Source organism: Corvus moneduloides, chromosome 2, assembly GCF_009650955.1.
Source record: "Corvus moneduloides isolate bCorMon1 chromosome 2, bCorMon1.pri, whole genome shotgun sequence".
Taxonomy (NCBI): Eukaryota; Metazoa; Chordata; class Aves; order Passeriformes; family Corvidae; genus Corvus; species Corvus moneduloides.
The window spans coordinates 43,803,296-43,860,778 of record NC_045477.1 but is presented as its reverse complement, the minus strand read 5'-3'; the positions used below and the strand labels follow the sequence as shown (position 1 = coordinate 43,860,778).

The window sequence follows — 57,483 nt, the reverse complement described above, 5'->3', positions numbered from 1 at the left end:
GACAGCAGAAATATAGCCTGTACTTAGAAATGGCAGTGAAACCATATAAGAAAAAAATGGATGTAGGACCCCACTAGTTGAGCAATGTCACACTTTTCCAGCAATAGCTCATACAGCCCGCTGTGCTTAATAAAAACCAGCAAGGTCACCTGCCTGATTAATTTAGCATTGGAAAGAAGGTGACAGAAGCAGCAGAAAAAACAGATAGCAACATACCTCGCTCAGATATTGGTGAAAAATCAAAAGCTCAAGTCCTTATTATTTTGGATAGAAGCTCTTGCTGTTACAGAAATTACTGATAAAGACGAAATTGATAACAAGGACATGTGCTGTGTCCTTGTGAAGAAACTAACTATTTTGACACCACCCAGCACTTTTCTCAGACAATGTGCTACCCAAGCATTATTAAATGCACCATAAGGAGTTATATTTTAGTTAATATTTTTATAGTATTATTTTGTTTCCTTTTTAACAAGTACCATTTTTCATTTCATGACAATACAGAGGTGGCAGAAATACTTCAGCTACACTTGTATTCTTTGACTTAAAATAGACAAGAGAAAGAATGTATTTTACCTAACAATCCTAGTACTGCTGGAATAATCTTAAAAGCTGTAGTAAGAAAAGATAAGGAAGGAATAGGAAAACCCTCCCTATTTCCATAAGGAACTTTCTTACCTCAGTTTTCAAAATCTGTAATTCAGATTATCAATCCCTCTAGTTTTCACTCAGCAGAAGTTAGGCTACCCTCTCCATAAATGACAAGCTTCTCAGGCTGTTCTCACATTTCCTCAGCTGCCCCTTTTGAAGGGATTCTTGTCAGGTGGCAATTCTTTGTGCCTGGCTTAGGACAAGCATCAAATACAGATTATCCTGCAATGGTGAATTATATGGCTTTCATATACACCGATATTATAGCAACTAGGGCAGTGGGCACACAGGCTTCATGATAATTTTTTAAACCAATCTCCTGGTTACTTCGTTCATTTCCAGTCCCACACTTTGCCTCACTTGTATTCCTTTGACAGAAGATGCCATAAAGTTTAACACGGGAGACACTAACAGAAGCATGTAGATGATGGTAACGTGAGAGATGAAGTGTGTCAGGCTTACTCACAGAGCCTTTAGAGAGATGACAGCTAAGGGAAGCAGCCAGTATGCTCATTTAGTTTACCCATTTCTTGAAGCAAAGAATTTTGCCAGAAAAGACTTCATCTGCATATGAGTTAAGAGCATTTAATAATATTTTAATTTAAATCATTCTGATTGACATTTCTACATAGAAGGAGTAAAATAAAGTGATGTAGGCATGAATTTCAAATATTATATGCTAGCAACACCTGCTTTTTTCTCTTAATAAAAGTGAACAAACTCGAATGTGCTGAAATAATCACCAAAACGTGTACCAATCATATTATGGCTATGTGAAAAAAAAAATTTGCACTTATAGGAGAAAAATTTTAAATCAATTTCAAACAAGGAAAAAAAAAAAAAGGTGATGTGATTTTTTTTTTATCTATTCTTTTCATTCATCGTCTACCATTAATTACAGCCATACTCTGAATGCATGTGCTACACTTCATTCACAGATTAAAATGTGTTTCACCAACAATGCTTCATGAAGATTCACAACCCATGGTGATTTGGGTAAATATTTATGTAAATGTCATACAGATCAGCAAACTGACTCACAGACAAGTGGTGTTTGTAAAAAAAAATCACTAAGTTTGGATGCATCTTTTTTTTTTTTTGCCTATTCAGTTTAAAAGCTTACAGCTCCTGTTTTCCAGATATGACAAGTGTGCACACAGATCCAGAGAAATAATGAAAACTAGATTACAAGAGCAGCAAATGGGATGACCCAAGCATCTGACCATGTTTTTGTTCAGAAAATTTTAACTTATGGTCGCACAGGTATTCTTCTTACAAAGACAGTAAATCTATTGCATAAGCAACAGCTAATGAGTTGTCCTAAGTTGATGCCTGAAAGGAGATGAAAGAATGAGCCCCAGTCTAAGGAATACATTGCAATATTCTCTCCAGTCAGGGGGAGCACCAAGGATCTCACTTATGATGGAAATGTAATATTTAGTTCTCTTCTGTAAACAGTACTATGTCTTTAAAAATTAACTTCATAGATTGTGTCCAAACTGCAAGCACTGCATCCCTAAAAATGTATTGATTGCTCAAGTAGACAGAATCAGAGCCTAATATTCCATGATTGTTCTTATGATACGTTTATGCCCTGAAGTTATAACTGTGAGAAACAATGGTTTCCAAAGATATGCAGGAAAGCAGACTGCCTGCCCAGTGTAGATATCAGGGAGGATCCCTGTGCAAGGTCGCATTGCTTCCTGAATGCCTATCAAATCCTAATTGCTTGTGACAGAACTGAGTTTTGCCAGGTTACTGTAAGATTTTGACTGTAGGGCCAGAAGAGTATAATACAGTTCAAACAGTATTTTAAAAAAATTCTATTTCCTATTTTTTTAATGTAAAACAGGCATAAAGATCAGGAAGAGAATGTAAAGTACATTCAGACTTTGAAGGGATGACAATTTTCAGTCTTTGTGTCAGAGAAAACAGAAACATTTTTTGAGAATCTTTCTAACAACATTGCTTTCAAGGCTAAACTACACCATGTGTTGATAGGTTTAGTGATTTAGAGGGAAATAAATATTTTGTATAGTTCTTCCAGTACTTCATCTTACTTTTCTGACACCCCAGAAAGTGTACTAGACTGGCAAAAGATCTTACCTAAACTTTGCCTGAACTGCAAAGAAAGAGTCACATGGGCAGTGAGAGCAACAATTCCTGTTCAGCAGAGAATTATCATCTTTTCTTCAAAGCCTGCATGGCTTTGGAAAGATTTAAAGCCCTAAGTTGCCAAGATTGTTAATGCCCAAAGAAAATTAAAACTGAGGACAAAACAATTTCATGCAATGTATGGTTTTCTTAGTATTGCTGCATGTGGGACTTTGAAGGCTGAGGACCATTCACTGAGAGGTTTTATTTGGGCAGAAAAAGCTGGCAGGAGCTTCACTGGAAATTTCTGAATTAAGTTCATGGATATTATGCTTTCCAGTAGTTTTGCCCAGGGATTTTACATCTCTTGGATTCTTCCTCAATCAAATCAAGAAATTACCTGTGTCCACATGTTGCAGGGACCTCTCAAGAGCTGATTCTTTGCACTGGTATAATGCAGTAATTTCAGACTCGTAGTATGCACACCATAATTACAGTAATTTCTGTCTTATGCCTGAAAGTTCACACAAATTTTCTGAAGATTCACCAGAAAAGGATCAAAGTTTTTCTGTTTATTGGGGCTCACAGGTTGTGCTCCCAGTTCTAGTGCAATATTAATGGTCACCCAGCAGTGTAGGCAGGCCTTTGCAGTGTGTCTGACAACACAAGTTAAAGCTGTTCCTCCCTGTCTGTAATAAAGAATCTTGAACTTCATTAGTGCAATCTCATGGCATAGCACAAGCGCTCAGTGTAGCTAACCCCTGTTCAATCCTAAACATTCACCGTCCTGTTTGGTTCTCTAGATGACAAGATCTGTAGCTGTCCCAGTACAGAACTGGAATGTCCCTGCTCTGAAAAAGCTGTGTCATCATGCTAAAGAAACTTGCTCCACAAGAGGGTCACACCTGGTAACAGTGGAAGTGAACCTGCCACGAATCATGCATTCGTGCCAGAAACACAGTGTTGCCAAATCTTACAATTTTACCATGAGATTTATGCTGTTTAGTGTATTTCTTAAAGTTCCAGTACACTGAGTCTTGAGATTTCAGGAAAACTGCAGCTTTTATTAAAGGAAAGGGGGAAAAAAAGTACTCCAAAATCTTATGTTTGTGAAAAAAAGCTTGAAAAAGTTTGGAGGTATGAACAGAATGTAGCCTAAAGCTTAGAAATCAGAAAGCATACTGATATTACTTGACATTTTAAGTCTCTTGAGACTAGAAGCATTTTGATCACTAGCATTGGAAAATCCCCCTGATTTTAACAGGACCCAGACTTCTCATGTCTCTTTCAGTCTTATGCAATTGCTAAAAAATTTCTAAAAGATGTTTTTTTCTGACTGTTTTTCTTTTTTAGAAAGAAATATGAAATCTAGCATTGAACAGCACAAACACAGAATAAAAATGACATGCAGCACAGAGCCAGCCTTGCCTTCTTCCTGAAAAATATAAGCCCTTGGCATTGCAGAGGTTTGTTATGGAGAGTTTTATTATCACAAGCAGCAGCAGCAGCACATTTTGAATTTAGGTCAACACATATTTGTCCAAGCGCTGAACTATTACATGAATGCTATCCTAAAACAATTCATCTTGTGTCTCATCCCTTATTACAGTACTTCTCTACAGGACTAGTCATGGGTGATTTTGAGCTGGATTTTGTGCTAAGAGGTTTCTTCTTATTTCTGTAACAAACTGCTATCCTGAAATACATCCTATTTGTCATGATTCTTAAACTGCAGTTTCTTACACCAAGAGATTTGATATAGAAAATCCTATCTTCTTGCAATTCCCTTTTAATTGGGCTTGAAAATAATGGAAATCCAGTGTGATCACATTAGGCTAAAGCATGGCTTAGCTTGCTTTGCTATAAAAGGGAGTAAGATTGTCTTTCCACCTACAGACCAGTAACCTCTTGTTTGTTGAAGGAAATAGAAGTGTTTACTTGTTATTGTGTGAAGTTAATTCCCAGGGACTGATTAATGCCTTGATTCTCCCTGGGAATGTGGCAAAGATAAAATAGCTAACAGCATAGCAAATAGTGTAATTTGCTCCTGAGAAAAGTCAGTAGGATTTTATTTTTCACCTATGACTAAATAGGAGCATGATATTCTGCTTTAGAACATGTTTCCTCATTATCAGTTTAAAAAAAAATAGAGCCAGAGCCAAGATTTTCTGATATAAACCTTTTTTTCTTAAGAAAACTATTATGACTTATTATCAAACTAGAATACTTGCTGAAGTTTAAAACCAAAATATTATAATTACAAAAAAGGGATTTTTAAAAAGAAATATTGAGTTTTCTGCTAAAGCACTTTAAATGAGAGATTATAATAACATCAAAGGTAAATGTATTTGAATCCCCACTTCTGTGGACTCTGTTGTGGGTTAGTCAGTCATAATGTTATTAATGGAGATGTATTTTTACTTGTGGTCAATAAGCACTGTGGTATCTGTAGGAGGAGTCTGTACCCATCTTATCTACCATGGGAGGAGAATGCACAGGGCTTCTGGGCTTGAATCATGAAGGGCATGACAGTTCTGGTTTGAAATAATCTTGTATTAAACCCCTAACCAGCCTTTAACTGGTTATTCCTTTTAAATGGTGGAAATTTCCTATGCGAGAATGTTGTTTATAGAATCAAAACCTTGATGCATTATCAGAGGAAATGTTATTGCAATATGCATGGCAAATTCTTGACCAATGCTAATCATACAGAGATACTTAACTCCCTCCTCCCCCTAGTGAGTTTGTTCTCCCCCAGAGAACACACATGGACACGCACATAGAAGGGAAAGTCCATAGAATCTGGAATGTGGGCACTTATGAGAAACAACCTTTGGGCAGGTATTTTCCACTTGTCAGAGCAAATTGGTAATGAATTACAAACTGGTACCATCAGGATCATCCTTTCAGTACCTTTCAGGGTTGGATGGTTTCCAGGGCTGAGAGCCTTGGAGAATATTTTAATAGAGATGGCAGCTGTTGATGTGGCCTGGTTGTTCTTTCCCCATTCATTCTGGCTCACAAGATGACCAGATGAAGATAAGGCTTAGATAAGGTTAACAAGCTCTGTACTTTACTCTTACTAGGTAGGTAGTTAATAGTCACACTTTACATATAAGAAAACTTAGGCAGAAGATCGGTGCTATCACAACATTTTGCTACCCACTGTGTGGGTCGAGGAAAGAGAGTGATGTAATGCCACAGACTGTGGTGGCGCAAAAGAAGTGGAACCACCCTTCTGAGCAAATACTTCCTACCTCCCAAATATTACAGGCTGGTGGATATGCCCTGTCAGCCTCACATGCTTAATGCACTTGTACCTACTGCACATGGAACAGCTGTGTCCCTAGCACTGGACATGGAATACACTCCAAGGGAAAGAGAAAAGATTTTTTTGTTGTTGTTTTTCATTTGGTTGGAATTTTTATTGTTTGTTTGCTTGTTTGTTTTTGTTTTCTTCTGGGTAAGCACAGCCATGGGTAGATTCCTCCGGAGTGTGCATCTGGGAAAAACTTGAGGAGCTGGCTTCTGTCTACAGGCTCATCAGTCACCTGACACACCACCCGCCTGGGAATCCCACGCATCATTGATGCTGAGAAAGGTTACATACCCACAGGAGGCTGAGGGAGGAAAAATAAAAACCAGCTTGGTACTTAAATAGAGAGAGAGAGAGGAAAAAAGGGTTAGTATTTTGGTAATAAGATGCAGTGAGAAGTAGAATATTTGTCAGTTAAACAAAAAGTAGGTAATCCCAAATTCCAGCATTTTGGATAAAGAAAGGGGAAAGGTTATGTCTAGGAGCATAGTATAAAGCTTGGTTTGCCTGTGAAGAAGAAAAACGAAGTGAAGGCTTACACACTGTATCTCTAATTTAAGGGACCGCTTTCTCCGCAGGGAGTCAGTGAGGTGTGGAGATGCTTCCCTTCAGCGAGGCAGGTCTCTCACTAGTGTGGGCTCACTTCACAGCCTTAGTGAGGTTGCTGGCCAGGTCAAGAGTGGTGCAGTGGAATATTTATGTACAACCAGAGGCTCGGTCTTCACATGACCTTGCCTGGACTGGCATGGTTTTATCTTCATCTCTAGCGACGTGCCAAAGGTAATGTGATCAGTGCTGGCTGTAATGGTGGCTTGTCCAGGGGATGGTCTCTTCTGGTGAGCACCAAGGCCTGGGAGAAGCCATGATGCTGTCTTTAATCCATCCTGGCCTGGTGGAAGCTGTCTTTAACGTGCAGTGTGGATGTGGCTTCCCCCACCTGGTTTTGGATCCTCTGCGCTGGAGGAGGTTCCAATGAAGGAGTGGAGGGAGGTGTGGGACTGAGGGATGGTGCCCCACTGCATGTGGGGGTTAAAGCATTGCACTTGTTCTGTGTGAAGTCAGAGGGACACTCCATGGATGGAGAAAAGGATGACAAGGAGCTGGCTCCACTTGGAGAAAAGGTGGCACAGGGAGGGCCTGCTGGCAAGTGGAGTTGGGAAGCATGGAGTAAGCAGGAACAGGAGGTGGCACCGTGACAGTAAGCGTGTGCCCATGGAAAGTAGTTGTAGGGGGTTGCTCACTCCCTTCCCCTTGCCACACTGACTGCCCTGCATCCACCCAGCATGGATGTCCCTCTCCCCAGGACACGGCTGCATACCACGGGAGAACCCTGGCCTGGTCACTGGGAAATCTTGACACACAGCACTGGCTGCTGCCAGCAAATCAGAGAGTCAGTTAGGTTGGAAAAGACCTTTGGAGATTATCAAGTCCAGCCTTTGACCCAACATCACCATGTCAAATAGGCCATGGCATTAAGCGCCACGTCCAGTCTTTTCCTAAATATCTCCAGGGACAGTGACTCTACCACCTCCCTGGGCAGTCTATTCCAAGATCTAATCACCCTTTCCAGGAAGAAATTACTCCTAATGTCCAACCTGAACCTCCTGCAGCTTAAGCCTATGCCACTTGTTACCTGGAAGAAGAGGTCAGCCCCCACCTGGCTACACCCTCCTTTCAGGCAGCTGTAGAGACTGATAAAGTCCCCTGAGCCTCCTTTTCTCCAGGCTAAACACCCCCAGCTCCCTCAGCTGCTCCTCACAGGACTTGTGCTCCAGACCCTTCCCCAGCTCCGGTGCCCTTCTCTGGACACGCTCCAGCCCCTCAATGTCTTTCTGGCAGTGAGGGGCCCAGAACTGAACACAGGATTGGAGGTGTGGCCTCAGCAGTGCCGAGTACAGGGGGACGGTCACTGCCCTGGTCCTGCTGGCCACACCATGGCTGATCCAGGCCAGGATGCCATTGGCCTTCTTGGCCACCTGGGCACAGCTGGATCATGTTCAGCTGCTGTTGACCAGCACCCCCAGGTCCTTCCCAGCCACTCTTCCCCCAGCCTGTGGCGCTGCCTGGGGTTGCTGAGACGCAAGTGCAGAACCCGGGGCTTGGTCTTGCTGAACCTCAAAGCTTGGCTTCCTTGATCTGTGACAAAGCGACACACGTCAATTTCCTCGTCAATTTCCCCCGCAGGCCAGCGCTCCGCGGGCAGCGGGGCAGGGCGGTGCCATGCCGGCGCGGCGGGGGCGGCGCTGGTGCCGGGTGCCCGCCCCGACATGGCCGCCTCCTGCAGGTAACGCGCCCGCCGGGCCGGGGCTGCAGTGCCTGGGCCTCGCCCGGCTCCTGCTCGGGACGGGGAGCCGCGGGGGCGGCGGGAGCGGAGGTGGCCTCTGCCGCTGGCTCCCCTGCCCGCCGTGCCGCCCTGTGCGGGGAGCAGAGCCTGCGGCGGCCTGGCCGCGGCTCCGGCTCTGTCCCTGTCAGGACGAGGTGGTGTAAGGGGGAGAAGGCCAAGTCAGTCCCTACGTCTGCCTCACAGCTTTTACAGCCTCCCCCGTGTTTACTCAGGGCAAAGCGGAACGGACCCTGCCGTAAGGGTGGTGAGGCCCTGGCACAAGTTACACAGGGAGGTTGTGGATGCCGCGATCCTGGCAGCGTTCAAGGCCTTGAGAAACCTGGTCTAGTAGGACGCGCCGCTGCCCATGGCACGGGGTTTGGGAGTGGTTGATCTTTAAGGTCTATTCAAACTCTTAAAATTCTGTGATTCTAAGGCACATTCCTATTATCGTTGCTGTTTGTAGCGACTGCCCAGAGCCCGCGGGTTTGCGGGAGTGTCGGTGGGAGGTTCGGTGCTGGCTGTCCCTGGCAGAGGTGGGACAGGATAGCCGCGGGGACGTGCTGGTGCCTGGATGTGCCGGCGCCTTCAGGCGCATTTGGCCAGTGCTGGAGCTCTTAAATCTCACCTTCGGGCCTCCTGAATGTATTTTTTTTTCACAGATGTCTATGTGTATACAGCGTCCTTGTACGTTTGTGGTGGCGTGTCTGCCACACAAAACCAAGCCAAAACTGAGTAACAAAGAGCCAAACTTATCCCTGATCGTGGCGCTCCCTCTGCCGACAGCCGCCGCTCAGCTCTGCCTGGCCACCAGGTGCTTTCGTTTTCAGAAGCGGCTTTTACGGCAGGTAAGTTTCCTGCGTTGCTTTAAAGCTTTACATTAACCTTTGTAGTAATTTCAGGCCATTTTGTGACCTGCTATAACCTGAACTCGCGTTGCAAGAGGAAGCCGTTTTCAGTGTGTATTTTCAGGAGCTACTTTTTAAAAATACATGTTGTAAAAGTAGGTGGTAACAGTAGTGAATGCAGCAGTGGATTATCCCTTTTTCTTCTGTAGTCGTGTTGGCCTTTCTAAAGGAGGTGTGAGATCCTAGCAAATGAACTTTCCTACTTCTATACAGTTGAGTGTGACTCCTTTATTCAGCAATCAGGGCAGACTGTTGGTTTCTGTGTCTGCCGAATTGAGCCTCCTGCAGTGATGCAACAGACGAGAGAGTTTAGACCCCGTTCAGACAGACACCAAGGGAATATTCTGCTGTCTCAGCTATGCAGGCAGTACTGTTTGAGATGCCTTCAGGAGCTGGAGGCACCAGGGTGGTGCTGGCAAGCATGACACAGCACATCAGGAAGGTCTTCAGCTTCTTGAGCAGCAGGTGAAAGGCTGAGTGTTGTGGGGTAGGTCATCTCTGCCAGTGTTACATGCTCTTTAGACAGCTGAATCACACCTCATCTGTCCCTTGTTCAGTTTAGTTCAGTGGTTATGAAAGAATAGAAAGTAGCCTTTCAGCTTCAGTTTCTGTGCTGGTTTGACGAATATTGTGGCATGCCTTACTTGCTTTTGCCTGGAGAATGTGGGAGTTTGTGAGGACCTGACTAAAGGCCTGACTAAACTCAGAACTGCTTTCCCTGGAGAGCAGATGAAGTCTTCCAGTATGTAGAGGTGTAGATGTTATGGGAGAGGCCTGCCCTTTTCAGTTTGAAGTCCTCTGTTCTGCAGGCTGCATGACAGTGGTCTCAGTGGTATGGATGATGTGCATTGCCTCCACGCTTTTCCATCAGAAGCCCACTTTCCCTGTTTCCAAAGTATTAACCTGTGCTATATTTTTGCTTGCTTTCTGTAAACTCATCACTTTTCTGTGAAGTAGTTTGGGACGGCCTGACACCCCCCCTAGAGGAGCCTGCACATGTGTAGGCTGTAAAGATGTGGACCTCTGTTCACCTGTGTGTGGCAAATAAAGTTGAGCAGGCCAAGCCTTTTGGACGAAATTGTGTAGATGGTGATGCTTAGGGACCTAGAGTTTAGTGGTGGGCTTGGCAGTCCTGGATTAACAGCTAAACTCAATCTTACAGGTCTTTTTTAACCTAAATGATTTTTTGATTCTATGAAATCTTTTAATTGCACAGCTTGGTCACAGTAGGCTTGCTGAAGGAGCCTGCAAATCAGCTGAATCTTGGTAAGGGTAACCTGTTAGATGCACTTAGAAGAATTTACTTGATGAAAACTTTTTGTTCTTCTTCTCATGAGACTTTTATTTTTCCCCTCCCAGGTACCTAGCCTTCTAATTATCTTATGCTTTTGGGTGTTGGTTTTTTGGTTTTGTTTGTGTGTGTGTGTGTCTCTCACTGTGCTTTTTTTGGTTTAATCAAGTTTGAAATTTCTTGTTCATTATTTAACTAATGAAGGTTAAGATTACCATTGCTCTCTGTGTGTAAAACACTGTTGATTAAGTGAAGAATATTTTGAACTATTTTGAGCTATTTTTCTTTAGAAGGAAGCATGTTATTTTCAAAGAATGAGCTGTGGCCTGTTTGCAGGTCTGCCATCAGGAAAGTAAAATGATTATTTAAGAAAGTACCAAGAGATTCAGGAAGGGAAGGGAAAAAATCAGAGTATAAAATAGGCAAAAACATTTTGAGCTTTATGAGCTTAAACTTTATGAGCACCGTTGCTTTGAAGGGAAATGCCAGACAGTTCCTAACAAATCTGTAATAAAAATAATTTTGCAGAGATCAAGATTGATTCTATAACCCATTGATCTTCTCAGCCTCTACCCTTCATTTCTGAAGTCATGTGAAATAATTATTTTAGTAGTCCTCTCCTTTTTCTGAAACTCTGCCCTGTTTCAGTTTTGCTGTTTGTGAGATTTTATTCTCATGCATTTTGCCTCCATTGCATGTGAGCATGGCTGTGCTTGAATTCTCTCTAGGAGATCCTGGGAAATGTCAAGAATCTAATGGTGATAGGATGGATTTCAGTGCTGAGTAATTTATTCCGTGTCTTTTGTTTTTTGGGGTTTTTTTGGTCAGGCTCGGATATAAATATGACCTTTATGTGGTCAGATATGTGTAAAAACTTGCATAATGCCAGGAAGTCAGGGTTCAAACTGTTACAGCCATGCATGTGACACCTCAAACTTGATAGCAGGCATCTGAAACTGTATCAGGAGAGAATTATTGGTGCCTACCATGCCAGTATCTTGCTATGTTTGCTTGAAATTGTTGTTGACAAGTGTTTCAATTCATTTAAGACCACTATAAAATCGTGTTTGAGAATGGAAGAGGAATGGTAGGAGGATGAACCAGTAAGTGGAAAGGAAGGGCAAAAGACTGAGTCTTCTTTGGCAGCATTTACTCTGCTCCTTTTTGGAGAATTAGAATCTTTTATTTCCACAGAGCGCTTTTGTCATTCTGATTCTCTTTAAAGATTTTTCTCTTGCAGCGCGGTTAAAAGTTGTGCAGGTTGATGATAGTAATGCTGCAGCAATCACAGGGAATACATACTTACAGCTCCTGTGTAACACTTCAATATTTTATAACAATTTTAGTAGCGTATTAGTGCTTGTTTAAAACAAAATTTTTGCTAAGTCATTCAATACAAAGTTGCAATGAATACTAATATGAGGGATTTTTTACCTTTACCATTTTTTGTGGTACGTTGTCATATTATCGTGATTGTGTCTGCAGTTAAGGTATTGGGAAGCAGCTCTGCAGTCATGCAAGCCTGAAGGCATGCAAGTGGATGAGTGACTTCTGGGGCAGTTGACACAGTTAAATAATTACATATGGGGTGATTGACCTACTTTTGTTTCAGTTTTTTCCTTAAAAATAACTGAAACAAAACCATTTTTTGACATGAAGAGAAGATGGAAGGATTGTGTCACGTTGATGATGATAAAATAATGGAATAGGACAGACAACTGCAGTTGGACTGTCCAGCTATACTTTTAGGAGGATTTATAGGAAAGAAGAGAAGATACCTCTAAGATACAGGTAAGGGGTTATGTTGTAGGGAAAGATGAAGTCAAAGTCAAGCTGCATCAGTGTCTGGGAGCTTTGTCATAATCTTACATGAGGTCTGGACTCTTCCCTTGGATTTGAATGAAGTAGAATAAAGAAAGGAAAAGAATGTAAGCTCAGAGAGATGAGGGAAGGTGCTGTATGATCTCAATATAGTGTTAGACCAAAAGCAGCAAAAGATGCAGCAAAACCTGGAGAATGCCAGTGACCCTTAAGTACTCACTGGTTGGTAAATGCTGTGTTGCCATGAAATTCAGTAGTTAATATAGATATATATTTATATGTACACAGGTTTCTGTTCCTTCTCATGACAGGAATGTGATTTGCATTAAGTTTGGCCTTGGGAGATGTGGTGAATGAAGTGTGGAGCATCCGACATCTAAGTATTGGACACATTTTTCTACTCTCAAGAAAGGCAAGTTTGGCCAAATGCCATACTTCGTTGCAATTAGGAAAAAGGAGCCAAACATTTCATCTCCAACTCAAGCATTGGGTGAGGCATGAGAATAACTGAGAAGCTGAGACAATACAAGTCTCATGGCAGTTCCACACATAATTTTTTTCTCATGTTCTGCTCTGGAGAGACAGTAGAGAAAAGGAAATTAGCTGAAACTACTGTGTGAAAACAGGAGGGGCAGACAGGTTAAAACCCACAAATGGATGTAGTAATACTGTGAATGTGAATAAAGGAGTGAAGAGGAAGCGAAAAATGGGAAAATGAAATCAAGCATCATAGCAATCTTTTAAAGCTTTATTTTTGGGAGAGATCCTTTTCAAGCTGCACACTCACTGTGTGTTGTTATTTCTGCTTTCCAGAACACCAGCATGGAAGCTAAAACCACTGAAGATCATTTGAAAGTCCATAAAATGAAGAAGAAGGTACTGAGGAAGCAGGTCAGAGCTCAACATACACTGATGAGACATGAGGGCATAGAGTGTGTCTCCCATGCCACACAGGTGACTGGTAGTTGTGATTTTGATGGTAGTGTTAGAATGCTGCTTATCTGTGTTCTGTTCTCACATGTGTCTTGTGTAAAATGCAGTTCTTCCAAATGCACTTCCCGAGACTGATGGTTTTCTGTGCTTCTTTGATTTCAAAGCAGAACTCTACATCAGCAGTTCAGTGCCTATGGAGAGACTTTGATGGCCTTTGGATAAGGTTTTTTTAACCTGAAACAGTAGTTGCTTGGGTTGAGGAGGAGGAAGCATTGGAAATGCTATTGAAGTAGATAAACTTTTCTTCTCTGTCTCTGTGGTTTCTTTTTTATTTTCTCAGGCTTTTAACTTTTGTACCTTTCTGTCCTCTGTACTTCTCTCTCCAGTGTAATTTGTCTCATCTAAACTCCCTGTTAAAAACATGTCGATATTGGAACTCTTTTCCATTTTGTTTTCTTCCCCTAAATAAATTAAGGCTGTGGTTCTGTGGGAGTTGAACTGGTTGGCTGAATTGCAGCTGTTGAAATGGGGACAGCTTTCTCTCTTTCCTTGCAGAAAAGCGACCTAACAGAAAGCTATTCAGATTTTTGATTTGTAGTGTTCTGCCACAGCAGAGTTATAGCAGATCAGAGAATGACCTCACAGATACTGATGTAGCAAAAAGTGACAGGAATTTGCAGACACAGAAGTCAGAGTTTCTAATTTCTCTCTCTCATTTATGAAGAAATACAAATGGCTTGAAACACTGTAGCGCAGTGTCATTTACTCTATGGTTGTTCATCCTGATCCTGCAAATTCTTCCCATTCAAGTGTAGAAAAATCAGTTAGATCTTTACACATTTTTGTAATCAAATTTAGTTTAATTTTCACTCAGATTTCACACCACATGGACAGATGCTAATGACTCAGCAATCTTGTTTATGTTGTAAACTCTTTAGAACAAAGACTGAGTTTTTCTTGTGTTGCTTGGAAGTGGATCTGTAATTTGGGACTTGTTCCCCTTGAAACTGTTCCAGGTACCAAATTATCCATCTAATCTATCCAAAGAGTAATTCTGGGGTCCAGCAAGGTCCTTATTGGTGACAGAACATTTGAATAAGTGATATATGAAAGAAAATCGTAGTGCTAGTGGTAAACTTGTGTCAGGAATACAGAAAATGCTTCCAGGCTTTGTGCAAGAGTCTGATTATCTCCAAATTGCATCATCAGTTGCTGCATGTTCTGCAGCAGTTGTGTAGTGGGGTCTTTGTAGATTAAGTGAAAGGAGTGGTTTGAACCTCTGCATGTCCTTCACACGCAGGCCTCTCCTGCATTAACTGAGATGTTTCTAGTAGAGGTTGCAAGGCTTTCAGCCAGACTGTGTGCTGGGCAAGCTCATGGGAATGTAAGTATCTTGTGCAGAATACATAAAAGAATGCTCATGGATTTAAATTTTATTTATAGTGCTGTTCTCTTGGTAAAATGTTAGTTTTAAATGAACCAACAATAATCACTAATTCTCTTTTTTTTTTTTTAATTCTTTTTCAATTAGAGCCTGGTTATTGCCAATGCTGGTCTTGGTAATGGAATGAGTAGACAGCAATTGCTCAGGATACTAGAAGAATATGGAGCAATGGAAACACTCTTAATGCCACCAAATAAACCATATTCATTTGTGAAATATAGGACAACAGAAGAAGCCAAGAAAGCCTTTAATGCCCTTAATGGAAAGGAAGTAACACTGGAAGACTGTGACCAAAACATTGTTCTATATATTAATTTTGTGGAAAAAGGTACAGTTTTTCTGCTCTCCTATATATCCAGCTTCCTGCACACTGCTCTCCTTTGCTTTTACTTCCTGGGTTGTAAATATAGGTGAAAGCACACTAGTTTTTATAAGTAAACACAGAGAATGAAAGCTAGAATCTGAGATGCAGGACAGAAAATAATCTTTGCTCCTTGTATTTTATTATAGGATACTCTAATTTCAACTCTATTACTTGGAAGCAAAAGGGAAAAAAAGATTTGAGTAATTTCCTGACCATTCAATACTGCACGTGAAGGTTTTGTGGTTAAAGAACCTGGAGAATCTCCAGACAGTTCATTGGATTTCTTGTGTCACCTTAGTCTTGCAATCTCTAGCTCAGCTTCAAGAAGAAAAATATGCAGAATGGAATTTCTGTCTTTTTTTTCCCCTTATCCCCAAGATTTTTTTTTTGACTGATTATAAGCTATTTAATACAAGATCTGTTGCTCTTTCTGTGAGCTTTCATAGTGTCTAGCAAAAAGGTTTCCTAGTGTTGGTCTGTACATTCTGCCAGCAAACAGATTTTTTTGACCTCTAAGGATAGCAAACTGAATGTCCCAATGTCAGTGATGTTTCACCTGGGTGTTGTTTTGTACTCTGTATTTGTACATATTTGATTACAGAGTACTCTCTGTGGAAGCAATCTGCTGATATGGTAAATCGCTAAAGTTCTACAAAATTAAAATGAAATTCGGGTAGAACCTTGAAGTGATTGGGAAATTCTGTTTACCATTATTTTGACAGGAAAAGCACAAGCGGTTTTGTGTTTAAATAGTGTAAAGTGTTGTTCATCTTATGCAGTAAAATTTTTAGAAAGTGCTTGAATGATGCAAAACTTGGGCCTTACCCTGTTTTGGCATGACAAAAAGGGATCACTCATTCTCCAGATAAGACCACAATGAGGGCTTCATGGTATTGTTAAAGATTTCTACAGCTGTAATATATTCTCATACCAAGTAAATATATCCCCATAGGGAACACATGGTTTTATTTTCTCTAAACAGTGACAGAATTCTCTTTTTTTTCATATACCTCAGTTTCCTTGCAAAATGCTGTTCCTACAAGCTTGCCTCCAGGCTTAATGGTAATTGAAAAGATTATTTCTCCAGAGGAAGAAAGGAAGATGTTGGAAAGTATTGACTGGAAAGGAGATGAAGATACTCAAAATGGTGGGCACAACTATAGGAATCCAGATATTCTGTACTTTTATGATGTTTTTTCCTACAGTTTCAGGTTATGGGAAGTCTACATCTTGGTAAATGTATTGTCAGAAATTATCCTGTGTTTGTTCTTAGCGTTTTAGGAATTGGGTCTTATACTGCAGTTGATCAACTCCTTAGGGAAAGTGGTCTGAATTGATATTCTAGAATGGATTTACTTGAATAACATACCTGCATCCAGAGACAATTAAAGTCTTTTTTATGTGTCTTGTGCCAAGCAGAAGACTTTGTAATTTGATGTCCATCTCAAGAGCTGTGTCTTCTTTTAAGTAAAAAGTAACTTAGTGAGGCATACGTTCTGGATGCTGTCGTGCTTTCACTTGAGTTTGTGGAGTTAAATCCTTCAATAAATGAATTCTTGGAAATCATTTCAGAGTTGCTGTGTAAATTTGTTCTGTGGAGCAATGCAAAAGTTATGTTGACCTTATCTAGTGTGTAACTTGGTGATTGATAAAAGCAAAGGGTCTTGAAGTATCTCTAGGTTATTCATCTGGTGTAAGTTCAGAGATCAGGGCAAGAAAAAGGTGCATTAAGCATGGCTCAAGAAAATGGGTATTCCCTGCTTCTTGCATATACAAAAACACCATCCCTTTGACTCAAAACAGCAGTGAATGTTATGCTTGATGAAATACAAAAGATAATAAGGCAGAAGTGTGTACCACAAAGAACGAGGGTCACATACACTGTTTTAACTGCTAATTAAAGAATGTTTAGGCTTAACAGGTCAGATGGAATAGGGAAACATAGCAAATTGCTTGCAATGTTTTATGTAGTCTAACTTTAAAATTATGTGTTTTTACAGCCCAGAAGACCTTAAAGCATAGAAGAGTAAAGCATTTTGGATATGAGTTTCGCTATGATAACAATAATGTTGATAAAGACAAACCATTACCTGGAGGTGAGAACTTCCGTATTAAACTGCACTTATTTTGCCCTGATGTTTGAACCATTATGTAAAGCCTTTAGGCTTAGCTGAATTATGGCTGCGAGATTCTGGTTAAAGGAGAGCCCTTGCTGTATCTTAAGGACACACCAAACAGTGCCTTTGAGTTTTGAGATTCATTCCAAATTATTGTGAGTGCTTTAAGATTGTTGTCCAGTCACTTGGAGCCAGAGGTTGCTGCCCTTTGTTGAGGTCTGGTCAAATAGGGCTTTTGGGATTGTAATTGTCATTCCTTTTTAGCTTTTTGTTCCATCAAACAATTGCATGTTACAAATTGCATATTAATTTGTTTGGGGGGTGTGACGTATGTTGCTGTGTATATTTATCTCTGCCAGCTTGAAGCTTGTTGGATGCACACTGAAATAAAATTTCCTTTGCTCTGAAAGCAATTTTGTAAAGGTTTCAATAACTCCTATTTGGAGTTGAAAGCTGTGAGTCAGAGCAAAGCCAGTGAGTCATCTTACAGAGTTAGATTTAAAAATAGTAAAATAGGAGAGTTAAATTCCTGTAAAACTTGAAGGTGTTTAAGGTGATGCATGTGTACTGGGGTGGATGCAGCATGCAACAGAAGGATTCTGGTTATATTAAGATTTTAACTGTGAAGCTATATCATTGTAAGAGGATTGATATGTGAATTGTTTTCTAGTCTCACAGACTATTTTGTGTGAGAGAGAAGCATAAACACTTCTTGAGGGAAAACAAAAATAAAAATCAGTAGATTCATGGATGGGATAGTAGTAACATATTTGTTGGTGTTACCTTCAGCAGAATTTTTCAATCAAGTCCTCAGGTAAAATAGCAAACCAAAGCTTCGGTGGAGGACTATGCCTTCCCCATTCCTGTTTCAAGACCATCTTAACTTCAGCAGATTTTTTTGGTGATATATTACCTAATTCAGTAACAGATTTCCAGAGAATAAATTTTTTGGAGGGCTCTCTGCACTACTGACTCTCTGCATAATAATTTTGCTTCTTAACTGCAACTCTTTTATTGTAATTGGTGGAAACTTTGCCTCTGGTTTGATGTGGTTTTATTTATGTGTAGAGATACTACAGTTTGCATTTGTTAGGGACTAATCTGCTTCTGAATGCAGAGGCCTTGGAGGAGTTGGCGTTTCTAATTTTGAGATCTTAAAAATATATTGGACTTGAAGACTAGGCCCCCAGTTCTGATTTGTGTGTTAGCAGCAGATGCAGAGTAATCATTATTAAAGATGGACTTGCATGTATATGAAACTATTTCTATGTATTTTTCCAGTTATATTTATTGTAAAAAGATGTCCTGTCTTGTTTACAGTTCTGTTTCTGTAACTAGGTCTTCCTGAAACTTGCAACCCATTCTTGGAGAAGTGCTTAAAGCAGGGATATATCAAACATAAGCCTGATCAGCTGACTGTAAATCAGTATGAACCTGGACAAGGTAAGTTTATTTGTCCCTCAAAAATTGTGAGCTCTTTATCTTACATTGTGGTTTAACCCTGGTAGGTAACTAACCACCATGCAGCTGCTTGCTCACTCCCCTCACTGAAGTAGAGGAGAGAATTGGAAGACAAAAGTGAGGATTGAGATAATGGGTTGAGATCAAGACAGTTTAGTAAGTTAAAAAAAAAGAAAATAAAACAAAGGAAAACAAGTGATGCAAAAAATACTCCTTGGCTACTGGCCAATCAGTGCTCAGCCAGTCCCTGAGTAATGACATCCCTGGTAAACTTCACCCTTAGTGTTATTACTAATCACAGTGTCATATGATCATATGGAATGTTCCTTTGGTCAGTTGGGGTCAGTTGTCCCAGCTGTTTCCCCTCCCAGCTTCTTCTGTACCCCCAGCTGACTTGCTGGGAGGGAAGCATGAGAACCATAGAAGACCTTGATACTGTGTAAGCACTGCTCAGAAAGAGGTAAAACATCCATGTATTATGTACACTGTTTTCATCACAAATCCAAAGCATAGCACCATACAGGTAACTGTGGAGCAAATGAACTACATTCCAGCCAAACCAGTACAGCTTCCCTAAAAAGCAGAAGAGTGTAGCATCTAACTGTGACATGGTGTAGGGCCAGGATTTAAGCACTTGCTTAGGGTATTTTCTCTGTAACCAGAGATGCTTTGAATCAAAACTAAAGTCTTAATACTGGTTTCCGCACATGGGAACTTAGTTCAGAAGTGCAGTCTTTGATACTACTGTTACGGAAGATGATGGTGTTTGAGTCCAAGGCCATAGTTTAAAAACTAACTAAAAACATAGTTTAAAAACTAACTAAAGAGATATAGGAATAGGTAGTCGTATTTGTTTTTTTTATTTAAGTGCATTTTTTTACGCCAAACTTGTATTGCGTCCTGTAATGTGCATATAGTCTCCATGAAATGGCTCTTGCTGTTAACGCATATGATATAATGTTAGTGTATGTGATATATGGAGTCTTAAGTATGATGCAAGCAGTGTTCCCTTATCTTAGTAATAAGGAATTACTGTATTTTTAAAATTTTTCCCAAACTGGAGGCTTCTGAAGAAAAATAAACTTCTAATCACACTTCTAGGGAATAAATCACATGCTGTACTTTTTGCTAAGCTTAGTCATCAAGGTTAAGTATCTGGCTTGCTTTCCAGAGTGAGTATCTCATTTGTCCTTAGGAAGAAAGAACATTGGCTTTACTCTCAGAATTAATGTCTCACATCTATTACAATGTCTACTGAACAAGGGTCTGAAAAGCTGATCCTATTTGTTTGTGTATCTGACAATACACAATTAAATTGATGCAGTTGTGTACTTCTGGCTGGGATATCTGAGGAGATTAGTTAGAATTGTAGATTTCTATCAAGAATGGAAGCAAGTTTTCTTGAAAAATCAAACAAACAAAAACCCAAGCCCAAAGCAAAATACCCCTTCTTAAGTGCAAATCATTAGGATATGAATGAGTACAGAAGTGCAGTCAGATTAATACTGTCTGCATCTTTGTTCTGAGCCATGTTTTCACTGGAAATTATACCTGAAACTTTAGTGAGTTATGGCTATGAGTGTCTAAGCTGGAAGGGCCACATATAAGACACTTTAAATGAGGTGGGTAGATCAGTGTGGCCTCGGTTGAATTATCAGTGATAGTGTAGAGAGCTGTCGATGTTCCCCTGCTGCACAGTGAATTGCACAGACTTCAGTGTGCCTCTTAAGGCAGAACCTCAGTGCTTTGTACTGAGGCAAAGTTATGAGCCGTAACAAACAGGTATCTTATCTGTCCTTGGTTTTCAAGTCTCACTGATTTTCTGTCAGATTAAATGTTGGTCCCATAAAACACTTGTATTGTTTTCACTGAAACTAATGGAATTCAGAATATTTACATCTGGATGTAAAATCTGCCAGGTAGAAAGGGTACTTTATAGAGCAGACTGACACTGTTAAAAAAAATTGTTTTTAACTCAGGAATTCTCTACAGAGTCCCAAATGAACTTGGGTAGAATTTTTAATAAACAAATAAAACTGTTTCAGTTTGGATGGTTGAGGAGTTACTCTGTCTGCCTAGGCCTGCAGTGGATCAGAGGACAGTGTAGTTGCAGTTCCCCCAAGCTGCCTGCTGTTCTCCCTTGCTCCACTGCTGACTGCCATTCCCCACCATGTGGTGAGATCTTGCTGTGGCATGCACACTGCTGTTTTAGCACTTGGTGTTAAAATGTGTGACACAAGCTGCGGGGATTGGCAGTTTCTTTCTGATTAGCAGATATGAAAGAAAAATCTAAAAGGCAAAACTAAAAATGACTGTCCTTTTGGCAATTCTCAGTTATGTGTGTGTACTCAAACACGCACCGACAGATGTATTACCCAGGGCTTAGCCTAGCAATGATGTGTGTTTGCCTAGGAAGTGCAAAACAGAGGCAGGACTTGATCCTAACAGTGCCTGCCCCTGAGATACTAGGTCCTAATGCTGAAGCTGAATCCCTTAATGCAGTCATTTGCTTAGGAAATAAAGGGATTTGAGATGACTCCTCTGTGAAGAGAGTTAGGAAGAAGTACATGATTGTGGATGAACTAAAGCCCAAAATCGTTATATGTGCCATAACTGTTAGTGCTGAGGGCTGACCTGCCTACAAGGAAAGTGAAGTGATTGAGCTGCTCTCTGCAGCAGGGAGAGCGTTTGGAGTCATCCAGGAGTGAGGGAAGCCTTGGACTAACCTGGACTATCTTGTAGGTATTTTTACTGATTATATAAGACACCTAAGTTAATTGTGTACATCTAATCTGGATGTGTAAATAAGACAATTGCCCTGAATTCTTATGGAAGGCAATTCCCTTGTTTATGATAAGGTTGGTTTGTTCAACCATACATCCCAGTTTTCCATATGGACATCCATAAAAATAGGGCTTGCTAATGGAGATAGCACTCTATTACTATTGTTATTATTATTATTATTATTATATTGACTTTTTTGTTGTTTGTATTTTTTTAAAACAGGAATTCCTCCCCATACTGATACACATTCTGCTTTTGAGGATGAAATAATCTCTCTCAGTTTGGGAGCTGAGGTACGCTTAACATTTGCATGTGGTCTTATGCTTTACTGAGAAGTTCCATTTTTATATTGTTAATTTGTTAATTTGATTTTCCATGGTGTCTGTCCACATTCATCCAAACTTAATATTAAATGTGAAAGGTAATGTGATATGCTAATCAAGTAACTTCGATACAATATTGTCACTGGAAGATTTGCCAGTGATAGCAATGATTCTTAAATCTTGGCATCCAGTTTTCCATTGACCTTCCTTCATCTTTATTTCATGCTTTAATTTTACATCTTCTGCCTCAGTCCTGCAGCCCTGGGCTTTCTTATCCTTTCCATTTCAATGAAAAGGCTGACTCTGGCATGGATGCTGTGTTACTTCTTTGATGTAACACCATAAGTAGTGCATTTCTAGGTTATTGTATTACAGCATACCTGTGTGATGGTCTCAGAGATAGCCAAAACCAGTGATTTTAATCACGTGAAAAATACAAACCTTTTTGGGAAGTGGACTGCCTGGAGCATTTTGAAGCTGTAAAAGGTTGGAATGTGTACATTTCAACCAGGGAGACAGCTAGACTTGGGCCATTTCTAGATATTTCAGGCATAGGCATTGGATTACAGCCTGTTAGGTATCTCACAAATTTTAATGCCTTTTCCTAATGGGCCATAAATAAACTTTTCAGGTGCAGGCAGTCAAAGCACAGATGCAGTAAAACAAGCCAGTAGCCCATGACATGCTGCATTGTTTATGGCTTTTCTTTCTAGTACTTCTACAATATTTATGATTTCTTTGTAGTTTTGTGCACTTAGCTCTTCATCTGATTTTAAAATGAAAATGTCAGTTGCAGTAATACGTGAGTTAGCTATTTTAGGAGTGAAGCCCCCTTCTCTATTCCCATTAAATCTTGCCACGGGCAAAATTTACACACTCTCTTAATAAATAATTGGACTTACACATACAGCATCAACCTTTGGTGTCTTTCTCTTCTTCTCTTCATTTTTCTCTCTGTAGGATGACTTGTTTTCCTACCTGAATACATTAGGCTGCAAGGTGGTAGAAAACATGCATAAAGCCATATGTCTTTTCCTTTTTTGTTCTCCTCAACAGTAAATGCACACATTTAAATAAAAAGTGCCATAAAGAAATAACCTTGCAACCCAGCTGATTCTGTATTCTATTTTGGAAATTGGCAAACCAGACACTTCAGAGGAAAAGAAGGAAGCAGAATGCCTCATTATGCTGAGGAATGGAAAGAGCATTTCTTTCAATTGCTTATATGCTTGTCCCTTCAGGATCTGAATTAGGCAGATTGTGATACTTAATAACTAAAACAAATGCATTGGCTTATGAAAAAGAATTCTGGCAGAACAGAGGACTAAACACAAACACGCTCCTAGCGTGGTGACTTAGTTATCACCACAGATTCTCAAACTCCTTATGTCATGTTCACAGGCCCACAGAGCTGTTTAAGTTGGAGAGGATCTCTTAAGGTCATGTAGCCCAAGCTCCTGCTTAAGCAGGGTCAGCAAAAGTAGGTTGTCTAAGACTGTGTCCAGTTTTGTTTTGAATATTTCTGCAGATAGAAACTCCGGAACCTCTGTAGGCAACCTGTTGCAGTATTTGACCTGTGTCACAGTAAAAATCCAAACTGTTTCTTTGTGTTTTGATGGAATGGCATGGGGTTTAAATTGTGCCAATTGTTTCTTGTCCTGTTGATGGACACTGTTAGGAAGAATCTGGCTCCCTCTTCTTCATTCCTTCCCATCAGTTATTGATACACTTTAATAAGAGCCATCTTACCTGACCCTGAGCCATCCCTTCTCCAGGCTGATCAGTCCCAACTCTCTCAGCATCCCCTTATGTAAAGATACTCCTTTATAATCTTCCTGGCCCTGTCCTGGACTTGCTCCAGTAAGTCCATGGCATTTTTGTAGTTGGAAGCCCAGTCCAGTCCCAGTACTGGACAGAGTACAAGAGATATGTCCTCACCAGGGCTGATTAGTGAGGAAGAATCACCTCCCTTTAACAGCTGACAGTGCTCTTGCTAATGTAACCCAGGACACACTGTTGGCTTTTTTTTCTGCAAGAGTACATTGGTGGCTCATGTTCAACTTCTTGTCATCAGGACCTCAAGGTCATTTTTGGCAAAGCTGCCTCCTAGCTCATCAGCTGCCAGTGTGTAGAGATACATGGGATTGTTCCTGACCGGGTGCAGGACTTTGCACTTCTGTTTGTAGAACTTAATGGGGTTCCTGTTGGCAGCAGTTGTCCAGCCTGTCCAGATCCTTCTGAATGGTGGCACAACCATCTGGTATCAGCCACTCCTCCTAGTTTTATTTCACCTGAAAATGTGCTGAATGTGTGCTTTGCCTCATCATCCAGGTCATTAATGAAGTTGTTAAACAGTGCTAGCCCTGGCGTCAATCCCAAGGGCAGCCCACTAGTGACAATTCTCCACTGTCATCTTCAGTGGTACTTTGCAACCTAACTCACATTACTGAGGATCAGTCTTTTCCTCAGTGGGGAATGAGTTTATCCAGTAAGAAAGCACTCTCTACTATTTTGTTAGAGGAATCACTGTAAGTTTAATTTGTTTCTGCAAACCTGATTTGTATTGAAAAATGAATAGTTACTGGCATGTATGCTCATTTTAAATATAAACAAATAATCTTGAGAACAAAATAAAGGCATGATTCTTCACAACACTGCACTTGTCTTGCATCAGAAAATTGACAGCAATCCAAGTTCTTGTGTGAAATGAGGTGGAAATGTAGGTGTGAGATCCTCTTTCTGTCACATGAAACAGCTTTATCAAGAGGCACAGAGTGGCCAAGTAGTTGCCCTGGTTGGTGCAATCCATTGTGTTTTGAGGATTTTACAAGACAGATTAAACTTGTTTTGAAGGAGAATAAATCTCATTATTGCTTTCCACTTCTGCCTAGCTTATAAAAACTATTGAATAGTGTGAGAGCAAAGCAGTGAGAGGTGATTTGTCTTGTCCCATAATACTTCAGGAAAAGTGAGGGTCTCAGGCTAATCATTCCCGTTTGTAACCCATTTCTTTGGCATCTCCTGGGAAACTGCAGAATAAAATGAGACTTCTAGAATGTCCTGTGGGCTTGTAATTGCATTTTATAAATCACCACATTCACCCTTTCTTTATAGAAGCTGATAGACTGAAAATATTAATGAATATCAGTGTCGGTGCTGTTGTATTGAATGGACTTTATTTGGAAATTGTCATAGTAGGAAAGCCAAGGTAATGTGGTAAATTTAGGTGAGTGACCTTCTATTAAATTTAATGGCAAATCATATTCTATGTCCATGAATTTGAACAAAGTACTGCAAAACAGTCCTTTCTGTTGAGAATGTTGGTTTTATTTCAGTTAGGTGTTATTTTCAGTGCCTCCATTTGGTGTCTCTAAAGATATGCAGTTTTACATCTATTTCATCTTAGAAGCCTGGCCGAGTTTGCAGCTGTCTCAAAAGAATCCTAATTTTAAAGCCTGTGTCGAATTTCTCTTTGCAGGTTTGTGGCAGGAGCTTGATCAATAGTGAGATTTCTGTTTTTCCACTTTTCCTAATTTGCCATTTTATATGCTGCCATGTAATGCTTGATTCATTAAAACTTTAGAAATACAGAGGTAGCATTTCTAGTATGAGCTAAGTAGTGCTACAAACATATCCAACAATAGAAGAATTTTCCCTTCCTGGCTGCAGATCTTACTCCCAGTCAACAGCTGCCAACACCCTGCAGTCCCTCCTTGTCAGCTCTGCCCCGCTGTGTCCAAGACTGCTGTGGGACACCCACTGCACCATGCCAGAGAGCAAAGCACAATCATAGTTTGCTCAGAGGGGGTGTTGTGTTGGCACAATACTCTGATTTATGTTGCTGTGTCCCATTTTCCTAAGATCCAGCCCCAGGCTTGTTGTTCTCTTCTCTTTAGCTCTGCTTTTCCTTGACTTACTCTGCTTCCTATCCATATGCCTTGGGCTGGCAAAAGGCTGATACAAACGCTGAGAACTGCTTTGATGCTCTGTCTAGGCCCTGACCTAATGTCTGAGGAAGGAAAGCTTTAGGGATGTCAGCCAGACTTGTGGCTCAGGGTTAAAGAGGGGGGCCATGTACGGAGGATCCTTGACCTCTGCCTAACTTCTGTTAATCTGACCACATTGATCATCTCTTAGCCTGCAGATCTTAAGTGCTTTGATCTATAAAGAGAACCTGTGACTCTCTTAAGCCTTGAAAGAAGAGCAATGTTACAAAGAAAAACTTTATGAGACCTTTTGAACAACCTTTGAGTATGGTCATTCTACCACTGATAGAATGAGGTATGCTGCTTCTGCTCATCTCTCAGTTTGATAATCAACCCTTTTTCTGGCACTTTTGCTTCTTACCTGTTGATTGATTTCCAATCTGTCTTGGTTAACAAACAGAAACCTGTAGCTGGTATAGCACCAGCTGTTTCTGTAATGGCTGAGAGATTTTATGAGAAGCCTATAGAAAGTCTAGACTGTACCCAGCTTTAGACAGTTAGCAGCTGTTCTGTGTCTTACATGAGCTTTAACAAGATAGGCAGGCACTGCATAGTGTTGTGTGGTCCAGCTCTTATTCTGCTTATCTTGGTTAGTTGCTAATTCAGTTTAATTTCCTTTTTACATCTATATTGCTTTATTTTTTTTTTGTTAGAAAGCATCTTGCCTATTTAAGGAATTACTATGGTAGTGGCTATACCGAAGTTTTTTTCTCCATCTGTGCTGGTAGGATGATGGTAGTGGGTGAAATAGTGGTAAGAATCATCACTATTTAAAAAGAGATTGTGTTGGCAGAATCAAATTGTCTCTGAACCCAAATGGAAGACACTAATTTTAATCACTACAACCTAATGCTGAGTTTAGAAGTTTGTTCAGATTAGGTAGGATTCCTAAAGCTCAATAGTGTGCTTTTCCAATCTGTAAGACAGGTGCAACTCAAGAAACATGTCTTACAGACATGGATTTTATTGGTTCTTGAAGAACAGTGACTTGCAGTGGTTTTAGCTGGAAATCCAAATGGACTTTATTTATGCTTGTATACCAAGTTTAGTTGGTTTGTTCCATTTAAAGTGGTATTTCATTTTTGAAAACTAATGCAGAGCTGCTCCATGTGAAAGGTATCCTGAGCACCGTAAATTAAATTTATCAGGCTTCATAAGTCTGTCTCTCCTGTTTGCATTTGTTATAGCTGTGTCCTGTGTGTTTCTTTCTATCCATGTCATACCATACTGTCACTGAGCTTGGATGAGATACAAGAACCACCAAAAAAGGAAGAACTTCCTGTTAATGTAATTGAACATTGAAGTATGCCCTCTGAGATAAGCAACAAAGCCTGCAGCCCCTTTGTGGGAATACTTAAAACAGTCTTACTGCCTCTTTTGGGAAAGGTGAAACTTTCTGTTCTGAATTTTTATTTCTGTGCTGGATGTCTCTTCCCCATTTTCATACAGGATTCTCTTCATAGATACCAACATGTCCTGATGCTTCTACCTGATGAGTTATTTTAACCTTTGGAAAGATCCTGAAAGCCCAACTGCGATGTAAACTGTTCAAACAGAATCTGCGTTAAAAAAAAAAGACTCCTTGGTTGTTGATAGGCTAACTCCTGTTTCAGCCAAGGGTAACAAGAGCAAGGCACCCACTGTGTGCAATTAATGCAGACAAGCATTTGTTTCCAAGTGCTGTCCAGGAATCTGCTAACCAATTTCAATTTGCATTGAGATGGTACAAGAAGAGCATTTGGTCAAAATTGCCCCCAGAAAAATGATTTGATAGCATTATTTCTCTGGAAGCTGTATGGCAGTAATTTGTGAAGAAACAAGACAGCAGTGTGGAAATCTTGCTTTCTCTGATCTCTCCTAAGCTCCTTGGGAAGAACAAAATCAAAGCTAAGCCATGATAGAGCCACATTTCAAAGTTTTGTATGTAAAAATATGCTTTTTTGCTTCCCTTTCATATTGGTGAGACATAGTTTCCAGCTGCCTCTCTCTCTCTCTCTCTGAGATTGGGCATTTACCACCAGGGGGCCAATACCAGGCAAGTAGCTCTGCAAAGATTGGTCTCCTGTCTCCCTTCTGTTAGATTTATACCAGCCTGCCTTCCTCTCCACAGAAGGAAGAAACTTACCATCTCCCATCTCTTTCCATAAAGCTGTTCCCCACTATGCAAAGCCTAGTAGCAACTACATCAGTGCTGAGGAAGGAAAGCACCCTGTAGTTTGATTGCTGTGGGATCTCTGATCTGCAGAATGTGCTGTGACTTGCTGAGCTATTTCTCCTGGGTCTGCTAGACTAGGAAGCTGCCTTACTCCATTCTCTGTAGTGGTTTTGTTTCCTGTTCATGGTCCCTTATTTTGGCTACTGAAGGGGAAGACAGAGCTGCAGCCCCTCCTGGTTCATACCCCTTTGCTTTCTTCACAGCCAGCTGGTTGTTCTTTTTAGCATCCTGTGTTTTGTTTGAGCCTTTCAGTGTTGAGAAAGGGTTGTGGGAAGAATGTTCTCTTTGTCTCCTGAACTCCTCTGGGCAGTGCATCCAAAGCAAATGTGGAAAGAAAGATAAAAGAAATGGCAATTAGGAGGAATTTGAAAATGAAATCACTCAGTATCACATAGAAAAATATATAGAGATGCTATAAAAATGTCATATGGTTCCAGTTATTTCTGTGTGATTGTGAGAAAACTCCTACTGTGAGTGAAATACTTTCTAAAATGTTTGCAGTCTGCAGTAGGGCTTATGATTTTCTGACTGGGGTCATAACTGCTAAATAATGAAGGAAAACTTCTGCGTAATTCCTTTACCAACTTGATTCTGTTTTAACAGAACCTGTTGTCACCAGGCTATTTGCTGTTTCTGTAGTGTGCTTATTTTGTATGCTGAGGCAGCATCATTTCATTTTCAATTCTCAGACGTCTGGCTGTTAAGGCACTACTGTGACACACAAATACAGATACTGAATTTTTCAGTGGAAGCAAATGTACTCTCTAAAAAGTGTCTTGCTATTCCATAGCTATTGCTACATTTTTCTAATTGGTTTTCAGGTGGTAGTGTACTAGTTTGAAAACAAACTAGTGGTAGGCACCAAGTCAGAATAACAATTTAATGGGGAAATTCAAGAAAAGGGGGGAAAAAAAAAAGAAAACACTGGTTCAAACTGACAAGAGTCAAGATACAACCTGTTAGTCAGGGTGGTGGTAGCAGTCTGGTAGAATGGTAGCTGTAGTCCTCTGAAGTGGTAATCCAGTAGAAAGGCTCTGCTCTTCCTCAGAAGGTCTACTGGTGGCTATGTAGCTCCTATCCTCTGGAAATCTAGTGGAAAGGTTGTCTCTGGTGTTCAGAGTCCCAGCTTATAACCACGATGGGATGCTTTGTTCCTCCCTCTGGGTGGAGCATCTCACAATGGGGTAATGAGTCATGAGGCCAAGTGTTGATTAGGCTCATTAACAGAAGATAGTCTGGAGGGAGTTATCTCTGAGTCATGGGTCAGGGCAATGATGGGCCATTAACAGAAAGATAGTCTGGGAGGAGGAGGCAAGGAAACACTGCCCCACCTGATTTCAACAGCTCATGAGGATGGTAATAGAATACACTGCAACCCAGGACAGGTAGGAAAAATACAGACAGATAAAAATCTTGGGAAAATACTACATTATGGTGTACAGTACTGCTAGTTTTAAATGAAAACCTTTTTTTCTCTCTTTTGTACTTCATGCTTCCCATGTATCCTTCACTATGATGCATGAGCCATTCTTCCACGGTGGTGAGATGAATTAACTGTTTAAATATGAAGTTTCTATTAATTCCAGTGAAAAAAATATTGTAATAAAAGAAAAGAAGCATCAAACAGGAGACCAAAGGCAGTGTGGTTAACAGGTTGAGGGAGGGGATTCTCCCCCTCTACTCTGCTCTCATGAGACCCCTCCTGGAATACTGCATCCAGCTCTGGGGCTGCCAACATAAGCAGGACAAGGACCTTTTGGAGAGAAGCTAGAGGAGGATCATGAAATTGGTAAGAGAGCTGGAGCTTCTGCTATGAAGACAGGGTGAGAAACTTGGGATTGTTCAACCTAAAGAGAGGACTCTAGAGAGTTTTCCAGTACTTAAAGAGGGCCTACAGAAAAGTTGGACAGGGATTCCTTATTAGGGAGTGTAGTGACAAAATGTGGAGTAATGGTTTGATACTGAAAGAGGGGACATATACATTAGATATTAGGAAGAAATTCTTTACCGTGAGGGTGGTAAGACTCTGGAAGTTGTGAATGCCGCATCCCTGTAAGTGTTCAAGGCCATGTTGGATGCTTCTTTGAGCTGGTGTAGTGGAACATGTCCCTGCCTATGGTGCTCTCGAAGGTCACTTCCAAACCATTCTAAGATTCTGTGAAAACTAACAGAGTATTTGAATTTACATTTCAATTGGTATTTTTACAGCTAAAATGGTTTCTGAGTCAGGTTTTGAGTTGTCATTCTTGAAATGTAGTTCCATTTTTTTATAGAAACCTCTGTGTTGTTTTTTAGTAGTTAATAATTTCTTAATTTTTTAAAGCATTTTTTATTTTGTCAAGAGGTTCATCAGTGGAAGGTATTTCAATTCCCCATGTTATTTTTAGAAGGTCGGTACTCGCTGTGTGACATGGAATCCTGGTGTCTGCTACCAATTAACAGCAAACAGGCTGAACTGGAGCATTAAAGATTTGTTATCTTTAGCTGTTGCATTTCAGCTGTACTTCAGTTTTGGAATTCAATTCCTTTTGGAATAAGGAAATCTAATTTCATTAGCCAGTGATGTCATCTCTATTGTCATAGGAGCCTATTTTAAGACTGTGGCAAATTTCATGAAGAAATGCCAAGTAGTCAGTCAGTAATAACAATCACAAGTAGCCTATAAGCAAAGAAACAAGCTTAGCTTGTTAAGCTCCTGCTGTGGTGTATTGTCTCTCTTTGCTTTGGACAGAACTTTGTCATACCAGTAAGTGTAGGAAATGGGGTTTGAAGTCTGTCTGCATTTATACTATCTTTACAAATCTGAGTATTTTGCATGCTATAATGTTCTGTTTCTGTTTTTCTTACCAGCTATATTTTGGGAGGAGTTTCTCCACAGAGCTCTTGTTGCAGAAGAGTTGAATTTTTGCTGAGGAACTGGCAATTTTGAGCAGTTAAAGTGTGCTGGAGCTGTCAGACCTGTGATGCTGATACACTTGACAGAAGGATTCTGTCAGTGGGAGAGTCTTGCCCCTAGCAGAGAAGCAAGTAGGCAGGCAGCCTGTTGGTGCTGCCCAGAGGCAATGCAGGGAAAACTGGTCTCTTTGCTGAGGCAGCAGAGGAATGGTTGGAGGAAACCAAAGTTGATGGTGCAGCAGAAAACAGTGAGAGCTGGACACCTCACAGTTCCTTGTGAGGTGTTCTTGTTCCTCCTGCCCTTCGTGTTACTGCCTGCATCTCTGCAGTGCGTGTTCGTTCATGCAGTCTGTTGTAAATTCAGGGCCAGATGTTGAGGCCCTGGTTAGAGCTCTTCTGTGTAACTTTTGGCTGCATTATGAGAAGACAGTCATTGTGCTAATGAAGCAGATGGAGGGAATGACAAAAGAAAGAGATGACATTATTTAGATGAAAATCAGCGGTGTTAGAATACTGCCTATCCAGATTTCAGAATGTGTTTTCCCTTTATGGTTGTTTCCCCTGCTTTAAAATAGTATTTATATGTCAGATGTGTGGGACTTCTGTGGGGTGAAACATAGCAATTGAGTAATTGATAAAACAGTTTTCTTCAAATGATTTTAAAGAAGTGTCTTTGTGTCATGCAGCATTTTGAATTATACTTTATGGCCACAGGAGACATCATTAACTAAGAAGATGGCTTTCATTAGTTCTTTGGGTTTTGTTTGAGGGTTTTTTTTTGTGGGTTGGTGTTTTTTTATCTTTGTTTTTGTTTTTGGTTGGTTGTTTTTTTTTGTTGTTGTTCATTTGTTCGTTTGTTTTTGGTGGGTTTTTTTTTTATTTGTGGGGGGTTATTTTGTTTGTTGTTTGGGTTTTTTTTTTTTTTTTGTTTGTTTGGGTTTTTTTTAGGGTTATATGCTTTTGACTGCTAAGGAATGATGTTTCTTAATGTATTTAAGGAATTTTTGCAAATTCATCCCCAGATCTTTGTTCCTCAGTAGATTTCCCTTCTACAGTGAAGATGTAGAGGATTAAGAAACAGGCCATATGGTAGTTTCTATAGCAATAGATTAAAAACCATGTCTTGTCAGCCCTTATGAGAGATGATGCAAAAATTAGTTTGGGAAGGCACAGTTTGCATGTCGTGTATCCTGGAAGTTCTCTTTTATTGTAATGATCTCTGAGACAGCTGTTAGATGCAGGTATGAGAAGGACTAGCTGACCTTTGTTTCAAACTCTGAGTGAATAAATTCATCATTTCATCCCTTTGAATTACAGGTATTCAGCACCACACTGTTTCCATACTACTGTCTCAGAATGTAGGGGCCAAGATTTTAGTGATGGTAATAGTGCAGGAAGAGGTTTTAATTAAGGCAGAACTCTTTTAAACAGAGTTGAAGCATCTGCTGAATCCATACTTGGATGCCTTATTTAATAACTTCTTGTCATTGGTATTCAGTCCGGGATTAAAGCACTGGAATTTTAGAGTTTACGAGTAGGTGTGCACTGCATGTGTACCTGTGCACTGCATGCCTGAGCCCCTCTGTAATCAGTGGGGGTTGAGTCAGTCCAGCCTATGGGTAATTCAGCTCATGCTGAGTTAGACATCTATTGTTTCATTTCATAGGTTTCAGTTCCCTAATGGGTTGTTTTAAAATCTAAGGCCAAATGTAGGTCCTTATCTTGAACTGATTTGCCTGTTTCCACCCCAGACTTTACGTTAGCCTGAATTCCTGTACTACAGCACTGCAAGCAGAAAGCTGAGACCTGCAGAGGAGAATAAGGTTTGATGAGCAATCCCAATGTTTGTAGAGAGTGAGGGAAGATGGTTTTCCACAGTGTAGGGTAATGAACACGCAGCATGTTTTACCTATGCCTTGAAATACACTGAACCTGCAAGGAGTTGGGCTGTTTTACAACAGCTGGCAGGTCTGTGCCACACTAATACTTGGTATGAGTCTACACTTTGAATGTAAATATTTCAGGTCCTGTTTCCTGCAAATTACACTTTCCTGTTTTATTCCATGTTTGGCAATATTACTCAGCCAAAGACTGGTTTTTGCTGTATCAATTATTCTTTATACTGAATGGAGGCTTTACAATTCCTCACACTGCTTCTGTTGTAGAAAACTTGCAATTAAAGGCTATAATGGTTGATGACAAAATGATAAATGTACAGGTAACGTGGAATGGATGTAAAATTACAGTTGAAGAGAGTCCTGCTTATGTGTATATGCAACCTCAGTAGCGTGAGAATTGTGTGTATTTCCACAGATATTTGTAAACCATCAATGCTTTAGAAAGGTGCCATGTGCTTTTTGAATACTGAAGTTGTTCCCCTTTCTACTTAGATATTGAGAATCTCTTGAGACCTTTTCTAAATGTGTGGAAGAATTACAGATATGCCACGGCACCACATAGACCGTGTGCTACCAGGATCCTCCAAATATCATAGTTGCATATAAATTTGTGCTTATTACAGAACAGCTGTGTCTGTGTTGTAAGGACTTGTTCAGTGGTTTCTTGGTAGACATTTGGTACAGTATTAAACATGTAAATAAGATTATTTGCTTTCAGGACACAGAGTAATACATTAAGTGCAAGTCTGAGTAGATGTAATCGAGGACACAGAACTGCTTTCTTATGATGTCTGGGTGTTACATCTTAAGAGATTGAGCTCTCTGGAGCCCATCAGGGTCAGGATGATTGTGCTCTTCCATTGAAATGTACTCCATTAGAAAGCAACTGATGTAAAACCTTAGAAATTTCCTTTCCTTTGGAAGGGAAGATGAATGATTTGGTGCATTTCTGGCACATTCTGCCCTGGTATAGTTGGATGCAGTTCCCTATATGTCAGTGTAGTAGCACCCATGGATTTAAAGGAAGATGTATGACTGAAAGAATGGAAAGTACTGCAGAGGCTAAGTCAGTAAAATAAATTAAATAAAGACTAACAGCATTAGCTTCTTGCTTTCTGTGTACTAAAAGAATTTAAACTAAGAGCTAGGGAGGCAATTTATTAAAGGATGAAGATGAAATGTTAGTGAGAATAAATAAATTGGTTCTTGTTGAGAAAGACTCTTTGGATTCACAAAAGGACATCAAGGTTTTATGCTTGGGTTGGGATAGCACTTTCCAGAAAGGAGCAATCTATACCTGTTGGGGGAGACAGAGAGAGAGAACCAGTGGTAATGTAACTATTGTCTTTTACTGTAGGGATTGAAAGCCTTTTACATGTGAGTCTAATATTACGCATTGAGTTTTAACACAGGTAATGATCTGGGAAGGTGCAAAGACCACAGGTAATGTCCTGACATACAAAAGAAGCTTGGTATTTTAGAGGCAGTAGGAACTGACATATTTAATGGCTTTTGAAACACGGAGTCAGCTTGAGAAGACATAGGAGTGAAGCACAAAAATTTGTAGCAGCTGTGAGGGATCTTAGAGTGGGAAGAGCAGCAGTCAGAAGTTGGTGGGACAGTGCCAGAGGTACCACCAGCATCCCATCCTCTGCCAAGGCTGGGCAGAGCAGCCACCTCGCTGGGCATCATAAGGAGCTGGCATCCAGCTAGTGAGGTGACTGGTAATTTCTAATAACTTGGAGCTGGTGAACTTCCAAAAATGAATCCCTGTGTACAAAAGGAGAGTGGTGTATGTTCCAGCTAGCTGTGACAAGGCCTCTAGAAGATTTGAAGCTCCTCCATCCAACTGTGGTTAGCTTGAAAATTGCAATAGTTTTTCTCTTCTTGTGCACTACCTGAACCTTTTAAACAGAGGCCAGACAGTAAGGGAATTTGTATCATGGAGTCAACAGCATACAGAGTAGCTAAGAGAGATACTGGTGTGCTGTTCAGTGGATGCACTCAACTCCACTTATCAATTAAATCATAACAAGGTGAGACCTCAGATATAAAGAATGAAGTGCTGTCCATATATTGAAATATTTTTTAAACACTCATGTGCTAGAAAGAAATGCATAGATACTTAAAATGACACAGAGAATTCAGGAAGATGGATGTAAAATTGAGTACAATTTTTGAAGAAAGGAAGCCTAGTAAGTATACTAAGCATCTGAATAACATCACCATAGTGCCTAAGTGGATAAATAGGCTTAGCAAGAGATGGTCTACTTTGGTATAAATCTGATACGGGGGAGGTCTGCACATGTGTTGAGAGATTTTTGAGAAAGGCAGTGCTGAAGTAGTTCATCGTCACGATTGTCAATGCTGGACTCGTTTTCTGAAGTATGGCCAGAGAACATGATATAGGATGTAAATATCTGCATACATTACATAAGGTTAATTTGCTATGATGTGGATTATTCAGGAAAGATAGTCCTAATTGCTTTCCTTTAAAATTTCAGCATTTTCTGAGTCCCAAGTTTTGGAATTTAGCATGGTTTTTTGCAGTGCAAGGTGCTGTGTGTTACCAATTGATTGCCTTGGTCCTGCGTGAGCCAGCAGGCTCTTGTCTCTGCATAGAGCCCCACTGTGGTGTTCAAGCTCCGTGTGTGGGCTTTAAACCTCTCAGCTGTCTTTGAAGTAGACATTCTTTTTCATCTGTTTTACATGTGGGAAACTGTTATGTAGGCTGGCTGTCTTTGCTCTCTGAAAATTCAGTAAATAATGTCAGAGTCTTGAGAAGCATTCCACATTATACTTTTTTTAGCTTTAGTGTGTGTTTCGTCTAAGGTAGTCTATTAACATCAAATACAAATTGCATCAGAGACAAAGCTTAGAAAAATAATTGTCATTCCCCACTGTAGCTGTGAAATTCTTATTAACACTGTCCTTATAGCTCTGTTGCATTATTTCTATTTTGCCTTTGAATCTTACTTATTTTATAGACCAGTCACTCACTTTCATCCTCCTACTCTTTCATGAAGTATAGTACCACTGCACTGAAAGGTGGTGCAGACTTCTGCATGCTGAGGTGTTAAGAAAAAGATACTTTATTCCCTTCTTATGTTGGATTATTTTCTGATTTTTGCACCTTGCCATATTTTATGCCACAGGAACAATGTTTGTGATGTGGGTGTCTCTTTGCTTTGATGTTTAGCCATCGTTGAAAGCTGTTTACTGCTTCATGTGCTCCCTTCTCATGAACACTCTCTCTTAAATAACTTGGCATCATGACAAGTTATTTAAAAACACAAGTAGGTATTAACTGTTTCTTTTAAGGTTTTTTTGCTATATTTAGAGACACACTTTTTTCATTGTGGAAGGAAAAATGGTAAAACTTATATAGCATCCACTGTTTTTATTTTTTGATTGTAATCCTTGGATGATGCACCATGAGCTAGCTGGAAATTTGATCTTTATTGACTCTGCCATCTAAGAGAAAAAAGAAAATAGGTGAAAACAAAAATAGTAATTGGAAATAGCTCCTGTGGAGCAAAGCTGTCGTGAAGCAGATTGATTCAGCAGTGGCAAAGTTGCTTTATTGATTGTAATTCGTTAGTAAATTAAAAAGAGGACCACACGCGTTAATCTTCTGTGTGCATGTGTGTTTGACAGTTAGAATTGAGAATGCTGTCCCAGGATAAAGACACACAGAGGAGTGTGGGAATGCTATCTACTTCAGTCAGTAACAAGCTTGCCAGAGATAAGAACAGAGTTCTTAAAAAATCCTTCTGGGTTAAATATTCTTTACTGTGCTGTAAACAAAGGATAGAAGAAGTACTCCTTGGTTTTTTAAGCATTCAGTTGCAGTTAATCTAGGTAAAGGAATGAAGCATAGGAATTATACTAATTATCTTCAGATGTTCCTTAAATTTTATTCTGTCTCAATTGCAATGCCATATTTATTGTTAATAGATCAGTGCAAAACTTTAATATATTCTAGCTGAGGACCTCAGTCTGCTTCATGAGCAAAAGTTGGTTTTGGATTTAGATTTTTGACTCTTTTAATTATTGCAAATTACTTGGTGTCATTGTCCATTTCCAAGTAAATTAATCCTTTATTTATATTTTCCTTCCCAAATCATCCCAGCTTCTCATAAGGATGAAATTTAGTTAGATGGGGAGCAGCCACACAAAATGAAATTATAGTACAGAAGTTTTCCCTTCCCAGAAAAGTAGGGAGCAGGAACACAGCTGGGATTCTCTTCTGGTCAGGACTAGATGTTACCAAGATAAATTCTTGCTTTTCAGCCTCAAATTCTGCACCATCAGAAATTTTGTTTCATGTATTTCTTGTTGGTTTAGTGTAGTTGAAATTCAGCCAGGAGAACATGCTCTTCTCTTCTCTATTCTCCTGCAACTGCTGTCTGAAAATCCAGCTGCTAGGGATAGTTTTGTGGCCTCTCATTGCCAGTGTGTAACCTGCTATAGAGCACTCTGAACCTTTGTTGTTTTGGATGCACAGTTGTTTACAGGACAGGGTTTGAGGAGCATCTCCTGTGAAGAGACTCTGGGGCCACACAGATGGTGGGGGAAAAGGAATTGGAGATGCATGAAGTAAAACAGCAGAGAAGGCAGGGAGCTGGGGGTACTGTTGTTTTCCACTACTTCATATGGAGTCGCCAGCCTGGCATGTGGGAGTGAAAGGGAGCAAGGTCCTCTTTTGGGCCCTGGAGGGAGATGGGAATTGGAAATGCAGGGGACCCAGTAGAGGTCTTCTCATTGATTCATGGACAAAGTGCAGGTTTTTAATATCATCTGCAAGAACAGATGTTTGTAGTTACTACTGACTCAGAAAGAGGACCAGTGGGGTAATGGGATTCCTTCCTGGAAGGAATGTGGGCACTCATATGTTCAGTTTATTCTGCCATACTGCTGAAGAACCCAGTCTCTATCTTGTCCCCTCACACTTGTCCCCTCACACTTGTCCCCAGCAGCACTGAGCCAGAGAGGCAAAAGACAGACTGTGGCATCATCTCACCCATTTCATCCTACCACTTCACTCCCCATTTCTTTTCTTTTCATGCTTTTTTTTTCCTTAAGTGCTGCTCCTGATTAGTTGTCTTCTGGTTTATTTGCCTTGCCAGATAGCTGCATCTTTTTAAAGAGATTTGCTGCTACTTGTGCTTTACAGGACAGCATCTCCATCAGATTTGTAAGGCCACTGTATTTTCTTCTTCTTCACCCCATGCTTCTTGGAGGTTTCCTAGAAGAAATTGTGAAGTGCAAGGGAAGGAGTACAGTAGCAAGTGGCTGCCATTTGTCTATTTGTGTAGCTATTGAAATGTTTCATGATCACTAATCAGAGCTTATAGTTACGCTTTATTCCTCTTCCCTGATATCTCTCTACCCCTTTCAACCCCACTGTTTGTCACCCTTGTCACTTCTTGCCTTAAATTTAGATAACCCAACAGGAGAAGAAGCTGTGTCACTCTATGTGAGTGGTAGTACAGTATAAAAAATTTTTTTCCTAAAAATGTGAAGTCCCTTGTGCTTTGCTTCAGTGTGCACATTAAATAGTAATTGTTGTTAGTGGCAATTTGTAGTGTTTAAGAGTCTTGCTTATTCAGTCTCTGTCTTACTGAGTTTTTGTGCTGAATGACTGATTGTTGCACCACTGTTTTCTCTTTGTTAAACACATCTGTACGCAGAAATAGAACTGCCTAATTTGTTTCAATCTGGCATACTGGAGTAAGTCTGCTTTTAAATTGCCTACTTAGTAGGTTACAAATCAGATGGCTGCATTTTCATGGTGCTAATTCTCCAGTGTACCAGGAACTGCTGACTTGAATAGTTTTTGACCACTTTTCTTTTTCAGTAGGTCTTCTGTAACTCATTTGGCTTGCTTAAATGACCTGCTCCTTATTTTCCACAGCAAGAGTTTCTCTCATTTGGGAAATGTAAAAGGGTAACATTCCTAGCCCAAGTAGAAGCAAAATGTACCACTGCCATCTGGGCTGTGAAATTGGAATAAAGTGGAAAGCGTTACCTCAGTATATTGCCATGGCTGGAAGCCAGATGGCAGATAATAAAAGGATGGTCTGGTAGTTGGCATGTTAGTCAGGATCTGGGGATGTGCTTGTTGTTCTTCAAACCTCCAAGAATGTGGGCAGGTTGGAAATTATTTCTCTCACCTAATACTGCTTATCTGAATGTTATGTATCTACTGAGTTAATTGTCTCTGCTCCTCTGGTGTGAATGGATAGGCATTTCCAGAGGGCATAGGGTCATTCCACATCACTTAGCTGTACATTTTACACTAGGATGAATAGCCCTGTGGAGAAACTTGTCTCTCTGCATAGATATCACAAAAAGACAGTACCTGACGGCCTTAGTCCAGGTACATAACTTTCAGATGCTTGAGATACAGCAAATGAGCCCTCTCTTCCTCTTATGCAGCTGCCTTTAGTTGAGGGATGGCAGTCCTTTCTGCCAGATACACACAGAGGTTGAACAGTGCTACTGTTCTTACAAAGTTTTTATTGTGAAAAGAAATTGATATATAATTTTAGTTATCTCTATATACATATATTTGTGACTACTGATATTTGAACATAGTGCTGAAAGGGAGAGAGCTTTAGGACAGGAGACCTGGAGACTTTTGCATCCCTAGGAAATATGTAGCTGTTTAACAGAAATATTCAGTTGAACACATTAGAGAGACAAACAAAGCTAGGACTTGAGAATACCTGGCTTATGTATGAGGCTCTATAAGTCATGCTCATTTGTGGTGACTGGTTTTGTTTCTTTTTAGATTGTGATGGATTTCAAACATCCTGATGGCCGTACAGTGGCAATTATGTTGCCCCGATGTAGTTTGTTGGTGATGACTGGAGAATCCAGATACCTATGGACACATGGGTATGTGTAAGAGTCCCTGCATTGCTGATAATAGAGGAATAATAATGTTGTTTGTTTACTTTATTAATGATATTCTGTACTTAAAATTACTCTGAAAAAAGTCAAATCAAGTTTTAGAATTAATATACAAGTTCACTCTGCTGCTCAGATGCTGCTTAGGTTAAATTGAAGAACTTGGGGATTTAGGGAGCTAATTGCCAGTCCCTGAGGTGCAGTTTCCTGCTGCTGTCACAAGTGAAGTTTCAGCTGGAAATTGCTCTCACTTATATCTGCAGTGTGAAAGTTCTCAATGACTCTGAGCTTGCAAAGAATTGATTGTAGTGCAATTAGTGTCACCATTCTCTTTCTTTTCAGCTCACAACTTTTCTCATTGGATCACATATGCCAAAGCCTTGAGAGAGGGGCTAGTTTAAGAGAGTGACTTTCCCTGCACTGGGAGCCTCAGGGTGACGGAGGGGAGTCTTCCTGAGCTATTCCCAGCTGCTTTAGGGATGCTTTAGCTGCTGGTAAGACTGCATTGAGCAGTTTTGGGAAGCTGGAAAGAGATTTCTTGAAATATGTCTTGGGGCTTTGCTTATTGTAGAATCTAAGTACATGCTTTTTAAATTGTACACCACTGGGAGATACTTACAGTTGGAGTGCTGAAATTGGCAAAAAGCGTAACACCTTGGTGAGCTCTGAGTGTGACAGTAATGCACTTCAGGTGAGTATGGCAACCCTGAATTGGACAGAAATGCCCATAGTAAGCATTTCTTCCTTTGTTTGACCTAAGCAGTCACTGGTTCAACAGTCAATTGGCGACACTAACTACATTCTGTGTAAATTAAACACCAAATCCTTTTACTGGCAGAAAATCTTCTGCCTTTTAATTTTGCTGGTTAATATGTATTATGAAGAAGGGTGAATATGAACTCCTTGATAATCTTTACGTTGTTAATTTTTATAGAGCTCTTATACCACCTGCATATTCCCTCGTTAAATTGAAGAGTTGTAAAAAGCACTCAGTACTTCTGCTGTGCATCATTATAGAAGGCCAGGGCAGTGAACTTCCTTGTTGTTTGATATCCAGGACTGAACACAGATACCAGCGTTGTAAGTGTCTTATGCTGTCCTGTCAAATACTGTCAGCTGCCTTTTGGAAAGGCTACATACAGCTCTGAGAACACAGTGCAGTTTCCGTGTCAGTGACATTGCTGGCCAGGAAAGCCAGTGGGCAGTCCCCAACCCCAGGCCTCAGGCAGCTCCATGGGCTGGGCTGAGGCCAGGTTGGAACACCAACCAGGGGTCAAGGCAGTGGCCATACACAGACAGAGCTGGGGATGCATCTGGGGCTGTAACTGGAGCATGGCCCAGTGGGACAGCCTGTGCTTAAACACAGCTCCCAGGGGAAGGAGAGCTCGCCCTTGCTGAGGCCTCAGCTTTCTCCAGGGCTACCAGCTCTGCTCCTTCCAAGCTGGCCCTGGGCAGCCACACTCCCAGGAGGTAGAAGGATGCGTGCTGGGCACTTGCAGTACTGGCCAGCAGCCATTCAAGTTGGAATAGTGTACCTGTCTATTAACACCTGCAATGAGATGATTACTTAACTCCCTTATACCTTCAAGTGATGGTTGTCTTTTGAGAACCAGTGAACAAATGACATTGAAAATGAAGATCCTAGATCTTTTTACTCAAGTACAAGTGATTCCCATGCTGGTTCTTGTCCACCTTTCCTAAATAATAGTTTTTCTATATTTTTTTATAAGCAGTAGTGGGTCAGGATACTCAACTGGAGTAAGCTTTCCGTCATGCCACTGGAATGTCATATCGTAATCAAAATTAATCATCCAGCGAGAAGTTGTAGCTAATTCACTTGTTTACATAATGTCAAAATGTATTTAATAACATTTGTGATGCCTTTTATCTACACCTTAGAAGTCAAATCATAAGAGCAAAAGAGTCAGTTCTGAAATTATTCTGGACATGTTTTCAGTGTGTATACTTGGAATGCCAAGGAATTAGAGACTTCGTTTTGACCCCATTAACAAAGTGCACAGGAAAAGTGCTTTTGTTCAGTTCTCTCTGAAAGAGAAACGCAGGGTTTAGAAATAAGCTATGCAGTGTCATCAAGGAGGACAAAAGATGTATTCTCTTTTTGAGTCATAGCTGAAAGTAAAATTCTGACTTTTCTGATGAAGTTCATTGGTGATGTTTTTCGTATTTGGTTGGGTAACCTGGCAAAACTCTATTCTTGGCACTGCAATAGTAAAACCTCCCTGTGCCAAGCAAGAGGGTCTGCAGCATTTTATTTTTGGCATTGAGAAGTCCTTGTAATAGTAATGAAAGGGAGTGAGAGAGATGAACAGAACCCAGGAGGAGCAAGTGATGCACAATGCAGTTGTTCACCACCCACTGACTGATGCCCAGCCTGCCCCCAGCAGCGATCGGTGCCTCCCGGCCAATTCCCCCCAGTTTATACACTGAGCATGATGCTCTGTGGTGTGGAATATCCCTCTGGCCAGTTCAGGTCAGCTGTCCTGGCCAAGCTCCCTCCCAGCTTCTTGTGCCCCTCCTCACTGGCAGAGCATGGGAAACGGAAAAGTCCTCACTTAGAGTAAGCACCACTTAGCAACAACTAAAACATAAGTGTGTTACCAACATTATTCTCATACTAAATCCAAAACGCAGCACTGCTGCTGTTAGCACAGGTGCTTAGAAGAAAATTAACTCTATCCCAGCCAAAACCAGGACAAAAATAAATATATTTAAAAAATTAAGCATTAGACAAATAAACAATCAAACTTTATGGAAGAAAATGGAGGGAGGGAGGGAAGGGAAATGTAATTACATGCAATTAAACAACACTTTAATTCATGTCATTAGTTTGTGTCATCTCTTTTCTCTCTGAAATTGAATAAGTGGAAAACTGAGAGGCAGAAGTATGTGAAATAGGATGTTGTCAAATTTCTCTCAGAGTGTAAAAATTACCTTCTTACAAAGGTGGATTGGGTTTTTTTCTGATGCAAATTGAATTATTCCTTTATTTTCTCTTGCTTTATTTTAGGATCACACCCAGAAAATACGATGTCATTCAAGCATCAGAGCTTGGGCAAAAAGTTGGAACAATCACTGCTGATGCTGGAGATTTAACATTAAATCGAAGGGAAACAAGGACATCATTTACATTCAGGAAAGTGAGGAGGAGCCCTTGCAACTGCAGTAAGTGTCTTGAGGCAACTTTCAAGTCAAAATTGTTATTTATCACCAATAGGTAGCTGCTTTTGTTTTTGAACAAATCATTTGATTCCTTTGAGTAGTTTTGGTAGTCTTCATAGCTATTCCTGGATGGTTCATAGCGTGCTATATGGCTTGAATTGGTTGCATTCATGTGGTTCCTGGAGTTTCTCTATACAGGAAGGCATTTGGCTTGCTCCAGAGCCAGGTGAGTAATCTGTAGTCTTGCGTTTTATTGGCATTTCAAGTGCTTAATAATGTAACAAAATAGAAATAACTATTCTTCAAGTTTTCCTCCTTTTTTTGATTGTTTTTTATTTGAGGGGGCCTGTAATTTTGAGAAAATAAGTACATTAGAGAAGGAGTCGTATCTGCAGTGACAGAGCCATGTACAGTGCCTTAGGGCAGTAGAGATAATAATAGGTGGCTCAATGATTACATGGAACTGAAGTCCATTTATGCCCTTAGAACAGAATTTCTGAGGCTGAATTGCGATGATGTTGTGGTCTTTGGCATTGGGGACACTATCTCAGTTTTGAGAGCATAAACATCATGAACACAACAGATTAATGATCACTGCAAACAGCCTCTGGTACATGTGGGCAGGTTACTCGTTTTCAGGTCATCAAGCACTTCTGCAGTTTGACCTGTGTTTCAGTTTTTAAAAGATAAAGGAGGAATGAAGCATTTTTTTGCATTTTAATATTTCACTTTTAATTTAATTTTTCTAAACATGCTTAATCAACGAGGAGTTGCTTAAAAAAATTAATATTTTGTATCCATTGCTGTATCTAGTTTACCCATCTGTCTGTGACAGCCAGAAGGGACAGCATAGACTGGTGCAGCCTTCATTTCCCCAGAATGAGATGGAAGCCTCAAAGCTGGAGCAAGAATATGTGCACAAGGTATATGAAGAGATTGCCACACACTTCAGCAGTACCAGGCATAGCCCATGGCCCCGAATTGTAGAGTTTCTCAGGTCCCTGCCAACAGGGTCAATAGTGGCTGATATTGGCTGTGGTAATGGGAAGTACCTAAGCATCAACGAGGATTTGTACATGGTAAGTAGTAGCTACTGTAATTTGTTTTTGTTGGTTCTGGTGTTTATTCTGTCATACACTTGTAGCATGCTGGAGGTTCAGGTTGGCATTGGAAGAATGCCGAGAACAGAAAGCTATTTCCTGATCCAAGATCAATTACCAATTGTCTTAAGTTTCCACATGTATTCATTATCTGTGTTGCCTTTTTCTTTTTTTTCAAAGCCACTTTTGCATTGTAATTCAAAATATGTTGAGAAAGTAGTAATGGGTGCAGTGGATTGAAAAATTCTAGTGGATGGTTTAGCCATTTTTGTCATTGTTGTTGAATAAATTTATTAAATGGTTGGGCAATCTGAATGCTTCCAACAAGATTTTCACTTGGTTGGTGGGTGGGTGAAATCTCCATGGGCAACACTATTTTTCTTGTCCTCTTCAGTTCCTTGTGATACGTCTCATTTGTGAATGATGTCATGTTTGGCTATTCCACCTCTGGCTCTGTGCACAGGCCCAGTAAATACACCAACATAAAATTCACAGGGAAAACTTTGGTACAGATTTCTGGCCCTTCTCTCCCTTTTCTTCGCTTTTAGACAATTCTGATGTCATTCTTGCTCATATTCTCTCTTCTGCTGTCTCACAGTCTGTACTTAGTCCAGTTATACATCTCTCCCTTCCTGTCAGGGAGAGATGAAGTATATACAAATATGAACCAAGAGATAGCTTTCATTGCAAATATTTAAAAAACCTTTTTGGGGAAAAAAAAAAATCAAACTTGCTGTTTTAACCCAAAAGAAATCTCCGAGAAGTGTGTCTTATGGTATCTGCTCTCTCCCAGGATTGTCCGATTCTTTCACAGGTTTGTCCTCTGAAACACTCTGAAATCCGTCAGGCTTTAAAACTTCTATATAGGGCAAAGCATTCATTATTGATATTAAAACTTGGAGTTGTTTGTCTGTCTCAGGAGTTGCTGTCCTATTTATATTCAGCTAAAAAAGATAAGTTGTTATTTACAACCCTGTTTGTATTAGTAAATTATCTCCCTTACTGTTCTTATGGGCTAGAACAACATCATCCAATTAATGAGTAGGCATCTTTATGCCTGACTGCTGTAGCCTGAGTATAATTATTAATTTCAGTACATTTCAGTCTTTCAGTCCTGACTCCTGTAAGAAAAATCAACAAGCCTAACTAGAGAGGAGAAACATTTATTAGGGTAGCATGAAGCTCAACTGGTTCTAGAATGGATTTGGTAAATTGCAGTTGTGGAGGTCTGTGGTAGACTTTTAAAGTGAAATTAATGCAAGATGCTGTGTTCAGGAATTGCCAGCACCAGTCTGTTTTCTGGAGCCTGCAGTTAACCAGCTAAGGAAAGGAAAGATCACATTGGCTGGCAGTCAAAGGAAAGCCAGCTCCTCTCCTCTATTACTTTAGGACTCACCTCATTTCATATGTGTCTGCAGGAGAGATAAAAAACGTGAAAAATAACAGTGAAATAGAGGAAACTGTTAGAAAAGCAGTTGAAACAGTTGAAAAATAGAATCTGGGAATTGCTTCATTCAGTTGACCTCCCTAGATGTTTTATTTTCCACTGGAGACAACTAGTGCTTCTTAGATGGAGATAGACTCTAGACTTTGCATTTGGTTTTTTTCATCTACAAGTCAGCACAGAGCCTCAGGATGATGGATGTGACTCCTTTTTTCTACTAGACTTATTTTTATGTAGCCTCCAAAGTATGGTTAAAGAAACCCTGTGTTTATTGTGTTTACAGGTGTTTTTAAACTTTTGACAAGGTATCTCAAGTGCTGTTAATTCCATCTACCATGGTTTAGGCATGGAGCTGAGGGTGAGGGATTACAGAATGTTTTATATATCAGGTGCATTGTTGGGTTAAAGGGAGTGCTCCCTAGATGCAGGGCATCAGTTTTCTCCCTCATTTACTCCTCTTTAGTTGGAGGCGTGAAAACCAGGCATAAATTTAGTCAATTCTACATCCTTTTTTTGTGCACAATGTATTGGAGCTCTTAGCCCAGGTCCTGTTGGGAAAGAAGCAATAAAGCAGTGCTGCAAAATTAGGAGTCGTGTAGGGACTGGATGGAGCACTGTTGGCACAGCTCTGTAGCTTGGGGTGTTTTGACTCAGCAGTACTGAAAACCTGAAGCAAGCATTTCCTGAAGGCAAGCAATATGCTTTACAGGTTATTGTGCACTTTTATGCTTTAGGTAGCAGTGCTAATGGTAGATCAAGGCTAAGGTGGCTCTCTTGATGGTTTTAATCTTCAGGTACTGTCTGAAAACGTCTCCACTGTGGCCTGTGCTGTTGTACTTGCTTCAGTTTCTCCAGATGATTACAGGCAGCCTTATCTACTTGAGTATCCAATGTGACAATGAAATGCACGAGTCCATCTATGCTCAGCGAAAGTGACAGTGCTGTAATGGCTGCATTATTCTGACACCGTGCGAGAGCAGCAATTTCATGACAAACAAATTCAGATTAAGAATGTTTCAGCTGGAGGTGGAATCCATGTCTGATGTAGCTAGCACAAAGGCTGGAGCAAAGGTTGAATTTAATAGAATTTCAGATTACTTTTTCTGTCTCACCCACCTCTTTATTGTTAAAATGAATGCAAAAAAGAGACATGTTCTTAGGGTTGTTTTTCCACAATTCTCTCCCCATCCAACCTCATTTGGGGGAATTATTTTAACAGATTTTATTTAGGTGCTTTCAACCTTAATATTCATATCTGTAAGCAGAGCTTCTATTTTTATGGAACACTGTGTTTCAGTCTTAGGCATTCCCCCAATTACCACAAGGGTTTCATTGATGTTATGGCAATGATCTCATCAATTTCTATATGCTTTAGCTTTGTCTCCTTGTTTCCAGTGTTCAGGTAGGTGTGGTGATGTGTAAGTCTCTGCAGGAATGTTCAGCATCCTCACAGGGCTAAAGTGTGAATGAAAAGTCATTGAAGTCTTTCAAATTTGTGGTTTACATTTGTAATCGAACTGATAAATTGGTGGGAAATTCAATGGCAAACAACTGAAAATGCCATAGGGTAGATATTTTTTCTTTTTATATAAAGAAATTACGTGACAGAGTACTGATGATAGGAAAAAAAATTTGGCAATAGAGGAGCCAGAATGATTTGCTTTAATACAGACATTCATATTTCTGTTGTGTGTCATTCAGAGGTAATTGGTAACGTAATTTACATTTCACAAAACCTTGTAAGACACCTTTTTGCTGTGCGATGTGCACCGCTGTTTTCTGCATTACTGGCCCAAACTGTGATCTACTAGAACTATATAAAAATTTGGTTTTTCCAGGGTGTGGGGAGGAAAGAGAGTGAATATTTACCGTGGTGTGGTTGCATAATGTTGGGTGGGGTTTTAGTTGCACTGGGTTTGTACAGATTGAGAATAGATTTCTCTCCCAAGGATATTTTAGTAGTGGGTAAAAGCAGGAGGGACAAAACCAATTAGTAAAGGTACACCTGGAGTAAGTTCACCATATCTTACCAATTGAAGGGCAAGGCAGATGAACCTTTCCTGCCCTTTTCTCTCAATGAGTAACAGTCATTAAATGGATGAGAGAGCTCAGAAGGAACTGGCAAGAGCAGCACAAAACTAGAATGAATGCTGAATGGGTCAACTTGGTTCTGTTGCTTTGTCACTGAGAAATGAACTCTGGGTCTTAGGCATAGCACTTGCTTTCAGAGATACCCTGACTATATGCAATGGAAAACCAAAACATTACATGAAAGGAATACTGAAAGCCTGACTCAGACTAATTGTTCATAATTTGGTTTCTTGAGCTTCTCATGCTATTGGTTATAGCTGAGGCATTTCTCTGGAGAGCCACATAATTCCATTTGGTGGCTGGATTTCAGAATTAGATGTCATTTTGTTCATCGCTTCGTAATGTGCTGAATAAATCAGGTTCCCAGATACTTAAATGGACTAAATCTATCAGGCTGAGTTAGTTATAATGTAGAAAGAAAATACATAGTGGTGGGTAATGTCTAGCTGTCTTTACCTATCTTTATTTCAGCATGCAGGAGGATTTATCTTTTGCAGATTTGCAGCATCATTACAAAGCAAGCTATTTATTAGTCTCTTTTGCCCCCTAATGATCTATACCAAACCACTGCATTAAGCAGATTTTATAAAATCTACTTTAGGTACTCCTTGCTGAAAAAGTGGAGGTGAAGGTGTATGGGAACACGAAGGAGCAGGATGGCATAACTGCATATGTTATCCATTTCCAGGAAGCCAGTACAGAGCTGCTGCAAACTTGGACAAGTCACAGGTGTTATAGTTGTTTCTCCCTCTCTTCTCCTCTTGTATCTTGGTCTTTTTTTACATATATATTTTGGTTGTTTAAAGGTTTGTATTATCCAGTGTGCCCAGAGAGGGTGTGGTATGCCTGATGACATACCTTTGCCCCTTTCCTAAGTTTTGTGTTTGCTGGGGTTCTAGTTACAGAGTTACAGGCCTCCATACTAATGTAGATTTCCTGTCTTAAAATAAGAGTTGGGTGCAGTTAGTAGTTATCCTTATAAACTGAAAATCAGCGCATGAAATCCAAGTGGATTTCAATCACAGTACCTGTCAGCAGCCACTCCGGAGCTCCTGTGAGCCATTGTTTACATCACAAAAAAGATGTGCAGAGAGGGGTAGAGGTACTTCCCAAAAAGGCAGGGATGTGGGAACAGATGTCTGGATTATAATTATTTTGAAATATCATGTAGAGATAATTCTAGTAAGCATGCTAAAGTTGCCTAGCTTCAGCACCAGGCATCTGTGATGACTCCCTCTGTTCACAGTTTATGCATATATGCATAGCACCTATTGTCATGTTTACATTTAAAACCATGTAAAGTTTTAGCCTAATATATCTATTCTAGAGCAGCTGTGTGTTCAAAGTGTTCTGTTTCAAAGTCTCCATTTTCATTGCGAAACAGCCTCTTTTTGCTTTGGATGTATATTTGCTTTAGAAAGTATGTCAATACAAGTAAACCTGACTTCATAATATTTGATATAATTTAGATGCAAATGTGGACTTTGCATTCTGGCAGTCATGCCTTTGTTCTCATTCTCAGTTCATTGGATTTCATCAGCATACATTGTAGTCCTTTTCAAGGTCATTTTGGGAACAGAGGATTGTATTCCATTACCCAGCCCATTTTTACTCTAGATGTAGAGGGCCAAAGCAATTCTTTCTGGGAAAGCTTGCTGTCAGTGGAAGCTGCAAATGTTCTTCTTCCTTCTTCTGCCAGCAGTGAATTTCGTCCTTTGAATTTTATTATTAAGTACTGCAAGCCAATGTCTTAATTGCAGAAGTAGTTAAAGGTACCAGTAATGAGGTGTGTAATCGCTAACATGCAGGTTGTCAGAGTAATTCAAAGACACTTCAGTTGGCTGCCAGTGTCAAATGATGGGGATTTGTTTGCTTTCAAGTAAACAAGAGTTTCCTTTTTTTATTCATAAACAACACAATTCACTCAGTGCTTTAGTAAATGTGAGAGACCAAGGAATGAATGTGAAGAAAGCAATTGATTGAAGGATTGATCTTTCCAGGTCTGTTTACTGCAGGATAATATATACATATTCATAGTTTCTGTGGAGGATTATCTTGTATTGTCAGGTTGGCATTTTCACAACCGTTTCATTTACTTTGGATAAAAAGTCAGGGCCCTGAGTAGAAGGCAGCTCACTGGTAAGCTTTCAGGACATAAGACTGGAACAGAATTCTGGTTTTCTTCAAAACTGTGATGGTAGGCTGAAAGATAAAAGGATTTGAATGGATAAAATGAAAAATTATGATGGAAAATAAATATATTTTCATTAATCATTGCAAAAGAGGTTTTCAATTTTAGTGGTACTGTTGTCTCTTCTGGGTTGATTAAGCAGAGTAAGTTGTTTGCTATTCTTGTATCAAAGATGGTTTAGTATTCTTTCGGTGTCATGCAACAAACACTGTCAACAGTAATTATTTAGGATTCTGAACCTATTCTCTGCTATCTACTTGTTGTTGGTCATTGAAAAGAAACAAATTTATTATTCTTATACAAGCAAAGTTTAATATACAGCCTGGTAGCAGGGCTTTGGTTTGAGTATTCAGTGTGCATGGCAGACATGAAAACAAGGATGGCGCATGCCTCACTCTATTTCTTTCAGAAGGTATCTTGATCAATTTAGATTTACTGCTTTTATGCAGGCATGTAAAAAAACACTTCTAGATGCTGATTTTTCAAAGATGTTAAGTTTTGTGTTACTGTCTTTGATGTGGACACTGGGCAGGGTTTAATGGGGAAAAAGACTAATGTTTTATGAGGTGTTCTGAAATGGCTCTTAGGGGTCACTTCACTGGACTGTGTAGAACCTTGGAAAATTATGTTGTGCTTAAATATTTTTGTGGATCATGATACTGAGGGCTAAGAAGAAGATATCTGAGCACTTCTTTACTTACACTGAAATGACAAAACCTGGGTGATGAGTGAAGCTGTATGCCATATTTCAGTGATGCCACCAAAGTCCCTGGATAGTTGTTTACACTTGTAGGTCAGCTTTTGTGAGTTCAGTATTTGGGTACTTGAAATGTTGTCAAACTACAAATGGCAGTTTGAATGAAAACAAAATACTGAGGTTAGATCACCTCTCATTTTGCTCATTTCAAGACACCTTAAATGGGTTTTGAAGAAAAGTTAGGTTGAAACCTGGTCCGTCTTAAGCTGGTTCAAAATCAGCGTGCTATAATAAGCTACTACCCGGTCTTTCATTTTTGTTTTAAGTAAGCATCAAGGTTGTTTTCTTTTTGTCTATACCTGGGAACTATATACTTCTCTTAAAGATATTTTCTCACACTTGCTCTTGTTTTGATTTTAAACTGTGTTCCCTCAGTGGGAGACTGTGATGACTCTATTACTTTAAGCATCAAGTGAGAATCATATTCCAGTCTCATAATTATCCTCTTTTGAAAAGCTTAAAGAAACATTATCTGTTCTAGGTTGGCTGTGATCGCAGTAAAAACCTGGTGGATATTTGTGCAGAAAAACATTTCCAGGCGTTTGTCTGTGATGCCCTGTCAGTGCCAATCCGCAGTGGTTCTTGTGACGCCTGCATCTCCATTGCTGTAATACACCACTTCTCAACAGCAGTAAGTCACCCCTCTCTCTGCTCCACTCTACCGTTGTATTGCTGTGCAGAGCTGCCAATACTACAGTACAAGCAAAGGCAAGAACAAAATGGGAAGAAATCTAAGGTTTGCATTTGGTGTAAGCAGTTGTCAGAGCAGAGTTAAGCTGTTGTGCTACTGCTGCTTCTTAGACTTTCTCTGCTTTTCAGATACCCTTGCTCCCCCTGAAGCTTTGGTCCTGATGTTTGGGTTTCATTTTTGTGTGCTTGCAATTAATGACACTGGAGAAGGGGGCTCTGCTGTGGGAGTCAAGAGATATATTGCTTCCAGGCTCATATCTTGGGCAGATCTTGTGATTTGGGGTTTTTTAATCTGTGCATTCATTGTCCATCCTCAAACAAAAGGGAGACTACTCACCAGTCTGCTGTGTCCTTGGGCTGGATAAGGTTCTCCTGGCAGGAACTGTGCCATGGTAACAAGCTTCTAGACCATCTTAGAGAGGCCCCATGGATCTTTCCATACCAGAAACGCAGTGAATGATTCCAAATCCAGTACAAAAAAATAGAAGGAGCTCTGTTTTGGAGAAGGCTGACATATCTTTGTTTGTGTGGTCAGAAGACCTGTGTTTAAGCTGTAAATCTGACCCCTTCAGGTGTAAACTTAGCCTGTGCATCATCAGGTACAGTAGATTTGAATCTGGGATTTTAAATACTGAATCACCTTCTTGAAAAGGTGTTTGTCTTTTCCAGGAGGGCTGGTATGTCCAAGAAATCCTGCTCAGCACAGAACTATTTTCAAATGGAAAGGGAATAGTAGAATCACTGAGGCTGGAAAAGACCTTTAAGATCATCAAGTCCTGCTGTTAACCCAGCACCACCAAGTTCACTATTAAACCATGTCCCTCAGTGCCACATCTACAAGTCTTTTAAATACCTCCAGGGGTGGTGAATCCACTACTGCCCTGGACAGCCTGCTCCAATGCTTGACATGAGTGATGTCTTGATGAAGAAATTATGTCTAGGAAAATGTCTTGGCTTGCACACAGTGATGGAGGCTATATTATGAATGAAAATAAATAGTGGGAAAAAACACCTTCCTTTCAAGTTTTAGTGTATCTTAGGCAAGGAGGAATTGCTGCCATTCCATTCTCCTGACTTTTTGTTTATGTACTGACTTCACACTTTTGCTTTTCCTTTCCAGGAGCGGAGACTGGCTACTATCCATGAACTAGCTCGGCTTCTAAGACCTGGTGGAAAAGCACTCATTTATGTCTGGGCAATGGAACAAGAATACAAAAACCAGAAGTCTAAATACCTTAAGGAAAAGAATGGTAATAAAAACAAAGAGAAGGAAATGAATACTGGCACAGCCGAGAGACCACTTAATGACCAAGGGCCTGATAACAGCAGCCAAGACTCAGCATGGTCTGACCAACTCCTTAATGGCTTGAAAGATGAAAGCTGTAGTGCCAAGCCAGTAGCAGACTTCAGACTGCCTGTTCACACTAACAGAACCTCCTTTCACTCTCAAGATTTGCTAGTTCCTTGGCACCTGAAAGGTGGTAGTAAAAAGAAAGAAGAAAGTGTTGATACAGTATTAGTTCCAGGTGGCTCCAAAGAATCACAAGAACTCAGCCCTGTTTTCCACCGCTATTACCATGTGTTCTGTGAAGGGGAACTGGAAGCAGCGTGCAGATCCCTGGATTGTGTCAGGGTTCAAAAGAGTTACTATGATCAGGGAAACTGGTGTGTGATTCTAGAAAAGTTGTAGCCTGTGGTGTTTCCTCTACCATCTGTAGAGTTTTCTTTGTTTTTTACAGTGAAAGGTATTTTGTGAAAAATATTTTTAATGCAGGCTGCAGCTATTGCCTCTTTTAAAATAACAGAATAAAGATTGTGTATTGAGTTAATAATAGTGGCTAGCACTGTGTGCATATGTTAACAAAATAATGGCCAAATTCATCTACTTCCTCTGCAGAGTGTTTGCCTTACTTCTCTGAATTACAGTGAAGAGGATTAAGTGGGAAAATACTGCCCACGCAAATCACAAAGTCTTGAGCTTTTAAAGACAAAGGGTCTGGTTCTCCCTTCTCTTACACCATTTTCTATTGAGGTAGCTGCAGTGGTTTCCCTGCAGTCCACAACTAATTGAAATGGAGCTCTGGGCAGGAAAGGCAGAGCTGTTTGCTGTGTAAAACTGTGGATCAGGGACGAGGGAGTGAATGGTGTATGAAGCAGTTAAGCTGAACAGTCAAACTGTTGCCTCAAGTTTGGTCCTGCCTGTTTTGGTGTCCATGAGGGGTGACAGATCTCTTTCAGTTTGGAATTTACTCTCTTGATTGTGGTAATAATGATTTCCTCAAAGAGAACTGGAAAGTCAGTGGGTACACTGCAGACATTTTTCTCTTCCTTGGCTCTCAAATACCTACAATTCATGCTGTGTGTCCCCAGAGTTCTGTAGCTCTTCATTGTAGTGTAGTGTGAAAGCTCCTCTGAAGTGTGAGTTCCAGCCCAGCTGGAACAGCCAGACCAGCTCTGCTACCCACCTGCATTCCTATGAGTGTACATCTCTGTGCCTGTAGCACCAGGACTCATTGGGTGGGGTGACCCTGACATCCCCTGTGGGGGGAAAAAGGGAAAAATATTAAAGTGAAGGCAATATTGGTGCAGGTTTTCTGCTGGGTAGTTTCAACCCCTAAATGTTGGCAGTGGAGCAAGTTCTATTTACTGCACTTCAGAAGAGCAAAGGGCTTGAGTAGAGGGAACTGATGCTGGGCTGGCTGACTCAAAGCAGCCATTTTGGCTGTTGCCTACAAGGACTAGGGCAATTTATTTAATACAACTCTTGTGCTACCAAAGGAACGTGCCACCTGCAATGCATTTCTGGAACTAAAATAATGGGCTGACTTTTGTAGGGTGAGTGGCTATTGGTGCCTCTGGAAACCAGTGCTGCTAAGTGATTTATCGCCTGTAGTTGTCGCAAGATCTATGGTATTGGCAGGTTGTGCTTCTGTAAATAATGGCATTTAAAATGAGTGCCCATCCTAAATCATGTGGGGACTTCGAGGACAGCTGTGTGCCCTTGGCGTACTCCTGCCTGCCTCCCATGTGCAGGCCAAAGGCTGCTGTGCTGGTAGCCTGCTCGCAGTCACTGTTTCTCCTAGGCTCCCATCTTATAATGGAGAAGATCCGAGGGGAATGCTAGCAGTAGGAGAGGAGCTTGCTGCCACCACAATTCACCTTTGCTTGCTGTCTGCTTCCAAAGAGCCCCTGGGAAGGAAGGTCTCATTCCCCAGCTGCATATGCTGCCCATGTAGCAGCAGCCTTGTCCTAGCTGATTTCTTTCCTTTAGACAACAAAGGAATCATGTCTGTAGCAATGAGCCCTCTTGGGCATGTTCAGGGGCTGATTTGCACACATTCAATGAATATCACATAGCTGGAAGCATGTCTTGCATCAAAGCCTGAGCTGGCTTCAGTACTGGGACACAGTGTTTTTGGGTGCAGGAACTCACCCCTTTACCGGCTGGACTGTGGGACCAGACCCAGCCTGGAGAGCTCCAGGGTGCAGTGCTACATGATGTTGGTGTGGCACTGGTGAGAAGGGACAGGGACAGCCTCTGATGGGTGTCTGTGCAGTGACTAACTTACTAAATTGGGCTCCCTATTCTGATTATGTGGATTGCTTTCATGTAGAATAAAGTAGAAGGACACATCTCTGAAGCTCTGTGTCTGCAAGGCCCTGTGTTTGCTGGTGCCTGGACTCCTGCTGAGCACACAGCAGCTGCCATTGCGTTTGTACATTGCCTGTAGCTGCATTTACTCTAAGAATATACAGTGTTCTGGCAAGGAACAACTACTTCTTGAAAGTCCTTCTGAAGTGTTGCCGTATCTTGACCTCATGTGACAAATTAGGAATCAGATCTGTGGTTGTGCTCCATTACTCAATGTACCCTTGTTCTGACTGGGGATAGCTCAGAGGTGCTGCCTCCAAATTCACTGCTGGCTCTGACTGGACACAGGGTCATGCATTGTTCTAACCTGGGGCTCAAATGCATCAAGTAGACAGAGCCTGAATAATTGAACGTGGACTTTATGTAACACTGATCTATTTTTTGCAGGCCCTGTGGCTCCTGTAGAGCTTTCCTGCTTTCTCTCTGTTTCCCTGGCAGAGGCAGCATTAGGCAGTGTCTGGTGTCACATTCAGCATTTCTTGCCTTCCAGGCTGAATAACATCATTTATTGACTGCCACATGTAGGAATAGGTCAAATTTCCTCTCACCAGTTCTGCAGTGAAGCACCTGGGATGTCTGAGAGACAAGTCATATTTTGCTGTCAGCCTTTTTGGATGCCATCTCTCTTCCTGCAAGGTATTCCTTTTAGCTGAATCACAGCAGCTTTTCCAATCCATTTCATGCTGGCTCAGAGCAGAAAGTGTCACTCTCCCTGTCCTAGGCAGCCCGATGGTGGTGAGTTTCAGTGGGTCCTGGTTCTGGAAGGAGGTTCTGGCATGGAGAACACCACCTTGGTCAACACTGCATGGACAGGCACACTGGGTTGAACATACAATACATAATTCCTTACCAAAGAGGGTTTTCCTGGCATTTCTGAGGGCTGTGAGCTAGAGGACAGTCCCAGCAGCATGTCATCTCTTCAAAGACAGTAGAAAAGTTAAAAGTACTCTGACATCCTCTGAGGCCTGGAAATGTTATGAAGTATTTCTTTGGTTAAAGTCAGGGAGTCTCTTCAGATGCTCGAAGAGGAATCAAGTGGTGATGGAAAAAATGACAAGAGAGGAGGGCAGGTAGGTGTTAACAAAATGTTTTGCAGGGATTTACAATACAGAATTACGTGCCACCACAGCTGCCCTCTGCACTACCGCACTTGCTCCTTTTTACCTCCTGGAAGTGTAATGAGATGAAACTCTTTAAGGTCAACAGTTAGATTTAAATGTTACAGGTTTCACAGTGCACTGGTTTTCATAGTAATTATGCTCCCTTTTTGGCCTTATTTAAATAACAAATGTGTTTAAATGGTTATTCATTTGCAGCCTAGAAGATAAAGGGAAAGCAAATACTCATCTCCATGTGAGTATGACCTGTGCTGTGAATGCCAATGCCTGTCCTATGGCAGTCCTCCCTGATGTCCCAGTCATCATCAGATCTCAGTGTACCCAGGAGCAGCGAGGTGGGAATTTCTGCTCTGGCCCAGATATGACCCTTGGTTTAGGTCTGGGCAGGCAAACGTGCAGGCAAACATCTGGTGGTGTGACCAGAGGTGGCTGTTTTAGAGGTCACTGTCCCCCTTGTTCCCAGCTTCCTGTTCCAGAGACCACCAGGTGACCCCAGATCAGGTGCCCTGACCCTGCACTGGGCAGACCTGTACCATGTGTTGCACTGTCTTGCCCTGACAAAACAAGGGCTTCAGAGCATCCACGGGCTCAAAGCTAAGGACACGATGAGGTGATTTCTTGTCCTGGGGCAGGCAAAAAATGAAGCCTGCAAAACATGGAGGGCTTCTTTTAACTTCATAGGTTTCTTCAGACTGATGTCCTAATGCAGCCAAGCCAGTGACAAAAACTCCCCCAGACCTTGGAGAGGCTGGATTTCCCTGGGAATGCTCAATTTAAGCTTAGCAGGGAGAGGTGTAGGACAGCAGATGGCAAGGGATGACATGCTGATTGCATTGCTTTGCTGAATGAGAGCCACAAAAAGCTGAATGGGGACCACAGCTTTTCTTAAGAGAACTTGAAGGACTGGCCTTGGCACAATGAGAAGATGATGAATTCTTGTACTCCCTAGTGCCCACCAAAGTCACTCAATCATGCCCTTCCTCAGTTGGACAGGGGAGAGAAAATATAATGAAAGGCTCATGGGTTGGGATAACATCGGGGAGAGATCACTCGCTAATTACCATCATGGGTGAAACAGTAGAAAAAGGAGAAGTAAAACTGAATCTTGAAAACATCTTGCCCCCACCCTTTCCCTCTTCCTGGTCTTAACTTTATTTCTGAACCTCTAACTCCTCCTTGCAGTGACACAGAGGGATGGGGAATGGGATTATGGTCACTTCATCACATCTTGTTTCTGCAGCTGCTTCCTGTTCTCATGCCAGGATTAGGCATCTTCTTCCTCTCAAAGAAGCATTATGAATGTGAAACTTCTAATCCATGTAAGTACAAATACAGATGTGCTTCATAAGTATAAGTAAGATTAAAGTGTCCATCTTGCTACTACTGGCTTTTGGCTGAGGGTGTTGATACTGGATATAAGGTAAATAACTCATATTTCTGTCTTTAAGAGTTATAAGGCAGTGTAGGAAGCAGGAAGTTTCTTTAATGTACTAAGAGATGGAAAAGCAGAGAGACTATAAA

The 57,483-nt window shown here is 40.7% G+C and overlaps 1 protein-coding gene across 5 annotated transcripts; it reads left to right on the top strand.

Annotated features, from left to right (window-relative positions):
- Positions 1–8,271: 8,271 nt before the first annotated feature.
- Positions 8,272–53,026, top strand: ALKBH8 (alkB homolog 8, tRNA methyltransferase). 5 transcript variants are annotated; one of them, XM_032099302.1, is made up of 13 exons: positions 8,272–8,345; positions 9,047–9,232; positions 13,218–13,295; positions 14,869–15,109; positions 16,161–16,292; positions 17,146–17,241; positions 18,601–18,705; positions 21,730–21,800; positions 39,621–39,727; positions 42,768–42,922; positions 43,733–43,998; positions 50,984–51,133; positions 52,313–53,026. In XM_032099302.1, exons 2-13 carry the CDS (start codon positions 9,047–9,049, stop codon positions 52,880–52,882), a joined length of 2,157 nt encoding a protein of 718 aa, XP_031955193.1. In that variant the 5' UTR covers positions 8,272–8,345; the 3' UTR covers positions 52,883–53,026. The 5 variants fall into 5 exon arrangements, with proteins under 5 accessions (XP_031955193.1, XP_031955192.1, XP_031955196.1 ...); XM_032099301.1 differs by having other exon boundaries at positions 13,218–13,358; XM_032099305.1 differs by lacking the exon at positions 8,272–8,345 and adding an exon at positions 12,693–12,816 and having other exon boundaries at positions 9,146–9,232.
- The last annotated feature ends 4,457 nt before the right edge of the window (positions 53,027–57,483 follow it).

Excerpts from the sequence above, each read along its gene's own strand:
- ALKBH8 (XM_032099301.1), top strand. The coding sequence starts at position 9,047 with ATGTCTATGTGTATACAGCGTCCTTGTACGTTTGTGGTGGCGTGTCTG. Across the intron at positions 15,110-16,160 it reads TATTAATTTTGTGGAAAAAG|TTTCCTTGCAAAATGCTGTT; the intron begins GTACAGTTTTTC and ends CATATACCTCAG. Across the intron at positions 39,728-42,767 it reads AGATACCTATGGACACATGG|GATCACACCCAGAAAATACG; the intron begins GTATGTGTAAGA and ends GCTTTATTTTAG.